The sequence below is a fragment of the Panthera pardus genome, unplaced genomic scaffold (genome assembly GCF_024362965.1).
Source record: "Panthera pardus isolate Hobbes unplaced genomic scaffold, ASM2436296v1 HiC_scaffold_2, whole genome shotgun sequence".
Taxonomy (NCBI): Eukaryota; Metazoa; Chordata; class Mammalia; order Carnivora; family Felidae; genus Panthera; species Panthera pardus.
Window position 1 is genome coordinate 112,903,777 of NW_026526765.1, and position 72,089 is coordinate 112,975,865.

General features: G+C 37.2%; 1 long non-coding RNA gene across 1 annotated transcript; it reads right to left on the reverse strand.

Moving 5' to 3' along the window:
- Positions 1-10,105: 10,105 nt before the first annotated feature.
- Positions 10,106-49,133, reverse strand: LOC109246425 (uncharacterized). Its single transcript, XR_002071350.2, has 3 exons — positions 49,033-49,133; positions 13,592-13,629; positions 10,106-10,144 (listed from the first exon to the last, which is right to left on the reverse strand). It is a non-coding gene; the product is annotated as an uncharacterized LOC109246425 (long non-coding RNA).
- Between the last annotated feature and the right edge of the window lie 22,956 nt (positions 49,134-72,089).

The following is a 72,089-nucleotide window of genomic DNA, read 5'->3' on the forward strand; positions in this document are numbered from 1 at the left end:
AAGTGAATGGGAGGAGCCATAAGATAACTGATCACCTGAATAATCAAGAGCAAGCAGTCCTTCTCAGAAGGAAGGAGCTTCACTGTGGTGGATGAGGAGGATGCTATGTTCTTGTTCTACACAATGCTTCTTGATTAGAAAGGACTCTTCTATGAAACAAGCCTTATAACCCATAAATGTTATAGTATGGGGGATGGGAGACTACTTAAAGCCATCAATGACCTTGGGCTCTTTGGGACTCAGTTTCCTCATGGGTAAAAAATTTGGTTTAATTATTTTTAAGGATCTTAATATACCTGGATTCTATATTATAACCTTTGGACTGCCATTTATACAATGACTTCACTATTCTACTTTACTGGAAGAATGAGGGAATGAAATTCTCTCATTTTTCTCTTTGATTTTCTACCATTGTAAAAATGTAGTATTGGCACATCCAATGGTAGAGCAAAGATGGTGCTTATGCCTCTCTATGCTGCCTTCAGAAAGGGAAATGCACTTTCATCCCAGTCTTTCCACACTATTGAGCTCTCTTATAGCTTTACAAATATGGAGAGATGTATAAGCCATTACTAAGAAATGACTGGACAGCACTGTCATTCTCTGTCACTCCAGTTTTTTGCACCTTTTAAGATGCCATTGCCCTATAGAAACAATTATACATTATGGTTGAGGTATTTTTCTGCTAGGAAGGGACCCAAGAAGATAATTTTTCATCTTTACCAATCTAGAAGTGCCTTGATGTTCTTTGCCCTGTTCCAGGTTCATAAACACAAAAATGGTTCTCTATCAAAGGAGAGAATCTCCTCCTCACCCCAACCTCAGCCCCAAGAACAAACAATTGATGACCACTTCACTTTACTTTTCAAAGCAGTCTCCTTTAATTTTATGTTAAATTTATTTATAGTGCCATCAAACAACAGCCATCTGAAGCCTTTGAAGTCCTAATGGACTTTCTTATCTCCAATCACCAAAGCCTTTGCATTTTTCAGAATAAATCCTATCTGCAATAAGGAAAGAAAATTCATTGCAGGAAACCATTATTGTAAAGGAGTAGAATCCTTTAGAATAAGGTACCAATTGACGTAGGTCAAAGGATCTCAGAACTGCAATTGCAATTATTTGTTTACACAAGCACTATGCCTTTAACTCTTGCCAGCTCATTCCGTGGCCAAATAAAAACAAGCTTTTAACAACCCACGTTGATTCATGGTCAGTGTCCTGGACCTGCAGGCTTTGCTTCTTCCTTGACCCTCACAACCAACACTGGTCTTGCATTCTCCTGACTCAAGGACTCTTAATTCATTTAGGAATTTTGGCTCCAGACACTTATTCCTTGGATAGTGTCATTCTCTGACACTAACTCTCAGCCTTCACTTCTAGACACAACTGGACACTCAAATTTAAGCTTCATTCTACTTCAGATCACTAGGAAAGGGGCTTTCCTAATCTAACTCCAGCCCCAGAGCTTATACCAATGACAGATCCTTTGTTTTGTGCTTTGGCAATATCTGACTGTGCCTTCTGCCAGGTCAGGGGTGGGGGGTGTTGGCCTCTGTGCAAGAGTCCACAGGCTCTGAGATCTATCAGCCCATAGAGGCTATAGCTGGAGTTGGACTCAATCTATGGACTCAGTACAACATGGCAGAGACAAGAGTGTAGTCTGGCTGAAGATTTATGAACCAGTTCTGTCAACTCACCTACTGTGCATTTGGCCTAGTCAAAAAAGAAAAGAAAGCTATTCCAAAGGTAAATAGATTCATATCTGCTCCTTTACTACATATTTACCAGTCCCCAAAACCACCCCCTATTAGTGGTTCTCAGCTTTCATTACACATTGGAATCTACAGAGCTTTAAAAATTACTGAGGCCCACCCCCACCTACAGATTCTCATTTAATTTGTTTGGGAAGCAGCTCAGATACAGGAATATTTAAATGCCCAACTCTAGAATTCAAGGCTTATCAACATTTAGTTGAATAAGATTCACCTGGTAATCTTGTTAAAATTCGTAGTTTTGTACAGTAGTGAAGCCTGAGATTCTGCATTTCTAATAAGCTTCCAAATGTTGCTAACCCTGTTGGTTTATGAACAGCAGTTTGAGCAGCAAGATGGAAACTAACATCTAATGCCTTAGAAAAAAACTCACCGTATTTGCTAAGTTGATTTTTCCACCTGCATTTGGTTGACTTCTCACAACAAAAGCCAGTGAAGACCAACTTTCTCCATTTCCCTCCGCAGTTTTATAAGCTAAGTTCACAGAACACATAAGTTGCAATATTTAGGTCCATCCTGTCCATAATTACTGTTACCTACCCATCCTTCTCCCTGAAAGCCATCCCAACTGCTCCACACAACATTCGGCTGAAAGTATCCATAGTAGCAAATCCCCTCACTGCTTTTATACAAACAGAAAGTCCACCAAAGCCACATGGAAATAAACCACACTAAATACCTATTGTGCAAAGGACTACAGAAAAATGCAAAAGAATATAAGACCTCATCACTGCCCATCCTTCTCAGCTACTAACAAGGCTTTTATTAAAAAAAAAAAAAAAGCCTATAATTCAGAGCAGAAGTGTTCAGAGTCAAATGAGTGGTACGGAAAGGAAGTGAGAGGTGAGAAGAGAGGTGAAAAATCTCCCAGGAGGCAGGGTAATTGGGGACAGGGTAGGGGAGCATAGGGAATCTTCAAACAAAAGAATTTCTACCACTCAAGACAGGAAGCAAGCAAGTGGGGAGGATCCCATAACCATGGCCGAGAGGATTAAACCAGCCCTACAAAAGGACAGAAGTGGAAGAACCAAGATTGAGATCAACGATATTGAGAAAGCCACTTCCATAGGACTACAAGGAAGTCTTTCCACTAAAAGAAGAACCAAAATTTACTAAATTCTAATATATTGAAGCCTACATTTCTTTAGGGCTGGTACTTGCAACGTGCTGTCATGTTAAGGAATAAAGGGACACCACAGACACTCATAACTTTTAAGTCTACAAAGATCAGAGTTTGGTCTAATAATAGTAATACCTAGTAGATATTATGTACTTTCTATATGTCAGGCACTGTTCAAATGGCTTTAGGTACAAAGACATATTTAATCCTCACTACGATGTTAAAATAGAGGTTATTATCATCATCACTAGAACACAACCTACATAAAAATGGGGGTTTTCGAATTTTGTTTATTACTGCAATTCCCAGTATCAAAACAGTGATTTAATCATCAAAACCTGATTCTGCTATTGAGAATGGGAACACAGAGAAATTAAATGACATTTATAAAGTCAAAGAGTCAATAATCAGCAGAGAGGGGACTCCCACTCAGGTGGCTTAGCTCTGGTACCTATGGCATTCCATCAGGCAACATGGTTTCCAGTTTAAGAAGAGATCTGAAGAGAAATATCTAAAAACAAGTTTCTGTAGCCAATGTAAAAGAAATTACTGCCTATGTTTTCTTCTAGGATCCTTATGGTTTTAGGTCTCACATTTAGGTCTTTAATCCATTTTGAGTTTAATTTTGAGTATGGTGTATAAAAGTAGTCCACTTTCAGTTTCATTCTTTTGCTTCCCCAATACCATGTATTGAGGAGGCAGTCTTTTCTCCTTTGCATATTCTTTCCTCCTTTATCATAGATTTATTGACCATATAATCATGCATTTATTTATGGACTCTCTCTTCTGTTCCACTGACCTGTGTGTTTATTTGTGCCAGTGCCATATAGGTTTGATTACTATAGCTTTGTAGTATAGTCTAAAATCTAGGATTGTGATACCTCCAGATTTGTTCTTCATTCTAAAGACTTCTCTGGCTATATTAAGTCTTTTGGGATACCACAAAAATTTAAGGATTATTCGTTCTAGTTCTGTGAAAAATGTTGTTGTTATTTTGATAGAGATTGCACTAAATCTGTAGATTGCTTTGGGTAGTATGGACATTTTAACAATATTGGGCTGTAGAAACATTTTCCTAGCTATGTCTCCCAAAGCAAGGGAAATACAGTAAAACCTTGGTTTGTGAGTGTAATTCATTCCAGAAACATGCTTGTAATCCAAAGCACTTGTACATCAAAGTGAATTTCCCCACAAGAAATAATGGAAACTCAGATGATTCATTCCACAACCCAAAAATATTCATATAAAAGTGATTACAATACTGTAATATGATACAAAATAATAAAGAAAATATAAAATATAAAGAAAAATAAACAAGTTAACCTACACTTACCTTTGAAAACCTTTGTGGCTCATGTGAGGGACACAAGAGAGATGAGGGTTACTGTGTAGAACAACTTTCACTATTACTAATGGAGTCATTGCTGTCTACTGGCTCAATGGAATCTTTTTCTTTTTGAGCAACTTTAATAAGGAACCTATCCAATGACACATGCTTTTGCCTCCTTTTGAGGATTTCATGGAAATGTGAACTCGCATTGTCATTAAACAGATTCATCGCTCACACTGCTACAGCCTTATTTGGTGGTGCTTTTCTACAAAATTTTGCACCGTTTCCCTTTTTACACATCTCTCTAATCTCATATGAAGGGAGAGATTCCTCCGACTTTTTCTCCTCCTCCTCTACAGATGAGATACAGACAGAATCTTCTTATAAATTCTTTCAGTTTCAGCCATTCACATACTTCATCATACTTTTCAATGATTTCCTTCTTAACTTCCACCATAATCATCTCCTTCCTCTTACCTCCTTTCTTTTCAACCTTTTCTGCATGGAGGCCATTGTGTACACTCACACAGATGTTGACTACAGTATAGTATTAATAAGCTCTTGTCATATACTGTATTTAATGAGACTGGCAATAAGGCAGCAGAGGAAAGGGTCTATATCTGCAGGCAGCCTGACCTAGAATGAAGCAAAGCATTCCTAAGCTTACACTTGTATGAAAAAGCAAAGGACTTCCATAGGTGCTTTGAAGTGACAAAAAGTACACTAGTACCAGTTGTGGGCACCTTCCAACATTCTGAAAAATCATGGATTTCTGCCAAATACCACAGCCTGAGACATGCAACTCATATTGCAAGACAATGCTTATTTATCAATTAAAAATCTATTGGAAATGTTTGCTCATCTTGCAGTACACGTGCAAAACAAGTTACTCGCAATCTAAGGTTTTACTGTTAGAGCAAAATTAAACTATTGAGACTACACCAAAATAAAAAGTTTTTGCACACTAAAGGAAAGCATCAACAAAATGACAAGCAACTTATGGAATGAGAGAAGATATTTGCAAATTATCTATTCAATAAGGAGTTAATATCCAAAATACATAAAGAACTTATATACCTCAACACCAAAAACACCACAATAATCCAATTAAAAAATGGGCAGAGGACCTGAAGAGACATTTTTCCAAAGAAGACATACAGATGGCCAATAGACACATGAAGAGACGCTCAACATCAGTAATCATCAGGGATATACAAATCAAAACCACAGTGAGATGGCACCTAACATCTGTCAGAATAGCTAGGATCAAAAGGGCGAGAAATAACTAGTATTGCCAAGGATATGGAGAAAAAGGAACCCTTGTGCACCACTGGTGGAAAGTTAAATTAGTACAACAACTGTGGAAAATACTATGGAGGTTCCTCAAAAAATTAAAAATAGAACTACCATATGATCCATTAATTCCACTACTGGGTATTTACTTATAGCAAATAAAAGCACTAAATCAAAAAGATGTATGTAGCATTATTTTTATTGCACTATTTTTATTGCAGCATTATTGACAATGGCCAAGATATGAAAGTAACCCAAGTGTCTACAGATTGATGAATGGATAAAGAAGATGTGGTATATGTATGTATGTATGTAAGTGTACACACACACACACACACACACACACATACATATATTTACAGTAGAATATTACTGAGTCATAAAAAATGAGATCTTGACATTTGCAACAACAAAGATATACCTAGAGTATATAATGCTAAGTGAAATAAGCCAAACAAAGAAAGACAAATATCATATAATTTCACTCATATGTGGAATTTTAAAAAATAAATAAATAAAGGAGGAAAGGTACAACAACAAAGACAGACTCTTAAATACAGAGAACAAACTGATGGTTGCCAGGGTGGGGCAGAGGTGAAATAGAAAAATGGAAAAAGGGAGTTAAGAATGTAACTATCATGAGGAGTGCTGAGCAATGTATAGAATTGTTGAATCACTACATTGTACACCCGAAACTAATATAATGCTGTGTGCTAATTATATTTCAATTAAAAATACACATACTTTTAAAGAAATAAATAAAAATTTTTAAAAAGTAAATAAAGGGACACGTGGGTGGCCCAGTTGTTTGAGCATCCAACTCTTGATTTTGGCTCAGAGTATGATCCCAGGGTCATTGGATCCCAGGGTCATTGGTCATTGGGCTCCACACTGAGCATGGAACCTGCTTAAGATTCTCTCTATCTGCCCATCTCCCCCATGAGCAGTCTCTGTCTCTAAAAAAAAATTAAAAAGTAAAAAATAAATAAAAGGAGATATTTTGGAATTCATCATCTTTACCATGTTAAATCTAATTCTTTCCTCCACAGATATAGCTATAATTAATTCAACAACAAAAATTCAGTGTGAATTGAGTGTGCAGACCTGGGTCTAGACCAGAAAGAGCACTGTCCTTTTGCAAACTGAAGTTTTCATTCTTGTAATGACACGGAGTGTAAGTGTAAGTAATCACCTGAAGGTAAGCAAGGTTCACCAAGCATCCAAATCACACAGCTAATACCTGACTTAGAGGGCTTGAATTCAAGTCCTCAGATTCCAAGTCTAGTAATTTTTCATCCTAAACTTGTCTCTTAAGATATAAATCTCTCTCTCTCTCTCTCTCTCTCTCTCTCATTCCTGATTACTTGCTTCTTTACTTAAAACTATTACTAAGATACTTCATTTTTTTTCCTTCATCTCTGAATATACATTTTTTGATGTAGGGACACAGAAAGTCCATAGCCCAAAGGCCCCAAAGCCTGGGCTGGAAGGCTGAAATAAAAACAAAAAGTAAGAAAATGAGATGGTGGCCCCATAGCATGATAACTGAGGCCCATCTAATAAGAGCAAGAATTCTTCTTGCAAGATCTGGGAAGGTTTTTCAGGTAACATGTCTAAGGATGCTTTCATAACACTAAAGTGGGCACATGTGTGGCTGCCTTCTTCTTAGGGCCTCTGCTCATCCTGGATGCTCTTCAGTTCCTTGTCTTCCTGCATCAGACCTACTCCCAAGCAAGCTTCATCTCTTTAATGGAGACTCTCCTGAACTACCACAATCACTCCTTCCTTTGTACATGCACAACATCCCATCTCATATTTATATTTATAAGATACCTATAATATTTTATTTCTCTTAAACTGCTACATGTTTGTCTCTGTCTAGAAGACTACCAGTTTCCTACAGTTAGAAACTATATCTCAATCATCTTTCCACCCTTTATGACTAGCCTTTAGCTATTCTTGGGTGTTCTTCCAGAGGTGATAGTTTCCAGTGGCTTATTTGTTCACCAGTTTCCAAATACACATATAGGCTACTTGTCCAGAATTGAAAAGAACAGAGAAGATACACTATAACAACAGTAAAGAGTCTGTATCTGTGATCAACCTGGAGGATTAGAACAGAAACATTCACAGGCAGCAGCATAAGTGAACATTGGTCACTGGTGAAGAAAGTGATAGAGAGATCAACAGTAATCACTCCTGGCATTCATATAGCCCTTTTATTATCCAAAATTCTTTCACATATTTTATTTTCTTTTATCTTTAAAATAATGATATAGTGTAGGGAAAGTACTTATATACATTTTACAGAGGGTAAAACTGAGATATAGTGAGATTGAATGACTTATCTATTGTCTATCTATAATCAAGTAAGAACTCAAATTGAATCTCTTGACTCTAGCCCTATGTCCTTATACTACAACATGAATGATATTATTTTGGGTTTATTTATGTATTTAATATATATGATATATGAAATGCACTATACTCATTCTGGTCCTTGAATACACAGAAATAAAAGAAAATTTATAACCCTCAAGAAATTTATAGTCCAAGTTAAAATATAAGCAGGTAACTGCATAATTACACATCAGTGTATTAGGTGTTAATGTTATGGACTAAATGTTTTGTCTCCCCAATACCCAGAACAATTCACATGTTAAAACCTAATCCTCAGGGTGCCTGGGTGGCTCAGTCGGTTCAGCATCCCACTTCTGCTCAGGTCATGAGTTTGAGTTCAACTCATGACTCGAACTCATTAAGTTCATAGGTTTGAGCTCAGCATTGGGCTCTGTGCTCATAGCTTGGATCCTGGAGCCTGCTTCGGATTCTGTGTCCCTCTCTCTCTCTCCCCCTCCTCCACTCACTCTCTCTCTCTGTTTCTCAAAAATAAATGTTAAAAATTTTTTTTTAACTTCTCAACAAAACAAAACAAAACACAAAAACAAAAACAAACCCTAATCCCCAACATGATGGTACTTGAAGATGTAGCCTCTGGGAGGTGACTAGGTCATAAGAGTAGAGCCTTCATGAATGAGATTAGTGCCCTTATAAAAGAGACCCAAGAAGGCTCCCTCTCCTTCTTTAGCCATGTGAGGACACAGGAAGAAGACAGCCATCTATGGACCAGGAAGTTGGTCCTCATCAGACAACAAATTAGCTGGTGCCTTGATCTTGGACTTCCCAGCCTCCAGAAATAAATTTCTGTTGTTTATAAGTCCCCCTCCCCAAACCCCGCAGTCTCTGGTATTCTGTTACACCAGCCAAACAGACTAATAGAGTTAATAGAGTTAACATAGAAGCATGTTAAAAACATCAAGGTGACTCAAAGGATCATTTAACCAGCCAGGAAGTTTGTTAGGCAAGTAGCCTTGAGGTTGAGGGTGGTGAGAAAAGAAAAAAAAAAGCTACCCTGAGAAGCCAATGCTTATAGGACAGGTCTCAGTTAGCTAAGAAAAGAATTAAAAGTAGGTAAAAGAGCATTTGGGACAGAAAAGGCAGAATGTACAAAGGCAGAGCCATGTAAAGAGATGGCACAATCCTTCTGAAAGTTTCTTCCATAAGTTCCTCAAATTGCCACTTCCCTAAAAGGATTAGCTCTCATGTCTAGATCCCTTTTCAATAGAGGACTTATTGCCCCCACTGCTTGGAGAGCTGTCAGGTACCTGTTAGCTGTCAACCCCTTCAAGAATTGCCTGGGGGATGCCTGGTGGTTCAGTCTGTTGAGCATCCAACTTCAGCTTGTGTCATGATCTCAGGGTTCATAGATTCGAGCCCTATATCAGGCTTTGCGTTGACAGCATGGAGTCTGCTTCAGTTTATCTGTCTCCTGCTCTCTCTCTCTGCCCCTCCCCCCCTCTCTGCCCCTCCCCCTCTCATATTCTCTCTCAAAAACAAATAAACTTTTTTAAAAAATTGCCTCCACTGGAGAGTTTTCATCCAAGGTAATGCCCTTTCCCTAGACCTATATCCAATGCTTGATCAACGCAGGAGTACAAATATCTGATCATCTTGGCCAAGCTCAAGACATTTATGAAGGGTCATTTCAGCCTACAGGCTCTCTCTGGTGTTGGCTGAGGCTGTATTTGAGCCCTCATTTCAGTTTCTAATTAAAAACAGATCTTCCATGCCAAGATTAGGACCCGGGCTAGGAGAGAATAGGACCTTCACACAGATACTTTAGATAAGTATCTAAAGTAGAGATCAACAAAAATCCTAAATCCTTAGATCCCTGACAGCCTATAAGGCTGAAAAAGTGCACCTCCACCATCAACAGCTAACACACTCTACTTTTGCAAGAAGAAAATGCAGAGGTCTCCCTCTGAAAGATAATGTTTGCTTCTTTCAGGATATATCCCTATCTCCCAATCAGGTCACTTGACCAATAGCTAAGGTTAACTTTCAGCATAACCAAGCCAAGGACATACTGGGTCCATAAGAGAAGAAAGACAGTATACTTTCTAAACCTGCAGGATTTAGAATCTTAGCAAGGACCTCAAGAGATAGTGCAAAGTCACTTCTCTGCACCTAGCCATCTACTTTGTGGAGAAAGAGAAGCGACACAAGATGGGAATACGTATATAGACTCACGAGTAGTGGCAATTGGCTTGGTGGGCTGATCAGGGCCTGGAAAGAAAAAAAATAAGAAAATCGGGGACAAGGAAATTCAGGGTACAGGCATGTGAATGAACATATGGAAGTGGACACAAATTACAAAAACCTTTGTATAATTTTACCAAGCCCACCAAATAGCATCCAACATAGAATAGGTACTAAATAACCACATAGATAGAGCATTGAAATATCCTTCCAAAGGCGCAGATGAAATTTCAACTCAGGACCAATAATTTACTAGGATGGGGTATCATCTTCCAAGGTTAGTATATTCTTTGAATCAAAGAATATGGGTCATATTCCCAAACGATAAATATATGAATCTAGGAACTAAGGCATGGAAACAAAAGTTGTCCTCTCATCTTTCCCAGTTCCATGCTTGAATCATTTGTGTGCCCTTTCTATACAACTCTGGGCTCTATGCATTTAAAGATGCTTGTTCTTAAAGGGAGAATACTTGATCCAAAGAATAGAGTATAATCCCATTGTATTATAAATGTTTACTATAGCCTTGGCAGTCAGTCTCCATGTGCCTAGGAACCAGTTGGCAAGAGGAGGAGTAATCGTTTGGGCAGAGTAACTGACCAATCATCAGGCAGTAGCGTTGCTATCCACTTGGTGGTCCACTTGAGCACCTCTTGGTCCTCCCCTTCCCAGTTATTATGGCAAATGGGCAAGTGCAGAAATCTTGTTTTGAGAAGGGCAGGGTGAATGGGGGCTGAGACTACTTAAGCATGAGGGTATGGGTTACGCCATCAGGTAAACAACTGAGGCCAACAGAAATGCAAGGTGAGAGTGAGGAAAACAGAGAATCAATAGTAGGAGGCATTAAGTGTAAGTTGTGATACTGAGGCCAGCTATAGCATTGGACTATAGTTTGTCTCACTAACATGCTGTTCATACTTTAACCCAGGAAGAGAAGTCAACAGAATCTTAAAGAGCTGCTTCCTAAATGTAATATTGAAATGTGAATCTGAATGGAGCAGGGGGGCAGGCTTTTGTGATCACTGTGCACCATCCAGATGTTCCTTTCTTCCTGTTCCAGCTACTTAGAATTCAGCCAGCAGACATCTAAGCTGTCAGCTCCTCAGGGTTGTCTCAGCTACAGAGAGCCCTCTCAACCATGGGATGCCCTTGCTAAGGATGCCCACATCCGATGACTTATTGATGTGGTAATATTGAGGCCTGCCATCTTACCCCAACTCAGGGCAACTGTGAGGGGCCATTCTACTTCCAGACATCCCTGTGGAATTGACTAAGATTTGTTTTGTGTCTCAGCTGAGCATATCCTTCTTTCCAATTCTGTTGCTTTTTCCAGCCCTCCAGAGGTGCTACCCCAAGAACACTCTATAATAATATTCTATCCTCAAAATTCCATTTCAGAATTTCTCAGTGTAACCCAACCAGCAACAGATGAGAACATCTAGAAAAAGAAATAATTCTGAGCCATTTGTGTACTGGGAAAAGAAAATACTTTTTATTTCTGAAAGCACTATGGTAGTAAGGTATTAAGGAGCCAAGAATAGAGTTATTTAATGGAACTAGGGAGGGAGTGAAGCTGCCCAAACTTTGTGTTCCTCTACAGTAGATGTTCTGTCAAGATACAGGGGAAAAGGAATGGCATGGGGGTAGTAGGAAAGAGAAAAATTCGTCATGTGACCAGCCTTGTAAGTTTTGTAGATCTATTGATTATTCTCATGAAGAAGGATGCCCTACAACTCAAGTCTCTGGGTTTCTGCCCAACCAAGATTTGGCAAAAGGCTTTTACTTGGAATACAGAAGAGGCTACCTTGGGTCAGCTCCAAAGTGAGGACTGCTATTTAGATAGAAATGACATAAGTATGTCCTCTTTTCCCTACTGATAGGTCTCAGAGCAATTGACCCAAGAGGCCCCAGAGACTCAGAGAATCACAAGATCATGAATAAGCAAGTGCAGGAAAGAGTGCAGCTACCGGTGCCTTAAAAGATATTGCAAATAGCCAAATTTCCAGCCCAAATGACCATAACTTTGGCAGACAAATCGAATTCTGAGGGCAGAAGGAAATCTTCAAATGTTTATGTAATTTTGTACAGGGGAAGAGATTGCTGAGTCTAGGAAGGGTGGGGCCCCCCAGGCTAGCTGCCACACTCCAGTGATTACTCTGAGCCTTAATACTTTGGAAATTCACCTTTAAAATTTCTTGTCTGAGTTTTAAGGCACAATAGGCAATTCATTCATTTCCTCCCAGAGGACCTGACACATGTGACTATCTCCTGAGAAAAGCAATTATCACCTCAAGGTGGTCTGCCTGAAACACTCTTCTTTAATACTGATTTAGAGGAAGTGAGCCCATGTGACTGCCTCAGGAGGCTAATCACAAGACTGGGAAACAAGGCACTGTGAACAATTTTTACAATATGCTTCTCAGTGAAGCACACACACAACTTAAAACCCAGCAAATATTTTCATAAATTCTCTCACTTTCATTTATTATTTTCATTATAATTTCTAGGTCAATAGAGTTTCTATCATTTTGTGATGATCATATTTAAACTCATTTCTTTGAGAGTTGAAATTATAATTACTTTCTATTATATATATACCACACAGCTATTCATACTCAGGTGGCTCCTAGAAAACAACGTATTCTCAATTGGCAAGATAGTATCTTTAGAAGCTATATTGGTGTTTAAAAGGGACATTGAAATGGTGGACCAGGGATTGGGAGAATATGGTTCAGAGTGTTTTTCTCTAGAGGCACATTTCTGCCCATCCTCTTTTCATATGATTCTAGTCCAGAGCTGCCTCCTTCACAAAGTACTCTACACCAACCCAGTCAACCCTCTAGTGTATCTGTGGCTCAGGACACTTGTTCTTTCTTTTGTCATAGTACTTAGTATAGACTGCCTCTCTGTAGGTGTCTCCCCACTCCCTCAAAGACAACTACCGTTCTTCTATGTCTTATATATATTCGACTTAGAGTGACTTTCATATATTAATTATTGTATATGTGTTGTTGAAATGAATCAAAACAATGTAATTGTATTATACAAATAGTTCCTCCAAAAGATAGAAGAATGCAAAATAGGGAGACATATTACCCTTTATTTGTACTCAGGATTACTGTCTACTCACTAGTTGTAAGCAATTGGCCATAACTATAATTTTTTATCTCAAAATTGAATGCTTGTCTTCCATCTATGTTTTTTAATAGAGACAACACGAAAGATGAAGGTGATAATGTTTGTGAGATGTTCTAAGGTCCTTTTATAAAACTCTTCAGATATTATTTCTTTATTGGGAATAAAAATCAGTTTCTCCTGAAGGAATTCACATCCACAGAAGCAAATGAAAATGTGAGGTTATGGGGGAGTTTATATGTTGGTGATAAATCAAATAAGGCTGAACTATATACTGTGCTAAGAAAATATTAAAGGCCAGATAAGCCAAGAGATTAGATAAAGAAATGTGTTGCATACCTGTGTAGGTGGGAAGCACACCAACAGCAAAGGGCAACCTAGGGGAGAACAGGAAAGCAGTGGTGAATGCCATGTTACAGAACAAAGAGAAGCATTCAAATTAAGAAATAAATAATCATGGAAACGAAAAATGCGCAAGGTGAGCCAAGAACAATTCCAAGGAAGCTGAGTTGTAGGTCAAGCATCCAGGTTGGGATAACAAGGAAACAAACTCTGAGAGAGGAGGAAGAAGTAGAGAGAGGCTTAGGTAAATATTAGTCAACTCAGGAGAGTGAGATCTGACCATGGAAGATAAAAGCTGCTGTTCATCTGTTCACCTGCTGAGTTCACTCCAACAAGGTCGCAATATGGAAATCTTTTCAGACAAGTCAACTGCACCCAGCCATTGCAAACAATGCTAAGTCTTACAAGAGACAAGTAAATACCATTCAGCTGTCTTTGGGCAAAGGCATACAAAGCTACTGGTGATTTTTATGAAAACCAAAATTTATGTTTTCAGTGGTAGAGATAGAAAAAAAAAAGTGCCTTAACTTGAATTTGAATCCTAGCTAATTACGCTATAGAGAGACACAAACCCATGCATGAAGACACTTTCTGCAGGATGTTATCATTCTATTGTTTTGTAATTTTCATCTAATGGTATGAATCCATTCTTTCCTCCTGCATCTCACTGCAAATCATTCTTCCTCTTATCAGTCTGCACCTCAATCACAAATGAGGCTCAAACAGCAGGAGTCCTCAAGACCTCTCCAAATCCCAGCTTGTTGCTGTTCTCTTGGGCATCAGAAGCAGAAGCACCTGGAAGACAGCAGCTAAGGACAAGAAAGAGATGCAGAGGTTAAGACCCCCGAAGGCCCAGGGGCACCTGGATGGCTTAGTTGGGTGAACATCTGACTTTGGCTCAGGTCAAGATCTAACAGTGTGAGTTTGAGCCCCACATCAGGCTCTGTGTTGACAGCTCATAGTCTGGAGTTTGCTTCAGATTCTGTGGTTCCCTCTCTCCGCTCTTCCGCTGCTTGTGTGTGTGTGTGTGTGTGTGTGTGTGTGTGTGTGTGTGTTTTCTCTCTTTCTCAAAGAATAAATAAACACACACACAAAAATCCTTGGAGGCCCCAATTCTTCCCATTTTAAACTGCTGAGATCTATAAAGAGATAATAATTTTCCATTGCACCAAAGTTCATGATAATAAATTGGTGATTACAGAGAAGATCAAAACTAATGACTTTCAACTCCAGGTTCTACATTCTCCTTAGTCAACTCCTGGGCCTAACAGGAATATCTCTCACAGAAATGAGAGCATGATGAGACTTAATATCAGGGAATAAGCTAAATCCATTGCTGACACATTAGTGTTATATAAGTCTAAAGACAATAAACTACGTCTACTTTCCAAAATGGTAGTGTCACTGTGCCTTTATATTTTTGTCCAGATTTTTGTTCCATAGTTATCTGGAACAAAGATCATAACAAGTAAGGTGATTCACAGACTTATAATGATTTCATTTTATTTGATATGTTTGATTGCTAAGTGCTTAAATTAATTGGTATAAAGTTTTTTAAAAAACCAAAAAGGTAAAGAAAAAGAATGGCAAAGAACAGACTGAGATTTGTTATTTCATGTTCTACACAGTATATAAAACTGATTTTACTCCCTCTTCTCAGATCTAACATCCAGATGGTCCTGAGTTAAAAATCTTAAGCATGTTAATCACACCATACATCAAAGAAACAATTATTCAATATTACAGGGCTCCTTCCCACTGACTCAGCAAGCTAATTACCATCACCTATCTCACTACGCAGCTACTACCAGGTTGAAGGCATAAGTGATTAAAGAGCAAAGCATCCAAAAAGTTGACCACCAATGATTTCACTATCTGGAAATATGCCATATGAAAAGATTTCAAATGGCATAAGCTTTCTGATCCAATTTCAACAGGTAATAATGAGCAATTTTGGATAAAGTTGTGTTTCTTAATTTCCCATGTACCTCAAAAGAGACAGCTTTATTATTTTTCCCTTTTTTTTTAGATTTTAGTTTTTTGACTGCTTGAGATTGGAATGGAGTTCTCTCTTAAAAGTCATATCCTATTCTTTATTAAGGAAGCCTAATTACTGCTCCAATCTTTGGATTTAGAAAATTTAGGGATTGATGAAAAACAAAATCTTGCCACTTATAAAGTCTCACTATGAATCTGATTCTGTTGGGCACAAGTACATTCAAAAAAATACCATTAGCACATAGAATAAAGTTTAGTTTTAGCCAATGGATTAGTTTATTTGAGAGTAATTAAACTGCCATAAAGTACAAAAACAGGAAAGAAATACTTGGGGTATTGATTTAATCTTAGAATTCACTCTCTACAGTGAAAGGATGGAAAAACAATTGCTGGAGGGCTATGGGGGAAAGAATCATTGTATCTTCAGAACCAATTCTCATTGGCTGAAGTAGTCAGCACCGCAAGAAAAGAAATACGTTTGTTAAGCCTTCCAACATATTCTCAGCTCCTAATATACAGTAAATGCTCCACATTTTTTCAAAGTATGTATATTGTAGAGGGACCCTTTGTCAAGATACTAGTTGTATTTATACTTTAAGTAGTGATACTTCCATATAATATATTCATAACTATTTTATGTAAATATAAATATATTAATATATAACCCTAAAAAATAAAAGGACTATGATTATCCCATGGAAAAACGACTATAATTTATCCCACAATGAATTAGATATGCGATATTATGAATTATCCATTTATCCATTCAATAAGTATTTATGTACTATCATATGCTAGAATGTCTCTATCTTCAATGACAGATTATGGACCTGCCAAAAGCAAAAGATGTGCAGTGCACGAGACTGGAGTTAGCACATTCTTTCAAATTAGTCTTCTAGAATTGAATTTAAAGCGATTTAACTGTGTTTGAAATGAGATATCTCTGAACAAGATTTGGTCTGCTCCACAGACCAATGGTTAGGAAATTCCTAAATTGAATGTTTGAGATGAACAGTGTAAAGAACATCATCAGAAGGAGAGCTAATGGATTGTGACTCCATCTCCCCAGTAAAGTAGTAAAAAGGCCCTGAAAATAATTGTAGCCCTCACATTGGGCAAAAATATCCCCCTAGAAGAGACTCGAAGAGTTATTCCAATTGGGTCATTAAGAAAATACTTAGATCGAAAGTTGCCATTGAAATTGTTCTTTAGAAGAGTTCTGCTGTCGGCAGGAAGAAATGAACCATGTAATGCTTGATGCTTGGCATTTAAAAATAGAAGGAGTAAAGTATAAACAGCATGTTGCAGGGGAAGAATTCCACAATATGTTTGAACTAGATGACCTGCTATAATCTTTACCATCTCTCATTTCTATTGCAGTTAAGTACACCATAAAAATAAAGCCATGTGGGAACCAGACCATCAGTAACAACAAAAATAATAACACTCTGAACTCCTTCCTTAGATGAAAGGCTCTATGCTTTTACAAAACACTTTGTAAACATTATCTTTCTAATTCTCACAACACCCATGGTGTGTGGGAGGTAAGTATTATTATCCCATTTTGCAAATGGAGAAGTTGAGGTTCATGGAGTTTGACTGGCCCAAGGCCACAAAACCGACCAATAAGAGAACTGAATCTATTGATGCTCAGAAGTGAGCTGCTAGAAAACAAGACGACAAAATTTGGGGGATCAATATAAAATTCTCCTGGTATGTAGCAATGATATAAAAAAGAAAAATGGAATGAAATTGCAATTCTAATAAAGGAATTAAAGCAAGATGAGGCAAGTTTTTACGAAGGTTAAAGCACATCAAAAGAAAATGAGTTAAAGCACCTTCCCTAGTGATGACTTTGCAGAAGAGAAACAAGAAACACTCAGCCTTCTGAATTATGACATTATTTAGAAAAAAATTAAGAAGAAAATAAATAGAAAAAGACAGTTGCCTCCTATTCAATTGCTATAATAATCAGACTAACTGGAATTCTATGATCCTAAAATCCAGATCCAAATTCTCAATATTCAGTGTGCATGATGACACTGGTTCTGTACTTTAACCTTAGAGCAATTACCTGTACTACCTGGCCACAAAACAAAATAGTTATTTAACTATAAATTAAGAGTAAATGATGGAATGAATAAATAAATAGATCAAATAAAAACTTTTAAAAAGAACATATTTGGTTCATTCACATCTTTTGGGTGTGACTAAGACGTCCTAATATAGGTAATAGCTGAATCAGACCTCACTCATTGCCCAAAAACACAGGAAAGGGCTAATGGAAGAAAAATGCCAACAATGAAGGTGACTGTCATTTTAGGAGGGCCAGCATTTTCCAGATTGCCTTGGGCAGCCGTAGTTCCTAATTCAACACACAGTTCAGCTCATCCTAGGTATGTACTCCATACGATACAGCTCTACATGAACAAATTGAAGCCACTTGCCCTTTCAATCACTGTGAGCAAGTTACAAAGACCCTTCAGGCACCAGCTATTAGGGACTGTGCTTCAAGGAACCACAGAAATGTGGAGCACTCTTGATTCAGACTGCTGAGTCAGTGACAGGAATGGGCAGAGGAAAGGAGACAGTACGGCAGAGTCTCTTAAGCTTCTAAACCTAAAAGAGATGAATATGTTAGGCATCTCCTTCTTTTTGTCTTGGACGTGTGAGGATTCTCTACATTTATTGACTGTGGTTAGTTATTTGCCTTCTCAGATTTCTAGTACAACTGTTCGTTAATGGGCATAGCTAACACAGGAAGAAGTTGACAAAGTGAACAGAGGCTGGGCCAATGCAGTTTCTAAGGAATTCATGTTTTTTTAAGTTTTTAACTACATAATGATTTTATTATCTGTTTGTTTTCTTGGTCTTCAGAATAAGCAAATGCGTAAAAACAGCCAATAAGCCAAGCATCATTCTCTGTACATAGTCCACATCACTTGATGGACTTACATTCTTATTATTGGTGCAGCAACAATACATCACATGGTGGTAAGAAGCATGAGGGTCTCAAGAAGTCTCATACACTTCTGTTCCCTCTTGAACCAAAGAGGGGTCACCCTGCATTTTCAGTTTGTAGGAACCACACTGTCAAACATATTCTTTTTTTTTTTTTTTAACATTTATTTATTTTTGAGACAGAAAGAGACAGAGCATGAACGGGGGAGGGTCAGAGAGAGGGAGACACAGAATCTGAAACAGGCTCCAGGCTCTGAGCTGTCAGCACAGAGCCCGACGCGGGGCTCGAACTCGTGGACCGTGAGATCATGACCTGAGCCGAAGTCGGCCACTTAGCCGACTGAGCCACCCAGATGCCCCAAACATATTAATTCTTTAAAGTCTAGCTTTCATCCTGATCCAGGTAGTTAATGCCTTAACAAGTTGTCTATAAAATATATATATATTTTTATAATTATATGAAGTAAACATTTATTTATATGTTGCATATTTTCATATATTTTGCCGCATCTTATATATTCAGTACATATATATATTTATTGTATATACACAGATTTATGAGGAATTACATTTCTCACAGTGGTGAATGTTGTGAGGTATCACCCAGATGCCCTCTGGAGAATGAAGGACTTATTTCCCCAGCTACTGGAAGTGGTGCCAGAAAACAGCCCTTGGCTGAGGGTCTTGCTCACGGATTCCCTCACCTGAATAATAATAATTCACGTGAGACTACACCTCCTTCTGGTAACTGGTCTTCTACATTCAGGAACTGATCAACATGTAGAGCCCCCTTTCCCAACTCAGAACAAAAGAGGACTAGAGCCGCCAGTAAGCTCTCTAGACCCTTAATCATATTACATCACAGTTTAACTTTTTTCTCTGCTAAACTCTGCTTCCTGGCGCTATCTTCCTCAGGGCTGGTTCCCAAGAGCACTTCCTGACAAATGCCCCAAACACTTACCTCCATCTCAGTATCTGCTTTCTGAGGACCTCTCCCAACATGCAAGTCAAAGACTCAGAAAGATATGATAATAAATACATGAGTCCAAAGACTGGGTAGATCAAGGGCACCATGATTTGGCCTGAATTTTGAGAGATGTAGGGTGCAAGATCCTTATCATTCAATAGGAAAATAAACCTTCAAAATGAATTCCATGTTTTAGAAACCTGTATATAGGATTTTAGAGTGATTTTGTGTGGAAATACATCCAAATGTTATTTTAATGTTCCTGGCGAGAAAGCTGAATACTAAGTTATTCTTATTTGCACTCATCATGAGGGTTGCTTAGTGACAGGTGAAAATTGTGGCATAGTAAAAGGAGACCTACATTTAAATACCAATGCCTGCACTTGATATGCAGCCTCAGGCAAGTGACTTACTCTCTCTGAGCCTCCTTTCCCTCATCTGTTACAGGAAAATTATGACAAAATAAAATACATTATGTAATCTGCCCAGTTCAACACTTTGGCACATTATGTTAGCTTAGTAAATGTTTGGTTTCCCTTGATATTGAAGGGTAGCATCACCTTTTAACTGCATGATAAGAGAAGTTCACATCACAGCAAGACTAGAAGGAAATGCAAAGAATGGTTAATAGGTATGTATGGTATAATAGAGATTTTTTTAAGTATCTAGAGGTTAGAGAAACTTCACTGAAACTTTCTCTGATGTTCCAAACCCATATTTTCCACCTTCTGTTTTCTGCTTATCTTCTAGAACTCAGTTACTCCCTAAGAGGCTCTTGTGTGTTAGTTAATGTCCTCCTTTTTTTTATCAAGCCCCACCCCAGATTATAGATAAATAGCCTATAATGCCTATCAGAAACGAGCCCTTCATATTCATTCATTCTGCTAGAAATCTTTTGATGATGGATTAACTTTAGAAGCAATAACCTGAACAACATTATTTGGACATTCAATTCTATTCTCAAATATAACCTCCATGTCCTCCAATTTAACCCAACAGATGGGTTTCATTAAGAATCACTCAAATCTCACTGACTCATGCCCCCATTAGCTGACATCCCTCAAGGCCCTTTGGTTCTCCTCCCATTTGTTTTTCTGGAGCCTCCAAAGGCTCTAAATTGTTACATGCCCTCACATGCTCTCGCCAGGAGTCCTGTCCTGTGCTCCAGGCCCCCTCATGTGCTCCAGAAAATAGCTTGACAATGTTACCTAGACTGCTGTTCCTGCCATTCCCTCCATGACAACCTCAAGGCTCAGCCCAGGGAGTCTCTTCTGAAGTCTACAAGAACATCATCACTGGAGTAGCCAACACCACTCTGTGTCCCTGGCAATCTTCAGTGCACTGAAACCATGCCATGTACTGAGTTGTGGGAAATGAGTCTGGACAGGGGGGCAAAAGCCAGACAAGGCCTTATACTCCATGCTGAAAAGCTTGACCCAGGCAGGTAGTCAGCATCAAGTCATCTAAGAGCTTAAATAGGGGCTTGACATATATCAAGATGTCAAGATATTGGTATCTCAGCAACATTGCTGGCTCAAATATACAGGATGAATTGGAGGGAGACTGAGATTACAGAGTCAAGGGAAGGATTAAGAAGATTCTGTAATGGTGCCAGAAAGAGACAGCAGAGTCCTTGATCTCAGCAAGGTAGTGTCTCTGTGCTGTGTGGAAGGAAGGTTGATTTCCTTCGTTTACTGGATTTCCATGGTGGCCCGTTCCTAATTAGTTTGGGCCAGTGGAAGTTACCAAGAGGAGACTGGGAAACAGGAGGATAGAAGAATCCAGTGTGTTTCATCCTCTTTCTTGATTGCCTCTCCTCTATGGCACGTGCACACATACCACCATTCTGGCTTCTGCCCAAGGGTCCGCCCACCAGAGGTTCTGGGAACCCTATTTCCTTCTTTTGTCCCTCCCGCGCAAGGTTGATTGTGGCTTCCTGCTATTGCTAACATCTGAGTTGCTGCATTGTCTCCTTCGGCTTCTGATCTCTTTCATCACCTGTGTAACTGATTCCTTGTATAAAATTCTTTTAAATATTTGAGGATGTTTCTCTTTTCCTGGTTGAACTCCGACTGATACAGGAGAGGATACATCTGAGAAATATTTAAGAGGCAGAACCATTGGAACTGTATGAAGATAACGCTTATTGCCTAACTCAAAGTTGTTCTCACTTTTTTGCACATTCTGAACTGAACTGGTGTTTATTGTCTTGGTTCTTCAGCCAGCTGTCTATATCCTGTTTCTGGGAAGCTATTTGCAGCATGGCAGATTGAGAGTGTTCAAACTCCTTATAACAATAAGATAAAAAAACAATGGGATACTGAATGTGTGGACCAGGCAAGTCTCTGTTTGGGTCTCCCAGGCTTTTGTCTGACAGCTTCCACAAGCATGGAAGGAGAACCATGCTAGGGAAGGCCACATCTGATGCCCCAGATATCAGTACTTGATTTAGAACCAGCCACATGAAGACCCTACAAAATTGTGAAGACATGATTTTTTTGGATGTAGTCAGGATAGGAACTAAGGATCTAGTGACCAATAAGGAAAAGGACAAGGAGAGGATGCTGAGATGTGGATATGCAGGTTACAGAGGATGGCATGGCATGAATGCAGAGCATGCCCAGCCTGGCCAAGAAAGAGACCTGGAAACAGATGCACAAATGCTCCGGCTGATGCTGAAGATGCCATGCTGTCTACATAGTAGAGGGAGGACATCAGAGAGGAGGCACCACTATCGTAGAACTCGCAAGTTTGCAACTAATAAAAGCTCAAGTTGGGGGAGGGAGGGATTGGCATTTTATTTTATTTTATTTTTTCATTATGTAAACTCATTTTAGAATACTTTAAGATTTTAAGAAAAGTTTCAAAGAGAGCACAGACAGTCCCTGCATAACCCTCACCCATTTTTCCCTATTACCAGCTTACATTACTATGGTACATTTGTCAATGAAACCAACATTGATACATTATAGCAAACTAAAGTCCACATTTTATTTGAATTTCACTAGTTTTTTTTTCCTAGTATCTCCCACCATGATACCAATGCATTACATTTAATATTTATTTTTGAGAGAGAGAGAGTGTGTGCATGTGAATGGGGGGAGGGGCAGAGAGAAATGGGGACAGAGGATCTGAAGCAGGGTCTATGCTGACAGCAGAGAGCCCAATGTGGGTCTCTAACTCACGAACCATGAGATCATTACCTTAGCTGAAATCAGAGGCTTAACCAACGGAGCCACCCAGGTGCCCCATAGAGGCATTTTATTTTTATTTTCAATCTAGTTTCTTTCTTAAAGAGAAAAATATTTGTTCTCGTTTCTTTTATTAAAGGAGTACACAAAAAATTATATATATACATATATATATATATATATATATATATATATATATACACACACACACACACGTTTCAAACTTTAATAAATATATCCAAGGAAGACCAGGGTCAATTCTCTTACTTAGGAGAGTGTATTTAGGCATGAAGCACAGGACTCAAACCACATGGGTTCAAATCCCAGTTGGCTCTTTTCTTTTTTTTAGAGAGAGAGAGAGAGAAAGAGAGAGAGAGATCATGAGCAGGGGAGAGGGGCAGAGAGAGAGACAGACACAGAGACAGAGACGGGGACAGAGAATATTAAGCAGGTTCCACACTCAGGGCAGAGCCTGATGCAGGGCTCGATCTCACGACCCTGGTGAGCTAAAATAAAGAGTCAGACATTCAACCCACTGAACCACCTAGGCACCACTCAGTCAGCTCTTTTCTCTTGTGCAGACTTGAAAAAGTTCTTCAGTGTTTAATAAGTTAGGGGTTAGCTTCGTAATCTATAAAATGGAAATAGTGATAGTACCCTACATCATGGGTAGCATATGGGAATTAAAATTAATAGTACATATAAATCATTTAGAATAGTAAGCAATGAGTTAATCTTAGTTGCTGGTACTGTTATTATTGCTATATGATTCCAAAGTGCCCTTCATATCTCTTTTCTTGACACACATTATACATTTAATTACATGTTTCATATTGGTCTTTACTTCTACACTGGAATATTCATGAGTTCAAGGACATTCCTGTCTAACTCAAAGTAGATGTAAAAGTATTGTGTTCAAAAAAAGTATTGTATTATCAAAGTATTGTAAAACAATAATCACTTGTTTTACATGCTGAATGAAGAGCCATCCACCAACCGTATGAAATGAAATGTAAAAGCTTGAAGGAAGAGAAAGTGAATGAGATGCAGTGAGACAGAAGATACATACATACATGCATAGGTCAAACTGAAGCAAAATAAACTTTGCTTCTAAGACATTGGTATAAGACGTTCTGTACCTACTTGCACTGAAGCTCAATTTCTCTTCACGTGCTATGTGATACTGAAAGGCATATGTTTTTCTGAGATTAACAATTAAAAATTCAGCAAGAGACACTGCTCTTTCAAGGCATTGGTAATGAAGAAAGGCAGAGGGAATTCTGGACGTAATACCTAGCTACAGCTTTCAGGTAACATTGGCACAGCTAGTGCACATGAGATGAACAAGCAATATATTCAAATGGTCGATATTCAATTGTCTTGCCAGGTGCCCTGAAAATCTGAGTGCTCCATGTATAAATGCACACTTGGGCTGCGGGAATCCCAGGCACAGATGTCTGTAAGGCCACATATATTTCTGCCATAAATACAGCTTTCAAATGTGCTCCAGTCTTATCCAGACCTCCAGACGAGGAAGTTGTTAAATACAGTTTTTCCCTCCTTTCCTGTAAGTTGCCTTCGCCTTTGAAATATTGCTAAGCAGCTGTCCCAGAGGGTGGAGGTGGAATTAGCAGCTGCAGCATTTCTTCCAGCGTCATCTCTTTGGTATGTCGCTTCCTTTCACTCTCATGCTGGGGAAGATCCCACCCCTCCTTTGCATTCCTCCTGAGCAAGTTGTGTCAAGGCGAGGCAAGAGAGGAAGCGATTCCCATCCTCCAGGGTGCAATCAAAAAGGAAGATTTTAATTAGTTTCTCAGGATGTTCTCAGTTTCTGCACAGAGCAGCCCTTCCCTTCCTTGGCATCAGAGCACTTCCTGGATTCTTCAAGAAACACAGTTTTACTCCCTCAGGTGCAGACTCTGTGTACCGAAATGTAACAAGGAGTCATGAAGCCTGCCTTTGCTAGCCCTTACCGCAAGTGCAATCCTCTATTTATTTGTGTAATTAATTGATGAGTGACTGTCTCTCCCATGTTGCTGAGGATTCTGTGCAGGAACGGGTGTGTCTGATTTGGGTCTCCATGATATCCTGAGCACCGAGCAGTAGGTCTGGCACATAGTAGGCACCGCATAAATGGTTGCAAAATAGTGATGAGCATGTGATTGAAGAAGCTTCTGCTCCAGCAAGCAAGATAGCACCTGAAGCATATGTGACCCTCAGAGGTTGCTTCTTCACGAGCTTCTTAGAGAGAGCAGTGTTGATGACAGTCTTTTCTATGCACCAGACAGTTTATTTTTGTGCATCATATCTGTTTTATCTATTAACTCAAATAGTCCTCCTAACAACACTGTGAACTAGATTCTGTTATTTTCCCTATTTTACAGATTAGAAATATGAAACAGGGAGACAGAGCGTTAGTAAAATGTCTCAAGGTCACACAGCAGCTCCTGGCAGAGCCTGGAATAGAACAAGTTCTATTGGCTCTAGGCTCAGTACACCAACTCACTATTCAGCCTCCTAGGAGGCTGTATAGTTAGTGCCTTTCACCCACCAACTACATGCAGCCTAAGTGATAATCATCCTAACTGGCCAAGAAAAAAACAAAAAAAGACTTTCGGTCTAGACAGATGTGGATAAATTTATAAACCATCTTTGATATTTAAGGGAGCCCCCAAAACAAACATACTCTTCAGATTTAACAAGTTCAAGGGCTGTGTACCATCACTGGCAAGAATAAATATGGTCAAAAAACACCTCTCGAATGCCTTAAAGTATATTCTTAGATATCTAGTCAATCAAAAGTCTGCCTTATTTTTTTTTCCTAAAATATCACTTGAGGATATTTATGTGAACATACAAATTAACTGTTCACTCCACGACTTCATGGAATCCCACGTGGCCAAAGAATAGAGGTTAAATCCCATTAAATTAAGATTTCTTTAAGAAATGTGCCTACAGTACTGAAAGGCATACACTTCAATTCCAAATGGAGTTTTAGACACAAAGAAGTGGGCAGGAAAACAGATCTTTCTCCTCTAAATTCCCATTGCACACTGAGCCATTTTTCTTGTTCTTGACATTTAATGCATTGTATTCTTATGTCTGCACATTTGTCTTATCTCCCTGCAAAAACTGTAAACTCCTTAAAACAGGAACTGTGTCTTGCAGTAAAAGGCAGTGTGCTAGAAAGAGCAAGAATTTATTGGTAAGTGGAATTGCCACTTACTATTTATACAACCTTGAACAAGTTGCTTAACTTCTCTCATCCTTGATTTATTCATCTATAAAATGAGGTTAATAAAGGTATGTAGTATGAGTAACTAAAATTTTAAAAGATTATTTGGGACTTTGTTTTCATACAGCACATTGAAACAGATATGCTTTACTCCAGAAACACATTAAAATTTTAGTAAATAAATAAAAATCTTCTTAAACCCGTAAGGGCAAAGAAAGCAAGGGAAGAGAGATAAGACAGAAAGACATGTACATATGGAAAGCAGTGGACTGAAGCAGTAAATGATTTGGCAGACCAGCAACATGGAAACCCTCCAGTGAATGAAGTCATGAAGAAGGCTCATTTGCATTTCAGAATCTCAGAAGGCTCAGGAGTTGGAGGCAGGAGGCACTTTGGAAGTGGGTGCTGGTGGGATGAAAGCAAGAACACCACTGAAAGTCTTTGTAAGGAGTAACGAAGTCCTGGGATCCCTTCCCTTCCCCACAGGGCCAGGTTGTCTACATGGCTTAACTGTGAATAATGTTGATGTAAACAAAGCAATATGCAGGTGAATATTAATATGCCAAAAATTATAATTTAAATTCAATCATAAAAATAGAGAAAGAAGTGTGTGTTTGGGGTGAGAGGAGTTGTTTAAGGAAGCTAAATCATGGTCTCCCATTGTTCTGAGGGAGGATCTAAAATCAACAAGTTAAAAAGGGACAGCAGAGTACATTATGTAAAACAATGAAGGCAAATACCAGAAGAAACAGCTAAAAGGATTAAAAGTTATTTCCCCTAGGGGATGAGAAGTGAAGTTGGCTGGGTGAGACAGGGGCTAATATTCTGCATTCTAAGCCTTGAAAAATGATTTGACTTTTTTATCTATGTACATTTTCAATCATAAAAATATTTTTAAAAAATGAATGCTGGGCTAAAGAAGGCAGTCAATAAATACCACTGCCGGCTCTCTTAATCCCTGTTCATTTTATTTATTTATGTTCATATTTATTACCCTGTAGATTTTCCTTAAATGTTTACCTAATGACTGAGCAAATGCACCATCAAGATTCACATACTGAATCACCAACAAAATCTTCAGAAGGGAAAAAAGGAAGGGACACATTTATTACCTCAGATTTTATAATGTAAGGAAGGAACTGTCACCTGGAACAAAGTTTTGAACAATGTATGATCAATCTTCTTGGCACTTTTTATGGGAGGGACAGAGTATCAATAGGAAATCAGGTACCTGTTCCAAAGGCATGACCTGACAAATAGGAGAATTATGTTTAACTTAAAAACTTCCTTAAAATAATGCAAGCTACCTAAAACATGACTAGTAAATTAATCTGACAGCCTCAACTCTTAAAATGACCTTTGCTGTCACCACTGTTCTATGGGCTCACATTTCCCTGCACCTCCTCCCCAACCACACAAGCATGGTGGTGATTGATTTCTCACTAGTAGCGACCAGACGACATGATCCCTGAGTGCGGGTATATTTACTCTTGGGGAGCCTTGCACATATTAGCATATTCACACACATACTCAGGACTTACATGGTACAAATAAGCATCACCTTTACTAGCCTATGTCACGTTTTGGTTGTATATGTACTCTTCTCTCCAGGAAGAGTCTCCTTCCTGGAGTTTTCCATCTTTGCATTTCACCCCTCCAGCATGTTTTCATCAGGATTAACGAGCAGAAAGAGATTAGGTAGGAAGAAAGAAACAGATCCACATGGGCGAGTTGTTTATTCCTCTTCTACTCTACTGTTCCATTTCTTTTGTGACTCCTGTCTGCCATGGCCACAACTTCTTCACTGAAGGACAGATCATTGAAAGTCAAAGTCTGGACTTCAACCAAGGAGAAATTTCACAGGTCCATCACTCGGCTTGCATGTTTGCTTGTTTGTTGAGATGTGTGAAGGAAGAATAGCATGAGGGGACCGCCCAGATCATTTCTTCTCCAAAATAATTGCTTCTGAAAATCCAGATGACATGTACTTTGGAAGATTTTTTTTTGTTACATTTCCAGTAGCAACAATAAATTAAACTCTCTCTCCCAACAACCACACATACAGCTCAGCAGAGCTGGTTGGTGATTTATGATTAATAATGCCCTCAGAAATACAAAACCCAGTCAAACAACAAAGGTTCAGATTAAATCCAAGTGAAATCAACAGATTCCTGGCACCATAAATACCACCAACTGGAGGCTCCCATGGAATGCATGAAGGAGGGAATTCCAGAGACACTGAGTCAGTCTTAGAGCTAATGTGCCATTCTTGGCAATGGCAAGGGACACGGGAAAGTCCCAGGTGAAGAGTTCAAGTTTTGTCAAATCCATTTTGTTACTGAAAATTTCCAATGGTATAAGATTCCTGAGCATGAAATAATTAACTCATTATGACAACATTAGGAAACTAACACACCATGGAATATGGAATATGTATTTCCAACTAGGACCACCAGCAACTGCAGGAAACAGAAACTAACCACTACAGACATCCCAATGTTAATGCTGAAGCACTTCAAAGTAAATTATAGGCAACATGACAATATACTATGTTGAAGTAGATACAGTAGCATCTACAAGAGTAGAATTGCCATATATAAGTTTTTAACAACTCTATTTTTGAACAGCTATACAAGGCAGCTAAAGGCTCACAAAAGACACAGATCACCTTCACACCCTTGAACCTGCAGATCCATCCGAGTTTTCTTAGACTTAGAAGACAGGGTGGTTTCTATCTCTTCTATTCCAAGAAGTTTTGGAGACTTTGTAGGGCATGGCTCATTCACAGGCATAGTTTGCTAATGGTCAACAGACATCATTTGTGCCAATATAAGAAACCAAATCCAATATACAAAACATCACCTATCTTTTGTTTAATGCTTATTTATTTGAGAGAGAGAGAGTGAGCAAGAGAATGCAAGCAGGAGAGGGGCAGAGAGAGAGGGAGAGAGAGAGAATCCCAAGCAGCCTGTGCAGCGGTCAGCATGGAGTCCAATGCTGGGTTCAATCTCACAAACTGTGAGATTATGACCTGAGCCTAGATCAAGAGTCAGACGCTTAACCCACTGAGCCACCCAATTGCCCCAAAACATCACCTATCTCGATGAAAAGTTTTGTTTTTTGAGATGAAAATAAGAAAATTTGAAAAAAATCTTTTGTGATTTTTTTTCTCTAATGCAGGAGCACCAAAAAAGGAAATAAAAGATCATACAGTTTATTGTAATTTATTCAAATTACTTGTGTTTTTTCAGCACATGCATATTTTATTCAAATCCTTGTATTTTTGTGACTGTTGACTTTTTGGTGCTAAATCATCCTGAGTATAAATCTTAGTTCTGAAACTTCTTGTTTGTGTGACCTGGAGAAACTCTTTGTTTGATATCTGCACAAACCATGATAATGTGCACCTCAGAAGCTTATAATGAGGATCCAATGAAACTAGATATGTCACATATGAATCCCATGAAGTGTACAATGCTAGATAAATATGTGCTTCTTCCCCCATTGACAAAGATCTTGCATTTTCTGTTAGACCTCATTTGCTCCAGTATGGAACCCACCATTTTCTGTTATGGGATCCAGGAATAAGTGATAGGCATAAAAGTTCACATGCTCATTCCAAGTTCGCCTACAGACTCCAGAGTGCTATGGATCAAGAAGAAGCAGACCCCTGCAGAGAGGAACGTCAGTGTGACTTTTGCTCCAGGCACTTTCTCATGCAGATTGATAGTGGCTAGAAGAGCTTTCAGCTGGAATACATTTGAGACAAGCTGAGCTCCATCTCTCAAGTACACCCCTACACCACCACCACTGCAACAGCATCCCTAGACCTCCACTTTTAGGACCCAAACTAGAATTAACTGAATGTGCTAAACATGAGGCACCACCATTCATATTAATGGCCACAGCACTGTCTTGCCTCAGGGGAAAGCACATGAATTTGGGAACCTGAATGAGTGGGTCTGAATCCAGAAGCCACCTTTTACTACCTGGGTCATCTTGGGAAACTTAATTTTAAGTTCTTCAGCCTTAACTTCTCACTTGGAAAAATGGAGCTCTTACTTCCCCTGTTGTTGATTTGCAGTGAAGATTAAATAAGATAATCTGTATAAAGTCCTTTGCATAGTGCCTGACTCAGAACTGGCTTCCAACAAACAATAGTCCCCCACGCCAACCTTCTATATATACTACTCTATTCACTGTGCCTTCCCTCCTCTTTTACTCTCATGGAAATATTCTTCACTCAATGTCTGTCTTCACACAACTTCTTTCAACTTCTTTCTTTACCTTCATGCTCAGTGAACTCTTCCTATACCACTTCTCCTGCTCTTACTTCCAATGGTAACTAGAGATCCCAGGTTTTTGAGCCTTACCATGTGCCAAGAACTCCATAAATGCTCTCAGATTCTCACCGCAACCTTCCAACATAGGTCATACTTTCCTTAATTTACATAAAGGAAAATCACAGCTAGGAAAGATTAAATTCACCAAGCTAACAAGTGAGTGATTTGAATCTCATGTGTCTAACTACACAACTCCTACATTTCATCATCTGTAAATTTATTTCATCCATACCGCCTGTCATATTTTAGGCAGGCAATGTACCTATCAACTGACAATATGCATGAAGGCAGGTTTAAAACCATGTTTAGCCTATAGGAAATACCAAATACATGTTGGTTAATTATTACTAAAAAAAAAAAAACAGTTCATTGGTAATTCACTAACTGATGATGATTAAATAATTGTGAAGGTGCTTGTTATCTCAAAGACATTTTCAGGCAATAGAAAATCCTGAAAGAAGGAATGATTCTTTCTATTTCTTCAGGAAAGAGGATTTTTTTCTTTATTTTAGAGATAATGCACATTAGTGGGGGAGAGAAGCAAACAGAGATGGAGGGAGGAATCGTAAGCAGGCTTCATGCTCAGCACAGAGCCCAACTCAGGGCTTGATCTCTCAACCCTGTGATCATTACCTGAGCTTAAATCAAGAGACAAATGCTAAACCAACTGAGCCACTCAGGTGCCCCAGGGAATATTTTGAAAAGGCTATGGATTGAGTCAGAATCTAGTCATTAAAAAAGAGAGAGAGAAAAAAAAGATGGTTTAAAAAAAATTAGGAAGGTGGGCACCTGGGCAACTCAGTCAGTTAAGCCTCCAGCTTCTGCTCTGGACATGATCTTGTGGTTTATCAGTTTGAGCCCCATGTCAGGCTCTACCCTGACAGTGCAGAGCCTGGTTTGGATTCTCTATTTCTCCCTCTCTCTCTGCCCCTACCCTGCTCATATACTCTCTCTCTCCCTCTCTCTCTCTCTCTCTCTTTCTCTCTCTCAAAAACAAATAAGCATTTTTTAAAAAAATTAGGAACTCCAACAAGATCCATCCCAGAACTATAATAAGGCTCTTCCTCAGCATAATCTTCAATAATATTTTTAAAGGAGGTATGTTGATGTATCAACATGACAGTTGTTAAGGCTATGATGAAAAGATATTAAAAGGAGAAGGGTAAAAATAAGACCAGGAGCCATGTAGAGATGGTAATCAAGACGAAGCCCATTTTTATGTACTTGCTTATCTCCCTGACCAACAGTGAAGGCCCCATCCCATCCTCCTTCACTCCATGTTATAATCCACCTATACCATAGCCATGAGTTAGAGTAACACAAAAGTAATTCATTCATACTGATGAGAATCAGATTCCTTTAACCCTAGTTATAATGAAAGACTTCTTATTATCCATCAATTTCAGCCAGATTATTTCAATCTGATTTTGTTATATGTATCTTGAGAATTTGGCTTCATGTCCTAATTCTAGGAGGGATTGCTAAGTTTTCCCACCCACTTTTAAAGATCAAGTGGCCAACAGTGGAGGAAACCAAGATCTCTGCCTCAGATCTTACAGAGGAACACTGCTGGGTCAGTGCCTAGGACTCCTGCCATTTCAATTAAGAAAAGCCCAAAACAGTATCTATGCCCATGTGAGGAAGAAGCTGGTTACGCTGATAGAAATCTTACCAGTGATTTCCTGAGAATGGAAAAGTGAGATATAATGTGTCTGGCAGAGCTATTGATGCTGAGTGGTCATAGGCAGTTGTTATTGTTTTGTTTTGTTTCCCCGAAGGAGGAGGTGAACACATGTTTTGGCTTTACATCTGGCACCCAGCCTTCTCCAAGGAAGGACTTATGACTCTTGCCAGCAATAGACTTAGTTGCTTTTGACTGGATTTTATTAATCTGGATGGTCATGCATCCAAATCACAAACAGAAAGGCAGTTTTCCCCAAGCCAGAGCCAGGTGCAGAATAACCACACACTGACCCTCACTGTAATGTGTGATGATAGTCTGAAACAGCCTTGACCTGTGTCCAGTGGGAACAAGATGCAATTCTCTGTAACACGGTCACAATTGGACTTTCCCAGACTTCCCAAATTCATAGATCCAATAACAGTGAAAACAATTCCTGCTCAGAACGACCATTAAAAACAAAATTTCTAAAACCTACCATGACCTAACTACCATTATTTCATAAAATAAGGATATTTAACAGCAAAACAAGTAGGACAATCATAGTCTCAGAATAAAGGAGTCTTCTAAATTATTAATTTAGCATTATGTTTTTAAAAAGTATTCTGATTGTTCTTGTGAAACTATTAACCAAGGAAAATGTAAAAAAAAAAAAAAAAAAAAAAAAAACAGAGTGTTTCCCATATTCTGAAAAATCCTTAAACATGATCAATTGATCCTAGAGGGGCACATATCATCAATTACACACATTTTATACATGTAAGAGTTTCGCTATGAAAAACATGAAACTGTAAGTTTGGGTTAATGGAATCCTGAAAATAACAAAATCCTGGAGACAGATTTGTAGCTGAGACCAGAGATGAGTCTCAGCCCTCCCATTGTGCCATCCTGATGCCACCAAACACACTGCTCACTTCTGCCCCTAAATTCTCCCATGGGGTCATGATTATCCTCTTGGCATTTAATCCCACATCTCTGATAATGACGGCTCATGGCACTAACTGGCTACATTACATTCCATACATACTTTCTAGATGAATAGAATATCTTCCACATTCAAGGGCAAGAAAGTCCCTGGCAAAGCGCAGGGCTGAAACATAAATACAGTAGCCTGTGTAATAAGAATACCAGTATAAAATATCTACATGAGCAGGAAGATTACACGAAAATTTGAATTGTGTAGACACATAAAGTCCAATTTAAAAAAATTACTGAGGCATCTCAAAAGAAAATCTGGGAGTTAAAACCAGGTTTTCCAGGCATCACATCTTTTCTTAAGCCACCTTTTCTACCATGTTTCCACTTAAGAAGGCTTAGTCCTTCTTCTTTTCAAGTCTACCTCTCTTCTCAAAAGTCTTTCCACCTATCCCAAACTTTGAAGATTTTTCCCACCTATGAGTTCCTGGAGTGTTTGCTATCTCTTTTCTCACTCAAAGCAAAAATTTAAGCTTATTATAGACTCAATGATGGGTAAATAACAGACCTTTTTCGATCCTACCTTCCTCTATGCACACTAAGCAAGATATATCCACCCCACCTTCTACATACAACGGAGTCCTATGGATCCCTCAAAGTAAGATCAAAAGAGTTGCTTCCTCCTCATTTATACCTGCCTGGACTCTCTTCCCTCCTACCCTAATGAATTAGTTCCTTCTCCAAGCCTCCATGTGAACTTTTTCCATTGAACAAAAAGAGCACTTATGTTACTGTGAAATTGTTGAGATTAAAAGTCAAATGGCCCACTAATACTGTTGGACATTGCCTTCAGTTTCTCAATCCAATCCACAATGACAAATTAAACCTTCTCCTCTCCCTTCAATCTTCTAAAACAGTCTTGATCCTCTTGGTTTTTAGCTTATAAACTTGCCTCTTAAACAGAAGATAGGGATTACCTGATGTGAATTCCCAAACACCAATTATTTCTCTAATATTACCTATATCAAATAACCCACACTGAACCCCCACTATCCTCCTCTTTTTTTGTTAAAGGATATTCCTCTTCTATTACCTAAGATTAACCTCTTTGGATCCACCATTTTTTATCTTCTCATGAGCTATAAATATTTGTTATCCCTTTTTTCCCTTTGTGTAATCAAACTCTCAGCTGGATTCTATCAGTTCGTTGTTGCTGTGGTCTGAATGTCCAAGTGCCCCACAAAATTCCTATGGTGAAATCCTAATGCCAAATGTGATGGGATGAAGATGTGGGGCCTTTGAGAGGTACTTAGGTCAGAGGATGGCAGGGACTAAGACATCTATTAAATATACACAAATCTCTCCCATTTCAAAAACAGAAATATGAAAAAAAATGTATCCTCACTCAACCCTTCATTCCTCCATTTCTACCCCAGCTCCTGCAGCATCCGCCTTATACCTTTTATAGCTAAATTGCTGCAGGGCTGTCTATAACTGCTGTCACCATTTCCACGTCCCTATAAACTCAATCTGCCATGGAGTAGCCTCTCCATTCCTCCTTCCCATCACCTTCTACCATGAGTCATGGGTTGTAAAATTTAGCCAGTAAAACTACATAGCGTGCTCAAATAAATTTGAATTTCAGGAAACAAATAATTTTAGCAGATTTTTAGATGAGGCATACTTATACAAAAAAAAGTATTTGTTGTCTATCTGAAATTCAAACTAGTTCTGGTATTATATCCAGCAACCCTATCTCTCCCACATAGTACAATCCAACCTGGATATCTTCTGGTCCTTTGATTTTGGAATCTTTTTCATTGCCACAGACTTTTATAAATGCTGGGTATTTTCATTTCCTAAGGTTGCTGTAATGAAGACCCACCAACTAGGTGGCTTAAAACTATAGAAATACATTGTCTCATAATTCTGGATATTAGAAGTCTAAAGTCAAGGTGCTGTCAGGGCTATGCTATTCCTAGTTCCTTCCTCTGGCAGCACCAGATGACCCTTGGCTGGTAGCAGGATGACTTCACTCTCTGGGTCAGTCTTCATGGAGCCATCTTCTCTTTCTGTGACTTTTACTCTTTTTATAAGGACACCAGTCATATTGGGTTAAGGACCCAATCTACTCCACTATGGCCTCAATTTAATTAATTACATTGGCAATGACCATATTTCCAAGTTAAGATTACATTCTGAAGGAATGGGGGCTGGGACTTCAACACATCTTTTGGGGAGACACAAGTCAACCCTAACACTAGTTCTTGTGGTAGGAATACACAGTTTTCTCTTATTTCCCTATGCACTCCTACTTACTTCTACACACATTTTAGATTTCAGATGAACAATTCTCTGGCTTTCTTGAGTACTATCCTCCAGTTTTCATACTTTAAAAGGACCATATGCTTCTCTTCATTGAACTTTTAGATTCTGTGTGATGAGTCCACATGTGCTACCTTGATACTGTGATGAATGTCTGTGAACTCCATTGGACTGCACTCCATGAAGGCAAAAACAATTCCTGTTTGGTTCATTAGTACCACCTTAGCTGTAAGCCTTACACTTAGTAGTGTTTAATGAAGACTTGTCCTATGAAGGAATAAATCAATCATGATTTTGATGAATTATTTTACAGCACAAATGGCTTAAGGACAAAACAGAATCTTTGTAAAGATCTTTACAAAGCCTAGAAGAGGCCTAATAGAAAATGTGTGTTCAGTAACAAATTTCCGAGTAAAGTGGTTGTTTTCATTCCTACTCTTTTGTTGTTTTTATCCTGAAAAGAAATCAGGAAGACAATTACCAGGCAAAACAGAGATATGTAGTTGTTTATTAAATATATAAAATACTTAATTCATTTTTTCTATTTGAGTTTCTTTTTTTGACAGAGGTATAACTAACATAACATTATATTAGTTTCAAATGTACAACAGAATGATTCAATTTTTGTATATACTGCAAAATTTATATATGTTGCAAAATGAGTTTCTTAGATCCAGATTTGTCACCAAAAGACCATGTCTCACCTGTGTTTGAATAACAAGAGTAAAAGTGGATTCACTTTTGAACACATATAGGAAAAGTTATCCCCAACAAGTTAGTTTAAACATGTTTACTGAGCTTTATACTATTCTTCAATACTAAAATAGACTTTAAATATTTTTAATGTAGTCTGATTCTTTAATATGCTCCAGAGCAGTTGATTTCAAATATGTTTAATAGATACTTGCTAGCTTCCTACTATTTGTGATAACATGCTATTGCATGTTTAATAATTTGATAGGTGAGTAGAGAATCCCACTTTTTTTCCTTTTGTAAACCCTTTGCTCTTACACTACTACCACACTCCCAACACTTCTGACACCAGATGTGTGCATTTTCCCCACACCAAGCAATTCTGTGACATCAGCTGGGTATCATACAATTTAATTCAATTCTGACACTATCTACCTAGAAATAGCATTTGATCCCACAGATTAAGAGCTCAGTCCCAGAACACAGCTCCCCACTTCAGATGCCAATCACACTTAATAGGTCCCAGGTTGCCCACAACTTCTGTCCAATTAGGCTATAAAATAGAGGCTACCATGACCTCCCCTCAGATTTGGTTAATTTCCTGGAGTGGCTCACAGAACTTGAAGAAACTCTCACTTATGTTTACCAGTTTATTAACGGATATGATAAAGGAAACAGATAAAGAGTGAGATGAAGAGATACATAGCATAAGGTCTGGGAGGGTTTCGAGTATGGGGGCTTCTGTTCCAGTGGAGAAGGGACATGTCAGTCTGCCAGTATATGGATATGTTCACTAACTCACAATCTTCCTGGACCCCATACTTTTGGGATTTTATGGAGGCTTCCTTAATTTCATTTCCAACTCTTCTACACTCTGTGCAGAAGCTGGAAGTGAGGGGAAGAGTTGAAAATTGCAAGGTTCTAATCATGGCTTGGTCTTTCTGATGACCAGTCTGCATCCAACAGCCCATCCAGCATCACCTGGTTAGAACAAAAGATTATCCTAGTGCTCTTATCATTTAGGAATTTACAAGGGTTTTAGGAGCTCTCTGTTAGGGACAAGGTCAAAGATCACATGTTAAAACAAGAGATGCTCCTTATTCTTAGGAATTTACAAGAGCTTTAGAAGATTTATGTCAGGAACTGGAGAGCAGAGACCAATACATATATTTTCTGTTATCTCACAATGAGGAAGCAAATCTTTCAGGTAGGCCTTCTTATGTAAGTATCTAATTTTCCAAAGGAATTAGAATACTCATTTTATCCCCTTATAAGAATTTCATTGATGAGTCAGTTTCCTTCATATGGCCTCACTTGAAGAACACCCTAGGATTTGCTTTGTTTTATGAATCTTCAAATTATATCCATGTTTTAAGACAAATTTCATTGTTTTATCCATTTTTCTCCTATAGTTTGTTAATAACTAATCTAGCTTGTTTGATTCATCTACATTTTCAATAAATTCCAGTAGTAGTACAAATTGTTTTCAGATGGACATAGTAAGTTACTTCAATCCATTTTCCCTTTGTTTATAAACAAAGTGTTTCAACTGTAGAGGTATTTAAAAGCTTTTTATTAAATCACAGAAGCAAAAATTATCTCACCTTCACCAAAGTAAAGGGGAGAAAAGAAACATTTACAATAAGAGATATTTTAAAATCTGACTTCTATTCAGAAAGCCTCTGGGTAAAGGCTGCAGTGGTGATGGGTGCTCTCAGGTGGGTATTCTTGGTAGTCGGCATGGTCCCTCAAGGAGAGCCCAAGCCCCATAAATAGTTGTTAAAAAAATGTGTAAATCAAAGTGCAAATAGAAGCAAATATTAGACTTTCTAGAATTAGAGCCTCTAAGAAGATAAAACCTTTTTTTTTAATTTTTTTTTTAACGTTGATTTATTTTTGAGACAGAGAGAGACAGAGCATGAATGGGGGAGGGGCAGAGAGAGAGGGAGACACAGAATCAGAAGCAGGCTCCAGGCTCTGAGCCATCAGCCCATCTCACGGACCGTGAGATGGTGACCTGAGCTGAAGTCGGACGCTTAACTGAGCCACCCAGGCGCCCCAAGAAGATAAAACCTTAAGTAGACAAACCGGCAGTGCCATTTGGTAAGATCTTCTAAGCAAAGATGTTCTTTCCAAATATTGCTCTATTCATTCTTATTTTTTAATGAAAATAGGAAGTTGTTGGGTTAGAGAATAAAAGAGGGTATGACTAACCTCAAGGATGCAGAGATGATCCTGAAGAGGTTTAAGACAAGGTTAGGTTGTACACTTCCTTTCTCACATAATGTAACATGAAAAGGCAAATGGATATAGAGCTGAAGTTGGCATTCAGCTCTGGCCTGGATGGAGAAAAAGAGCAACAAGTATCCTCATATCCATTTGCCAAAGCATGGTAAACTCAGGGAGGTCCAGGATACTAATCTTGTTCACTGTTTTGTCACCAGCACAATATAATGGCTTCAAATTAAATTCAAATAGCATGGGCATTAATTATTCAGGAACAGCACCACCAAGCTTTGAATGAAGCTAGATCCTCTTCAGACTGTTGAAGAAGACTAGATTAACACCTACAGGTACTCATATAGAGCCACCAGTTCTCAGTTCTCCTCAGAGAGAACCCTGGGGAGGGCCTAGTGGGTCTTCTCTGAATGCTGATTATCTGAATAAATGCATAAATGTGGGCTCTTGCATAAAGCACCTGAAGGTGAAATGTGTTTAAACACCAGGCAGAGGTGTTTTCTCTAACATAGGACTAAGAAACTTGATACAGGTATGGATTTGCTCTCTTGTGTGCATGCAGACAGGTGACAAGAAGGCTAAGTAGTTATTTGAGAGCTTCTTCTGGAATACAATTCACTAAGTTCTCAGGAGAAGATGGGTTGGAACATATACTTTGCTATTAACTCTTTAATTTTATTGGAAATACCGATCATTACATACTGTGTTGTGTTAAAGTAATTATTGAGAAGCAACACGTAGATTAGGTCATCTACTTTATGAGTCACAGGGTAAAGAGGACAGGGAAGGATCCAAGAGAGACTGGAGAAGCATTCTAGGTGCAGCCAAGTAGGGAGTATGCAGACAAATAGAACTGTCATCTTGTGTCTACCACTTCCTGGCTGAATGACCTATAGCAAACTATTCAGCTCTTGGAAGTTGTCTTACTCCACTGGTCAAATGGACATAAAAATATCTACTGTAAAGACTACTGATGTGGGATAAATGAGATAAATAATGACTATTATTTGGTACATAGGGCAAGGGTCTACTCAGGTAAAAAGAAATACAGTTGATGAAGCAAGTAAGTATGGGGTGGTTGGACAAAATATCTCTATCAGCTCCAGACAGTAGAAATAGTTATAAAATGACCCATTGCAGCAGACTCACCAGCAACTGGTTTCCAACTTCTAAAAACTATACTTTGTTATGCATTCATGAATTATGCTAAAAGCAAGCCATACCCAACTGGCAACTGTGGAGAAAAAGGATTGGTCAGAAAATGCTTTCATATGAATGCCCTTATATTTTCCCAAGTGTTTTGTCACTAATAGCAAGTAGTTCTTGATATTTTTTGTTTGTGCTTACATTTAATAGTGTTGAACTAATACCAAATGGAGGGGAAGATTTGGTAGGAGTGCTTCTCCTCATACTCTGTCTCTCCAATGTACACCACCCCCTCAAAGACACAGTGTCATGGATGTATACACACAGACATTCACAGCTACCTATAAGACTATCTTAACCCAACACATAATCTCATTTAAATTATTAGGAGCTATGAGGGATTTCAAATAACTTCCATAAGATTACCAGCCATACTCAATTTAAAAAAAATTAAAAATCATTTTTTTTCAATGTTTAGGAAAAATTTTTGGAATCCAGCTATGCTTCTGTTCCTATTTGACATTTACACACAGAAAATGAATCGTAGATATCACATGATTTACTTGATTCAAATTTGGTAAATTTTTGTAGCTATTAGGACAGTCAACATGAGAATGCTCTGCTCAAAACTGGATATTTACCAATTTATTTTAATAAAATAATAGATCTGTAACTATAGTCTATAGCTGGGTAGCATTTGGATGATTATAAAGAGGAAAAAAAATCCTGCATCTCCTCTATGATCTAAGACAGTGAAAATATGTCAGGGAAACAAACAAGACAGAGTACTTTCCTTATATAGAGAGTAGAGACAATGGAATGAGGCAGAGATGATAATGACTGAGTGAGCAATGCTATGGACAGAATGACTCTCAAGCGAATCATGCCAACCAGGTAGCAGCCCACTGAATGGAGAGCACCACCTTGAACCACAAAGCTTTCATATTTGCATGGTAAGAAAGAATCAAGATGTGATGACAGAACTTGGAAAGACTAGGACACAGGTAAACAAAGAAGTACAAGAGTTTAGTCAAATGCCATGTATTGTATCTGACTCATGACTTTATAAACGTCTGAGGAAAGTCCCGTCCCTGCATTTGCTGCTTCTCTTGACACTAAGAGAAGAGCATATTTGTGAACATTCAGGAGAAAATATTGTTTTATTGATTCCTACTCTGTCTTCTCCCAGTTACATAATGATGTTTATCCTTGCAACGATTATGCCCCCAAACACTGTACATCCTGCCTTTCCTAGTTCATAGCTCCACACAGTTTCTCTGTAATGCTATAAGGGGCAATGTATTCCACTTACCTCAGTTGTTACGTGGAAAAGATCAGTGTTCACAGTGAACATAGGAAAGATTGGCAACTGGAAATGATCTTATAGAACCAAGCAGGAGCTTTGAGCCAATATCAACATGTTAGGAGGATTAAATGAGATAATGTCTATGAAAGTGCTTGTAAACTGTACAACACTTTTTGAAGATACAGTAGGTGAAATCTAAAAGATGCAAATTCATGCATCCACAGGACAATAAATCCATTGTGTGAGTGTCAAATGAGAGAAACCTGGTTAGAGAACATTTTGATAGAAACCAGGAGCCTGACTTGGCTGCTGGAAAGTCTTACATCATCTGCAATTTACAGGTAAGTAGATCACATCTGTCTATGGTGTTTATTTCTGGAAGTCACATTTTAATGGCATATGGATAAACTGGACCCTGCCCCTGCCACAGAACAGAGTATTCAATTAATGAGAGGTTAGAAACTTTGTCATTTGAGCAATAAATATTTCTTCCCAAATGTTTGGAAAGAACAGTTAGAGTGAAATATGAGAAAAACAAAAGGGGGGGAAGAAGATATATAGAGGCAGATTTCAGCTCAACATAAAGAAAAACATTCTCATCATGAGAACTCTCTCGAACTATGTAATGGGCTGCCCCTTTCCTTGTTCTTATTTATTTATTTTTAATCACTACACTGAGAAGCCTATAATGAGGTTTTCAGAGAGGCCTCTAAGTGGCTACTATGTCATAAAAGGAATCTTCTCCACAGAGCTCCTATGCTCTGTGGCACATGTCAATGGCCATGGCTGATTGGAACAGGGAACGGGGCCCTCTATTTAGGATAATGGTTAATAAAGTCCATCAGATCCTATCTCTTTGAAAGTATGATGTTTATAGGTAAAAAAAAAAAAAAAAAGCATCTGCTAGGTGGTAGTAAGAGGAGTCAAAGCAGAGACATGAGAGCAAGAGAAGAGGAAGAAAAAAATCGAGGGAAAAGCTGAAGCCATAGGGGCCTAGGTAGAGGTGAAAAGTCAGGATCAATGACCCAGAGCAGGCATTGAACAACTGTTGGTTTAATCTTTTAGGTTAGTGGATGTTACAGCAGGGCTGTGTCAGGACTAATATTTGATTGATGAGGAGGCATGGCTATGATGTTGGCTCTACCAACCATGGTTCAGCTGAGAAGACCTTCCTTTCCTCCTTGCTTTCCTGTGTGTTCTTATTTTCAGTTCCCAGTCACAGAGGTGACATGAGAATGTTTCAGGGTAACCTTGCAAGTCAGGAAGCCTGACACTATTACAATATTACGATATAAACAAAGAAAAAGAAAAGAAATAAAAATCATCAAAAACCGAACCTAAATTAAAAAAAAAAAAACTGCTAGTATTTGCCATATGCATCCTTGGGTCTTTATATACATGTGTTGCTTCATGCAACACTCACACAAATGCAAACACACACAAACACATGTACAAAGGGGTCATATAATGCATACAGTCTGGAATGTGATTTTTTTTTTACTCAAGCTAATATGATAATCTTTATTTTGAGAAGTATCTTTTAAAATAATTGTAGGGTATTTCCTTATATTATTGTATCACAATCTGTTCTTTCTTATTTGAATATAGGTGACCCCCAATGTTATGTTAGTTTCAGGCATAAAACTTAGTCACTTGACAAATTTATATATTATGCTATGCTCACCACAAGTTAGCTACGACTTGTCCTGTTACATCATTATTATAATATCATTGACTGTGGTCCTTATGTTGTGCCTTTTATTTCTATGTATCACAATTTATTTTTAAATCCATTTTTTCAACGTTTAAGTTGTTTCTAATTTTTCTTATTATAAGAAGCTTTGTGCTGAATATTCATAAAGGTCAACTCTGTAAACTCATTGACAATTTTTTAAGATACTATCAAAAGATATGAGTATGTTTAAGACATTCATGATTCAGACTGCCAAAATGACCTTCAAAAGATTTTATCAGGGCACCTGGGTGGCTCAGTCAGTTAAGCATTGGACTTTGGCTCAGGTCATGATCTCATTGTTCATGGGTTCAAGCCCCGTGTCAGGCTCTGTACTTACAGCTCAGAGCCTGGAGCCTGCTTTGGATTCTGTGTCTCCCTCTCTCTCTGCCCCTCTCCCACTTGCGTTCTGTCTCTCTCTCAAAAATAAATTTAAAGAACATTTAAAACATTAAAAAAAAATTTATCAATTTCCATTTCCAATTGTGGGTGTTCTTCGAACTAGAGTATCCATTACTTAAGAAGAAGAAGAAGAAGAAGAAGAAGAAGAGGAGGAGGAGGAGGAGGAGGAGGGAGGAGAAATAAGAGGAGAAGGAGGAAGAGAAGAAGACAACGACTAAAGTGATGATCACTTTTAGAAAATTTTAGAAAAACTATAGGATTTTTCTCAATTTGCATGATAGTTGATATAATTAATATCCACACACTAAATATTTTACCACAAAATATCATACAGCTAAAAATATGATTTGAAATATAATCAACAACTCTTAATGTTGATATTTTTTTTTCAGCAATATTCTTGGAAGTAATGAGCTTCAGTGTTGATATTCTAGAGTTTTCTTATCATTCCTTAAGATTTCAACACTATAAATATCTGAGAGGAGAATTCAGGTTAGATTGCCTTGTATCTAAAGGTACCGAAGAGTTTCACAGGCACAATTCTATTATTAAATAATCATTATAATAGATGTCTCAGCTCAGATTTTGATTGACCTAAATACATTGTTAACAATAATTATGAATAGTAATGAAGATTATATCCAAGATCATGCATGTACCACAATACGTAATCAATAAGCACATGTTGAATAGAAAAATGGATGATTAAATTAGTGTTATTACTTGAGATGTGGAACGTGTGTACATGTAATGATTATATTTTTGCAAGTAAAAAAAATTCTGTAGTGTATAAAATGAAATGAAATGAAACGTATTTGTCTTTGATTACATTCCACAAAAAGCTAAGGTGGTGGTTTAACTATCTGAGCAAATTTGAAAGACACTAATTTAACTACTAATAGGCGAATAAGACTTGTCAGTTCCTTTAAGAGATAATGAATGTTTTAGATTTGAAAGCAGAAAGCAACAAACCAGCTCTTTTGGAAGAATAAATGTACACAGATATAAAGGTTGTAGGCTCAAGGAAATAAAATTCAAAAGAGATCTTTTCCTTATGCAGTAGCTCTGATATTGATGAATGCATACAGTAAGAAATGCACACTCTTGTTATTTTCTAAAATCAAATTAATTTCTTTATTTCTGGATTTACTCTTCTTCCTGAAACATTCAAAGAAACAAGACAAAATGTTTGAAACAATGGTTTTCAAGACACTGGATACCAGGCAGCATAGGTTAGTGATCCCTGAGACACGGGAAACAAGCAAGATGAGCCCAGCTCAATATCTTGAGTGAATTTCCAGGCTATGGTACAGTTATGACCCTGGGATCTCTTATGTAAATCGATATTGCTGAAAGTCCAGAGAGACCAAGATGGCTAGAATCACAGAACACAGTATCAGAGAGGAGATAGCTGTATGCAGAACACTGGAGATCTATTAAAAGCTCCACTTAGGTATTCGGTGGAGTAATGATGGTGCATCAACTCTGGAAAAACAATCATCCAAAAGGATTAAAAGGAATAGTATTTGATACTTACATAACATTGAGGAAAGTGGCTTCTCCACAAGTATAGTTAAGAGTATTTACAAGGGTCTTGCCTCTGTAGTGTAGGATAATTAGCCCTAGATTCAATGCTGCCTCATTCGTACCTAACAAGACCAAAAACTGAACTAAAATAAAAATTTCCAAGTAACTTAACTGTCTGTCAGAACAAAGCTTGAGGTATCTAAAAGTACAAAAAGATATAACACTTAAATAGATTAAACTCACAATATGTAACACCCAATTAAAGATTAACAGGAATGAAAGAAGAAATAAGATGACCAATGATGGAGGGGGGCGGATTTTAAATGATCCAAACCAACCTAAAATTGACACAGATGATAGAATTATTGGACAAAAAACATTAAAACAGTAATTATAGCTTATTTTTTATATTCAAACAGTTAAGTAAGGATAAGGAAAATACAGAGTCCCAAACTTCTACAGATGAATACTATAATGCCTTAAAGAAAAATCCATTGGATAGGATTAATAGCAGATTAATCATTACAGAAGAAAAAAATAGTAAACTTGAAGACAATACAACCTATCCAATTTGAAAAACACATAGAAAAAAATTTATGAATTGAAAACCTCGGGGCACCTAGGTGGCTCAGTCGGTTAAGCATCTGACTTCAGCTCAGGTCATGATCTCACAGTCTGTGAGTTCGAACCCTACGTCGGGCTCCGTGCTGACAGCTCAGAGCCTGGAGACTGCTTCAGATTCTGTGTCTCACTCTCTCTCTGCCCCTCCCTCCACTCGAACTCTGTTTCTCTCTCAAAATAAAATAAAGACATAAAAAAAAGACAAAATCACCAGTAAACTTGGGAAAATTTCAAGCAGCCTAATGTAATATAATTGGAGTCCCCAAAGGAGAAGTGAGAAACAAGACTGAAAATATTTGAAGAAATAATGACCAAAAAAAATCTTCAAATTTTAGAGAAATACTTGCTTTTTTTATTTCTAATTTAATTCCACTGTGGTCAAATAGCACACTGTGATTGAACAACTTTTCTATTTATTTAGACTTATTTTATGGCCCGTCCAGAATCTGTCTTTCTAGATAAAGGTTTCAAGTGTGCTCTAAGAGCATTTGTTTTATGCTTTTTTGGGATATAGTATCCTATAAATGACAATCAGGTCAAGTTGTGTTGAAGTTATCTATACTTATTTGTGTATGACATGATCATCTTTGTAAAAGAATCCAATGTAATCTATAAAAAGCCACTGGAACAAATAAGTGAATTTAAGAGAGCTTACAGATACAATATCAAAATCCACCATATTTTTATACGCTAACAATGAACCATGTAACATTAAAATTTTTTAAAGATATTATCCATAAGAACATCAAGCTATTTAGGGATAAATTGGACAAAAGGTGTACAAGACCTAAATACTAAAGCTGTAAAACATTGCTAGGAGAAATTTTATAAGTTCTAAATAAGAGAAACCTTATTCATAATTTAAAGTACTCAATCTTGTTCAAATGTCAATTCTCCTCAAATACCTATAGAATCCATAAAGCCCTAGCAGACACTTAGAAATATTCATTTGGAAATGTAAAGTATCTAGAGTAGTCAAAACAACTTTGAAAAAAAAAGAAAAAAAGAACTAAATTGGAGGATTAAAATAATCTGACTTCAAGACTTACTATAAAGCTACAATAAAAAAAGATAGTGTGGCATTGGCACCAAAATAGCCAAATAGATCAATTGAACATAGCAGAGAATCCAGAAATACACTCATTTATATACACAGACAAATGACTTTTGACCACACTGAAAAGGCAATTCTGTGGAGACAGAATAGTCCTTTCAACAAATCATGCTTGAGCAACTCAATATCTATATTAAAAAATGAAAATACATTTTGATGAGTCCCTCCAACATATAATTAATTAATTTAAAATGAGTGACAGAGCTAACTTTCAAACCTAAAACTATACAACTTCTAGAAAAAATAGAAGAAAACTTTTGTGACCTTGGATTGATGAAAGATTTGTTATATATATAGAATTCCAAAAACCAAAATACAATTAAAAAATGATAATTCGGGGGCGCCTGGGTGGCTCAGTCGGTTAAGCAGCCCACTTTGGCTCAGGTCTTTGATCTCGCGGTCCGTGAGTTCGAGCCCCGCGTCGGGCTCTGGGCTGACGGCTCAGAGCCCGGAGCCTACTTCGGATTCTGTGTCTCCCTCTGTCTCTGCCCCTTTCCCCCTTCGCGCTCTCTCTCTGGCTTTCAAAAATAAATAAATGTTTAAAAAAAATTTAAAAAAAATGATAATTCGGACTTTTTCAAAATTTAAAGCTACTACTGTTTGAAAGATTCTGATAGGGGGGTGGAGATGATATTTGCAAATCCCTTATCTGATGAATCTACATCTATAAGAACTTCTATAGTGTCAAGAGTATGGTTTCCAAAATCAGACTGCTTACGTGATATCATTACTTGCTGCTATTTAACCCCTTACAGTTTTCTTAAGTTCTCAATGCTTCAGTTTTATTATGTGGAAAAAAAAGAAAGAAATTTACACTACCTACAGCAAAGCATTGTTGCAAGGATTAATTAGTATAGAGCTCATTGATTAGTATCTAATACATAGTGTTCAATAAGTAGAGGAGTGTGGGAAGGGGGAAAGGGAGAAAAGATTAATTATTTACCTCTACAATATTGGAAGGACTAGAATTATAACTACCTCTGGCTGTTGTACTTTTAAACATTGGCCTGAAAAGTAGTTTCTCTCAAATATAAGTGAGGACACCTATTGTACTAACACTTATGACACAAAAATGAAATCTGCATCCAAGAAGCACCATTTTGTCTTGAGAAGAAAAAAGAAAAAAAAACTAGGGTCAGCAATTCTATTTTCTGCAATCAGCACAGCTTTTCTGTGTGGCTGAGAAATCACTTAATATCTTCCTAATAAAAGGGAGATCAAACCTCTGCTTCCAAATGGAGTTGAAACTGGGGAGGAAGACAGCAGCAAATCTTGGTCAGAGATGACAGATATGCCAGAAAATTAATCCTCAACAAAAATGCAAAATATGATTCTGTGAATTTCTACTTGGGCTATGAGTTGACCAAAAGACACTGCTGTCTGTGCCAAAAAAAAAAAAAAAAAAAAAGCCAACAGCAAAATTCATCCCAAATAAAATGTTGGGTTGATCTACTTCTTAATCAACTGCCTTTCCTCCTAAAAGGAGATTACAGATTTTCAACTGGCCTTCATGGTTCCTGACTTTACAAGTGATGCACAGATTGACAAGGCTTCAAACTTTTCTAATAATGAAGCTCTGGTAAGTGGTATCTGGAGACATACTACTTACCATGTCCTGAGTCTACTACACTTTCACCCTCAGGGACCCTTTCCTGAACAGCAACATCCCATGTCATCAAAGGATTATCACATCACAAAGGTGGATGTCACCAATTGTCTCTGCAGTTAGTAGGTTTATAATAGCACTAACACCTTGGTTTTGAGGAGCGGAGCTAGAAGTTGAGCACAGGACAAAGAGGATAGGACATTTCAAAAGGAAGTAACAGAAGCCTATGTCACTTCTGGAGTCATTTTGGGGGAAGCAATAGATTGCTCTGGAAAAAATATACTCCCATATGCAACCCATTTTCAGCGTGATTACTGAATTTCAGCATGACGCACTCTGTAGCTCAAAAGTGAAGACTGTTCATACATTTCGGCATTGGAAAGCATTTCTTTCCTTTATTCCCAAGGTGTTGTTCACAAATCTCTTGTTTCTTATGGGTTAGACCTGATACATCCCTTCAAAGCAGAAATGGGAACATTTTCAAGGACAGAGAATTTGTGAATCTGTTGTTTATTTGGAAAACTGGTATTGCAGCTTCCAAACAAATAGCCCTGGCTCTCTTTGGGACCATTCCGTACTATGCTCTTAAAAGCATTTACAACAGTTTGGAGACAGAGATAGTGAGCTTTATAGCTCAGACATGCAAAGGAAGCACTCTCCTTCCACATATAAAATGTCTAGACGCAGCAGGATATTCTCACTTGTAACAGCAGTCTAGTTCTGCTACAAAGTTTTTCTTCAGTAGAGACTGTCCTTCAGATGACACAAAATCCCAAACCAAGACTACCAGTGTGAACGGCATGCCAACCACATTCTTTTAGCTCAAATCTGGCACACTTTGTACAGCTGTACTCATTTAAAACTGCAACATAGCAACTGTTTCTCATTTATTCAGTACATCAACAAATATTAAGTACCCACTAAGTGCCCTGAACCATTCTTCAACAATGTATAATTCAACAATGCTAACTCTCAAGGAGCTCCTGATCAATGGCAGTGATTTTTAAGGGCTGGCCTTCCTCTGACAGGGGATTTACATTATTCTCGAGAGTGTTAAAAAACAGACAGAGAGAGGTTGAGAAAGACCGACCACTTGTGATGCCTAGATCCCAAGAGAATGTCAGTGGGTCTTCAAGATGGAGATAAGACTAGTTCTACTCTGTCCATTCTTTGAGAAATGCACAGGATACTAAAGAGAAGGAGGGGCAGCGTCAGGCCGCTTTGAAAATTTGCAAGTGGACCAGTCTCTGCAAGAGTCTTTCCACCTTCCTGCATAAACATATACAGAAGCCCTGACCAGCCTCCCTTTCTTTGGGTGTGATGACTGAAGTCAGTATTGTAGTGTCTCTGGAATTTTGAATTGGCAGAAATGGCCAGGGAAACCACCACAGAGATTTCACAGTTGCATGACTATTGCCAATGAAGTGACTCACTCACCTCAGAATGCATTGCAAATCATGAGGTCAACTTCAGAGCAGGCAACAGCAGTCAGCCAGAGAACCAATCAGTGGGAGATAAATTCTTCAAAGAGTGAATCTTTCCAGGGAAACACAGTAAAAGAAAAATACAGCCAGAGAAAATATATCAGACCTTTACCACAGACGTACAAATAGAACTGACTTAGCTGCTCTAGGCAAGCTCATAAGGGCTTAAAGAGCTTGAATAAAAATAAACATATTTGTTTTTTCCTCTACAGATATAAATAAGTTTATGGGAAGAAAGCAAACAGAGACTATAAAAGAAACTGAATGACCTTATGGAGAAACTCTGATTTTCTCTTATGCTCTTAAGCACCATTTGTTTTGCTGTTCCAGCAGTTGAAATGTTTTAACCAGTTCAGTATGGTTTATCACTACCATTGTTAAGCTATGCCTCAGTAATTCCACCCTCCTAATTCTTCTCTTCCAAATCATTACATCAAATGTCTGATGCCACTTTGGGGTCAATTCAACTTCACTGACTACTGGGAGACTGTACTTTATGGAAAAATGAGACAGCATTTGCCATAAGACTATACCAGGAAGATTCTTGAGGTCCTCCTATGTTGTTCTTTGAGATACTTCCTTAATTGACGAATCACAATTTTTGGATAACTGAGATAGAGGAAGCTTTTATGATAAAATAATTTCAAAATAAAATAAAAGGGAAAATAATATGTTTCCCGAGTTGTCAGACTGGAGGTGGCAGGCTTCAGCGAACAGTAGGGACATCAACCTTTAAAAAAATAATGGTAATGGCCTGTATTATTTGAAGTTTGCTTTTCCTAACCAGATCTTGTCGGTACAGGCTCTTCATGCCTACTAAGCACCACTACCAAGTAAGGAGACAAAAAATTGTTCACTACATATTCCACCCACTAGAGGATAGATTTCATGTAGGCAGAGGTTTTGATTGTTTCATACACTCAGGATCTAGAACAATGCACATCACACAGTATGTACACAATAAATATTTAGGAATGCAATGAATCAATTAAGTGCAAGTTTGTACCTGTGACTTAATTTGCTGAAGAAACATGCAGGAATTTAACTTCTATCTAATTGATGCCTCTTAGAAATTTGAAGGATTCACAGATTCAATCTGCTTTAACACAGAGTTTCTCTACTAATTTACACATTTCCTTTTGGTCATATGCACATAGGACTTTTATTACCAAGTTTGGCATGGAAAATAGGGAAGCCTAAGCTAAAAACACTCCTTGGGCATTTTAAATTGACATCAGCAGGTCAGCAAAGAGGTCAGAAGGAAAATCAGAGAGGACTTTAATAATCTAGGCCAGAAGTAGAGTCAGTAGAATCGAAATTAAATCAAAAGGTGAGGCCAAAAGGTGAATTTGGGCTTCTTCTTTGTCGAAGCCTTAGATCATTTGGGTTAAGGATGAGAGAGAGCCTCTCATTACTTCCTTTTTAAGAGGAAGGGACTAAAAACTTGCCACTGGAACTGGGTCATGGGGCATAGCAATCCAGGTAAAACAATTACCTAATAGGAGCTAGTATAAAACAACTCTAAGCTGAACCTTTATTTTTTGGAGCAATTGAGTCTTGAGAAAAATGGTCATGCATGAATTTCAAGTTTCCTATTAGAAATAAGCGTGGAAGTAATGTATTCCACAAAAGTAGATAATTTTATAGAATAAAATAAACGTTAAACACATACACACACACACATGTGAAACCTATAAATTCTACAAGGTATATTTCCTTTCTAATCTATGGCTATTACTAAGAATGATCACTTATACCAAACTTAATTTAGAGGCAAAAGTCTCCAGCTATTGAATGATCCATTTTGGGATTTCCAACTAAAAGTTCCTAGTACATTATCTAAGCTGCCAGCTCATTTACTCCCTGTATGAAATTTTTCCTATTCATTCCACCAGCCCACTGACGAACTCTCAAACCCCCTTCCTAAAATTTTGAGGCAGGACAGTAAAGAAAAGGATAATAGATGAGACCTATATAAAATCTGTTGCATGCATCTATAGTAATTCTACCAATTAGGAAATACCTACTTAACTGAAAAAATCCACAAAGAAGTCCACATCAAAACTTTGATCTCCCTCTGTCCTCCATCCTCCATGATGGCCTTTAAAAACACATCATGGGGCACCTACATAGCTCACTTGGTTAAGTGTCCGACTTTGGCTCAGGTCATAATCTCACAGTTTGAGTTCAAGCCCCACATCGGGCTCTGTGCTGTCTGAACGGAGCCCGCTTCAGATCCTCTGTTCTCTTCTATCTCTCTGCCCTTCCCCAACTTGCACTCTTTCTCACTCTCAAAAATAATAAACATTTTAAAAAATAAAATTAAAATAAAAACAGCATCTATTTGAAGTATCTACTTAGTTACTTGTCAGTTAACAATTCTTAGTTGGTTCCCCTTAGCAACTACATCTTTAAGCACATAGACTAGACAGTTGAAGAACACACAAAGCAGCAAACTAAATAGGAAGTCATTTTATCAAATGTAATTATTTTTAATAACCCTGGAAAATAATATAGACATCATAGATATAGTTAAAAAAAAGTTAAAGCCAACGGTCACGCATGTAACCTACTGTCCTTCCTGAGCAAAAATAGCTATAGTTACATTACATTTTTAAAAATTTACTCTCTGGTTTGTATTTTTTACTCCCCTAAGCTCTTATATTGTTTTTTAAAGATTTGGAAGCAAAATTTTCCCCCCAAGCCTTAACCTGTAATATTTCAAAATATTGAGTTAATCTTTGATCTTCACCTGAAAAGTGAGAAACTAATCAAAAGTAGTTATGTGGTTGTCTTAAGAGATGGAAAAATGATTTTTCTTCGTGTCATCTGAGCAATGGCACACAGTCTGTAATACTTTCAAAGCTTTCTTTTCAACACAGCAAGCTCCAAACTCATATATATATGTTATATATATATAACATATATATAATATATATGTATGTATATTATATATATGTATGTATAGATATATAATACATATTATCCATAATATATATTATATACACACAATTCTATATATAAAATTTTCTCCTTATGTGTATATATATTCTATGTGTGTATATATATATATTTATATGTGGAGATATATATATATTATATATATACACAAATATTTCCAACAGTAAAAAGAATCACTCAGAAAAGGATTTGCAAAACTCTAGTCTCACAAACTAGCCAGTGTTTTGTTTTCCCATCCATGGTAATGACAACTGCTAGATTTTCTCAAGGCTCCTCTGGATTTTCCCAGTATATTTATTTCATTTAATGTTACGTATGTAGGAAAGAAAACTTGGTACATAGTGTGAATGTAAAACCACACACAGATTTTTAAAAATCATTTAAGTGAGCCTATAGCACAGAAGCAAGACACTGATCAGATTTCCAATTGTGAACAAAAGCATCTAAGGGTAAGAATTCTTTCCAACTGTCTTCTCAAGAGTCCCATAACAAATAAGACTTACTGGATTCACACATAATGTTTTCTCCTGTATCTTTTCTGGTTTTAAAAAGAGCTATATCGTAATGTGAAACATGAGCCAGGTACTTTGTATTTCAGGAAATTATGTGGAATGATTTCCAACACAATTCCAACAGATGTAAGAGACTTTAAATGACCGTCCTTAGTGGCAGTGTCCTTTCCCTCCCCCAAACCCATCTACTTAGTTCTCTTCATGGACAATATCTTTCTTCCTCTTATTTATTTTTTCTTTCAACTCAATTCAGCCTAATTCTCAATTATTTATTAAGTACTTCTGTGTAAGACAACTGTAAGGATTTCAAATACTAACAAAGCATCATGTCTCCACTGGAATTAGAAACTCTTTCAAAGGCAAATTCAGTGAATACCATAGAGATGGAAATGAAAGGATCACAACCAGAATCTTCTTGTTTATTTGTAGGGCCTGAGAATATAAAAGTTAATAGATTACACTCTCAAATGGAGATTTAATATACTTTCTATCCTTTTACCTTGACATATTTACCTTTAAACAAAAAAAACTGAAAAAATATTAAATTTATGCTTTTATAACTTTAGGTTTCTAAAACAAAGTTATATATGTTTATAAAAACATAGATATGTTTTTATATGATAAAATTGAGCAAAACTTAAAAAAGTTTATTAAATTTACTTATTATTGTACATATCTGCATAATTTGTTAGTGGGTCAGCAATTAGATGAGTAATTAAAGTAAAAAATATTTAGTATAATTTATAAACTAGTATATGTTTCTTCAAATAAATTTATCTTTGTTGCCTTTATCTCAACAAGAATTATGTTGGTCAATATCTCCTTTTTACATTATTTGTCTCCTATTGACATCAATGATCTAAATGGTTAAGAATGTAAACATAGTTTTCACAATTCAAATGTATTTTGTCAAAATTACATATGAAAACAAATATAAAAAAGTGAAGGTATTTCTCACATATAATTTCAGAAATGTTAGTTTTTCTTTTAAAATATTCAAAAAACATAAAATACTATAATTAGTTAACATCAAATTTTAAAATTGATAATTTTAATAAAGCTAGAGATTTTCATTTAATTTTGAAAACCATGTAATTCCGTTTTATTTATCCTTATAAAGTATTTTTATAAAAATAAGACTATTTGAAATTCTAGGGATCAACCTTCATCTAGTTGCTAATATAAAGAATTGGCTTCATATGTTATAGCTAGACCTGTAAGTATACTCACTTAGGAGTAATATGAATTATTTAATATTATAAAAGGTTCTTTATTCCCTATGTCCAACTGTGATAAATAATGTGTTAACTTAAGAGTACCTCCCAAACCATGAATTATAAATAATAAGAAGTAGAAAAAAATGATTGCTCAGCACTACCGGGAAAAAAATAGTATTAAAATTTATTGCATTCATGATGAGGAAAAAAATATGACAACTTAAAATAATTTGTATTTTTCATTCTTAAGATTTCACTGCTCAAATCCTCCCCATACTCCAAAGGAGTGTCCATATTCAACATAAGAGGGGCACAGTCCACCAAATTTGGGGACTTTAGTACACTTTTCCTCCCAAGGAAATAGGGTAGGATATGTTAAGAAGCATTTCTTAGAGTCACAAAAATATCTGTGCCAGGGCTGAACTCTGGACGCCTAGGAGTTTTAAAGTAATTCTGAATATGGATATATGACACACAGGGTTCTCAAAAGCTTAAGGGCTCAAGGCAGAAATATCCGTAACTCAAGTCCAAGGGCATTACTATCCAGTACCTACATACTGTCTCATTCACATGGTAGGGTGTAATTAATGTTGTAGTCATTAAAGCATCTGGTGACTGGGGCACCTGGGTGGCTCAGTCGTTTAAGCATATGACTTCATCTCAGGTCATGATCACGTGGTCCGTGAGTTCGAGCCCCAGGTCGGTCTCTGTGCTGACCACTCAGAGCCTGCAGCCTGTTTCAGATTCTGTGTCTCCCTCTCTCTCTGACCCTCCCCCATTCATGCTCTGTCTCTCTCTGTCTCAAAAATAAATAAACGTTAAAAAAAAAAAGAAGTTGGTGACTAATTACACAGGTGTGGGGTAAGGAACATGTAGAAGAGTAAAACACAGTGGTAATGTTTGAAGTCTGCTGATAGGAAGTTTTCATAATTCTAGAAAAACATGGTATAGTGAGAGAAGAGGATAAATTTATCTCTAAACAATTTAAATGTGAGGTATTAGAATTGCTCGGAAGAAGTTCTGTTAAGTAACTGGACATCTTGAACCGGATCAAAATAAAACAAATGATGAAGGCTGAAATCTCAAGGACCATGCCTTCATTTTTTTTTTTTTTTTTGGAAAAGTTAAGAAATTACAAAATATCCCAAAAAGTAATACAAAGGATGTTCAACTTAATAATGTGGAATAAAGTGGGCATTTCCTTCTTTTCTTCCTAAGAATGAAAATTGCAAATGTAATTAAAATCCCACTTTTGGCAAAAATGGTCAACATAAAATGTAGAACCACAGGATAGTTGTAGGAGCTGTTCATACAATGGGAATCAAGCAAGGGCACACACAAAGAATCGGGTAGAAGAAATCATGGCAGTTAGAATCAGGAAAAAAACAAACAGTAAAAATAATTTTTTAAAAGAGCATAACCTAAGTCACGATTGCTAAAGCCTTTGTTTTTAACAGCAAGACAGTGGTACGCACATGGGGGGAAGATGGAAATAGGGTGGAGCTAAAAATTTTATTGCACAGACAAGCTATATTTTCAGGAAGCTGTCTGCCTCTGAACCAACAAAGCAGAAGAAAGACCTTACATTGTCAACAGTCCCGACGCTGGTGAGAAGTAATTGCTATATGAATTCCCCACAAGCCCAAGGATCTTAAAATAATACCAGTTAGTCTGAAATATAATGACAACTCCTCCATCACACACATTTTCTATCAGTACCAAGTCCAGGAAAATTTTACTTCCTTTAAGGGTGAATAGTGAACCTAATAGATCAGCACAGGATCTATACAAAAATGCTACAGAAATGCAGAAATAAAAATATGAAACAAAAGTAAAATAAATAAAAGCCATACACATACAAAAAAATAAGATGGGACATATAAAAATTATCACAAAATATTCCATTAGTTATAGTCCTCCAAATTAACAAATTAATCATCCCTATAAAAAAATATTATGGGTGTTTAAGGATGAGATGTTTGTGAACTAAAAAGCCCAGAAAAAGATTAAACAAACAAAACACATAAATGAAGACAAAAGTGGAAGAAACATAAGAGAATGAATAATATTAAAAACACAATAATGGAAGGCGATAACCAATGTGAAAAAGACAAAGAAAAAGTAAATCATGATAGTTTAACATGTAAGAGAAAAAGACAAGAAGTACAGGTAAAGAGGATTCAACATATACATAATTGGAATACCCAAAGAAGAAATCTAAAAATAGTGACACAAGTGAGTCAACACGAGCTGTATCCCAGGTAAAAGGACTTCAGATAAAAAGAAACACTTCTTTATGAAGTCAAAAATATAACCAAATGATTATTAAATACATGAAAGTTGTCTCCTCTTACAAGATAAACCCAAATCAGAACTGCCCAGACAAATAATTTTCCACTTATAACACTGGGGAAAGATGGATAATGTACCCTGTTGAGGATGGTGTGGAGAAACATGAATACTTACATATGCCTAACCAAAGTGTAAATCAATATGTCACTATTATGGAAAATTTGCTTATAAATTTACCAACTTCAAATGCATTTCACCTAGACACAGCAATTCCTCTTTCAGAAATTCTCCTGTAAATATAATCCTATAAATTTGAAATGACATACGTATAAGTCATTCTTTGCAATATTTATAACAGAAAACAATTAGAAGCAACACATATATACACACATCATACAATTAAATATCATACAGTCATCAAAATGAATGAAATACTAACATAATAATAATAACAAAATTATCTTCAAGATACATTGTGAAAAATATTAAGCTGTAGAACAACTTGTAAAGTCTGCTATCAGTTGATTGAAAAATAATGAAAGAAGATGTGTTTGCATACATGAGTGTGCTATTTCTATTTGTGTGAATCTCAGGGAGAATACACACAACTGATAACAAGAGTTGCCTCTAGAGACGGGACCAGAGATACAGCTAAAGAATAAATAATTTGAGTTACAAATTTGGAAACCACATGAAAACTTTTAATAAGAATTTACATGCTATTCAGGTTTGGTAAGCATATTTCCTTATTAAAGGAAATATAGTGGCCTAAATAATTTAAGGTGGATCAAGGAACAATCTATATCTTAAAAAAAGTTGAATATACCAGCATTGCCCGGGAGAATTTTATGAAATGATGGAAATGTTCTATAATTCCGCACTGACCACTATGGCAGCTATAAACCATATGTACCTATAGCTATTAAGCACGTGAAATGTGGTTAGTGTAACCAAGGAAGTGACTTTTTAATTAATTTTCTTTAATTTAAATTTAAGTGGCTACATATGGCTAGTGGCTACCATATTGCAGTGCAGAGCTTCAGATGAAAATGAAAACGGTGCACTCTACTAAATACTAAGTTCTGAAGCAAAAAGATGTCATTAACAATTTAGATTTTTTTTCCATGTTAACACATCGCCCTGTGTAAGTAGCTCAGTCTTCAGCTAGGTAGCTGTTTCTCAAACTTTTCCTTTTTTTTTTTTTTTTTTTTTTTTTTAAGTCTCTTGGAGTAATCTCCACATCCAGTGTGGGGCTCAAACTTACAACCTCAAGATCAAGAGTCACTGGCCCTTCCGACCAAACCAGCCAAGCACCACTCAAACTCATAAAGTCTCAGCTGAGCCACATGTTACCTTTGTAGAAATTAGGAAATGGGAACAGCTCCACAGGCAGATGGCTTGGCCAATGATCACTGGTATGGGATGTGAGGCACCCAGAACCATTCTCTGGGCAGTCCTGGCTCCGTGCTATGGCATAGACCTTAGGGAGCAGAATATGGGTGGGTTCATCATAAATTTATGTCCTTGTGGGTCCTGCTACCCTAGTGCTATGAAACACCTGACTAACTATACATAGTGGTTCTGCCTGTAATCTTTCTCAAAACTAAGATGAAGAGGACCAATCAACCACAGCAGAACTCCCAGGTCAAATCCCTCTTATCGCCCCTACTTGTTTGTGTTTACCTCTTAAAATTCCAGCGGAAACATGACTCCACGATCTGAACTTTATTTCCTCCATAATTACTCTTTTGATAGGAATCATGGTAATACGTGCCTCAACATATCAGTTTGAAGGCTCAACAAGGTAATTTATGTACAGCACTAAGCTTTTGTCTAAGCTAGGATGGATGCAAAGTAAATCTTAGCTCTTATGTTAAAAGGAAACTAAACTTATGAATTTTTCAACTGCCACCTGGCTGCTGGGTGAAGGGTGCACAAATCCCTGATGAAGTGATGGGAAAAGGGCCTAAGAATGACTCGTAAGCCTGTGTGTGTGTGTGTGTGTGTGTGTGTGTGTGTGTGTGTGTGTGTGTGTGTTTGTGTGTGCACGCACGCATGCATGGATGTATGTGAATTGGGGGGGGTGGGGAGTCTGCTGAATGGAATTAATTGTATTAACCATGACACTTATTACAGCTATATCTTCTGACTTTCCTCGTTTAGTCATTAATACCGAAAAATTTCCATCAACCCATTTGGTATATTTTCCTGTCTTCTGTGCCATGTTCAAATTAATCCCATTTTAAAGGGAAGGAAATTGAAACTGAAATAATTTAAGTGATTACCCAGAATCACACAGGTAGAGGCAGAGGGCAGTTCTTATTTAAGTTGAATTTGCTTGACCAAACTTCAGTTGTCTAAAAACAATATGCCAGTCTGTCACAATTAATACCAATGACCCAAAGAGAGTATGAATTAGAAAGAAAGTCTGTCTTTAACTCAATTGGTTACCCAAGTCCTCTTATTAGAATTTATTCTGGGACAAATCCTCCCCCTTACAGAACTCCTGAACTCAGAGCAGAAGAGGTCATAAAACCCACGGTCCTCAATCTACACAGGAGTAGCAGTGATTCATCCAGAGTGAGTCATCATTTCCCTTCTTGGATCTTCTAATGACCAATGTCACACATGAGAAATAACTGGACAAACTATAGCTAAGGATTATTTCTCTACAGGAGAAATGAGAGATAAAACAAGTTTCTTAAGGGATAGATCCTTGGACTCTGGAATCAATTGCAAGGAAAGAAAGATAAATCTTTTTATATATTTCATTAATACTCACTGCAGCAAATAAAGCCACAAATACAACACACCCACTATTTGTTAATACATATATAAATTATTATTTTGATCTCTTTTGACTCAAATGAGGGAACTAGGAAGGGGGTCTGATCTATTTCAGGTCCCAAATTAAATATAACCAATTTAAAATTATTCAACACAGAATTTATAAATAAAACAAGACTCAGTTGAGCTGGTAACACTTCCTCTCTGTCTCCCACTCTCTGAAGTGTGGCAAGCTAACCTTTAGGACTAAAAATAGGGCAGCCTTGCTGAGTCACTAATAAATTTTAGCTGTACACCTCACAAGAAGACAAAATGCTCTACAACAATACTTAGCTTGTCTTCCTGAGTCCATACTCTTGTCATGAAACTGAAACCAAATTTCATGATGGTTCCAGAAAACTATTCCTGGCATATGAGACCAATGTCAGTGACTTAGAGGCTCCCATTCACTTTGGTACAGAAAGGGGACTTTCCTCCCTACAGAAGTAGAAATGAGGTTATCTACCTTAGCTCCATCAGTCACCACATTCCCCTTATTAGTGATTTATTCTCAGAAGATTCTTCATTCTTATGGTTACTCACAGATTCAGACTCACTAAGTCTGGAAGGAACACAGAAGTCAGAAAATCCATGTTCCTAATTATACACCTGAAAACACCACACACAGTACTGTCAGGAACAGTCTCATGTGTTACTAGCAAAGTTTCTTTTTAACTCCAGAGTTTCAAATGTCTTTATCTTGCATTTTCTCAACAGCATGGTGACATGGAATCCAGTAGATAATATAAAATGGCTTTGTACTGCATGCATTTATTCATTTAATAAATATTCAGCTCCAATGTGTGCAAGCTCTTGTACTAGGTGCTGAGTATACTACAAGGAACACAATTGACATGCTTTCTGCAGTCTCAGGATTTGGTTAAGTGGGTTACATAGACAGTAAGAAAGGCAATTATGATAGTGTGACATTTATGTATGAGAGAAATACAGGAGTGTTACAGAAGAATACGGGCAGAGAAATCAGTAGAGAGGAAGACGTAAAAAAAAAAAATCCCTAACCTGAGTTTGGACATGAAGGACAGCTTTCTGGAGGAAGTAATACCTGAGCTATCACCTGAATGATTAGTTAAGAGTTAACCTAGAAATGACAATGGGGGCAAAAAAGGAAGAGGGTTCCAAGCAAACTTAAAGACCCAGAAGTGAAATAAAACAGGCCAAATAAACCAAAAGCCATTCAGTCTAGCAGACTGCATGGGCCAGGATAGCATGGTGAGCCATGAGGTTAGAAAAACAAGCAAGAATCAGATCATAAAATGTCATTATTATAAGCTGCATTAAGGAGTTTGGACTTTTGTCTAAAAGCTTCAGAACACAACAAAGAATTTTAACATCTGAGAAAGATTATGGAGGTTAATTATGTGCAGGGAAAGAATTAGAAGAGACAAGATTTAAGGCAAGGAAACCAGTTATCAAGCAGCAGCTCAGACATCCATCCAAGCAATGTGGTAGTCTGAATTAAAATTGGGAATGCACTGAATAAGTATTTATGCACTTGAATAGACAGAATTGTGTTTTTACCAGGGCAAACCAAAGTGTACCCAAGGGCTTATCCCTCTCTTGCCCCATCGACCATAAATTCAGGAGATCACAGATCAATCCATCAACAAAGCTTCCAGAGTAAACCACCCAACCTCCAATACTGCCAGATTGGAGTCTTCTGGGTTTATGGAATAAAGGCTAACAGAAGCCATCCTCTCTCACTAGCATTCATCCTACAGATGCTTATTGAGGGTCTGCTTTATTTCAAGCATTGAGGTCCACGTCTTGGGTATAGAAGTAAAAAGGACAAAATATCCCCACCTAAAGATTCCTTTATTGTAGAGGTGACAGATCTGTAAACAGATAATTATAAAACAATGTCATATGTGAAGTTATAGTTACTCTGAGTATACGGAAACACATAATCCAACTAAGGAAATCATTAAAGTCTTTTGGGTGGCTTTACTGAATGAGTACAGGGCTGATTCATTAAAAAAAAAAGTAGGAATAGATAGAAGAAGAGAGGAGAAGGGGAAAATGGCATCAAATACATAAGGCATGAAAGTGAACAGGATGGTTTCTACAGGAGGAATATAAGCAATATTGTGCAAATGAAGCATGAAGTGAGAGACAGACTGTTGTAAGATAAAGCTCAAGAGGTTCATAGAGAGAGCCTATTGGGCCATGCTAAGAAGGTGAGATTTTATTCATTAGAAAATGGATAGTCATTGAAAATAACAATAAGAAGAGAAAAGAATAGAATCAGATGTACATTTCAGATACAGATATTGGTATACTGGTTTCTGTACAAAGAAGGGGATTGGATAGAGCATATCTAAAGGCAAGGACACAGGGTAGGAGTCTCTTAAAGTAACCAGAAAGAGAAATGATAAAATTCCAACTAAGGCTGGTAACATTAAGGATGAAGAGCACAATGAATGAGAGAATTTCCTAGAATAAAATATCAGCAGAATTTTAAAATGCATTGGATTGGAGTTGGTAAGGGCACAGGAGAAAAGGGTGGGCAATTAGTTTCTAACTTTGGGGAATGAGCAGGTTCTACAATTGACATAGATAATACTGTAGATGAGTTATTTTGCATATTGAGTTAGGACAGTCTAGGTAACATGTAGATGGAGACACAGCATGTTAATTATATATATGAGTTATCAGCATATAGGTGGCATTGAAAACCTTAAGAACAAAGGAAGCATCTATTTGCTTATTTTCCAACTGGACCAGATACATATTAAGTACTTTATATGCATATAAGATCATTAAATAGAGTGAGAAGAACTGGGACAGGAATAGAACACTGATAGCTAATAAAATTAACATTCAGGAAGTGAAAGAAGGCAGAGGATTCTACAAATGAAATGGGAGAAACCATCGGTCAATTCAAAGAGTAACGAGGGTGGGTATTATAGAGGTCAAGAGAACAGAGATCAAGATGAGTAATTCCAGTAAGATAAGGACTAAAAAATGATCTTTTATTTGACACTGTCAGACTTTTACATCATATGAATGAGAGAATTATCACCAGAGAAGTCACTGACAGAAATAGGGCATTCAAATCGGCCTCCTTGTATACCAATGGCCAACTATCTTAGAGCTTCCAGATGCTGGTCCCTTGTTCCCTACAACTAGGAAACTATGTTGGTATGGTTGCTAAATGGTATATTTGCTAAATGCCTTCTTCAGAAAGATGAGTGTTTCAACTACATGAATATTGCAATTGCTTAAAACAAAGAGATTCTATGATTGCTAAGATGCATAATTTTCCCAGATCTGTCCTGTTGCAAATCTAAGCAACTTCATTATTGAATCTAGTTGTTGCAGGAGAAAGAATTAGGAAAGTAAGTTCAGATATTGAATGAATCTACAGAATTTATTCCTGTACTTTTAATATCAAATGGGATGAGTATGGATAGCAAGGGATACTAGCCCTATCTCAGTAATTTTATCTGAATCTATTCAGTTCCTATGTTTGGCAAGTACAGATAATGAGAAATGTGTATGCCATATTATGTCTTAAATGTTGTCTATGTGATGCAGGAGCTTAAATGAATAATTTTATTTTTTCTTTGAAGACAGTCAAAATGAAGGAACTCTCTGAAGTAATGTTGGGAACAGAACAGAAACTTTTCTATAACATGGAAACAGCACTGAACCAAGGAGTCAAGAGAGCAAGTATTTGGCCAGTATTAACCTGCCTGGTCATCTTAGGTAACCCATTTAACTCTCAGGATCTTAGATTTCTCATCTACAAAATCTGGTTGGACTAGATAGCCTGTCAATCCTTCCAACAGTGTTAGTATTATTACAGGTATGATTAGGCATTATGATATACAAATCCATTATCTCATAGGACACCTCAAGGACTCCAGGAAGGCGTGTGGTCTACCCTTACTTTGGAAATTTTTGTACTCCTTCAAAATAGAAAAGCAATATGAGAGGTGAAACTTTTGTTTTCTTGCAAGATTAAAAACTTCATTTATAAATCTGAGGCAATGCATGCCAATCTCACAGTAAACACCCTCCCAAGAATTGACCTAATCCAAAAAGTTAAAGATCCCCTGAGGAACACAGAACCTTTATCACAAGTTTTGCTCTGAAATACTTACCAAGTCGCTATGTGAAATGCATATCTCATTAAATCACAAACCTTGAGCTGGGCCTGAGAAAGATGTCCATGAGTGGAATTGCAATGTTCTGACAGCTCTTTGGAAGGAGACCTCAGAGAATTTCAAATAATTAAAGCATTTACACTTCAGAAGCAGGAAATAGACTGAAAGACTTTCAAATATATCTTGTTTCTGCAGTCTTATCAGAAGGTTGACACAAAGCAGTGAAAGAACAAAAAAGATAATTACCTAGAAACATTTGGACATAAAATTAAGAAACCCAATCATTCAGCATCTGAAAATTCTAATTTTAAATTTTCATTTTCATTTAAAACTAATGCAGGTGCATTTTAAAATATTGAAAAATAGAACAAGGGGGAAATGTTTATCTTCCCTTTCCACTTTCCCCCAAAATCAAATAAATAATGTGAGGGAGAGAATAGGAGAGGACAGAAAAGAAGATTTTCATTCACTTGAGGATGCATATAATAATAGATAGATATCATTTATAAAACACATTTTGTACCTGGGACTGGAAAAAACCCAATCAAAAAACCTAAAATAGTTCTAGGATCAAGTAAACTTAGTCCATAATTTTCTTAGGGCTTTAATGACTCCTGAAAATGTAAATATCTGTCAAATGTTACAGGGTGATCTACGTATCAGAGAGAAAAGAGAGAAAACAACAAATATGAACTACTCAAATTAGTACACAAAAACAGATCACTTTATGAAGGTTGTGGGAAGGAAATTCCTGTAACATTAAAGGTTTAGCTTTGGCCATCGTGTCAATATGTTCACAAACTGCCTTCCTTAACTCATTTACTTTGGTATTTTCCTCACATATCGTATCTCTCCACAACTCCAACCACTCAAAATTCCTTACTGTTTCTCCTTTTAGTCTGGGTGCCCAAAAAGTCCTTTAAAAAATGGGCTTTGAGAGTAGGCAGATGATTTGGCAGGATCCAAGAAAGGATGCATAGGTATGTAGCAAAGTAGGACTAGGGGGAAAAAAAAGAAAAAGCTCTAGCAGGATACATTGTAAGCAAGTAACCTTAGAAGGTAACTGGTGTTCAATTTCACTGAGAATTTGGGAGAAAATATAAAACACAACTCAGAGTTATCACATTTGAAAGGTAGGGAGCTGGAGTATTTATTCTCCAGCTTCATCCATCATTGGCTGAGGGATACTCCCAAAGGCATGAATTCCACTTGCTGGGTAGCCAGGTCAAGGGGCAGTCTTCCAGTAGAGAGCAATAGGAAGTCAGCTTACATAGACCCTTGAATGCTGAGAGGATATGGGTTGGCAAAGGCAATCTGCTGCATTTCTCAAATACACTCCACACATTACAACTCTCATACTTACATACATGTTATTTTTTCTGCCTATAGTATTCATTTATTCTTTATTTCCCTCCTCTAACATTAAGCACTTACTGATTTACTCTTCAAAATTCTTTCTAAATGCCAAATCATTTCATGAAGTCAAGTTTATTTAACAGTTTTGGTTTATGGAAAAATAGTATAATAGCTAATATTCACATAGTGCTAAGTACCTCAGCACCTTCTGAGAAGTGTACTACTACTATGTTCATTGTACTGTAGAGAGCAAAGTAATGGTGTCTGAGACTTCAAAGGTAGTAGGTGATAGAGCCAGAATTCAAGGCAAGGTGATATATTTCTAGAATCCATGCTCTGAGTCACAATACCCCAAAGACATATAAGATGTAGCCAGCCAACTGCCCTCAGGAAGTTTAGCATCTAGTTGGAGATACAGGTTATTCACATATAAAGATAAGGCATACCTTTAATAACTGATAAATTAATAAAATAAATACCAAGTGCTCTTTTGTACACACCAAGAAAAAATAAATTGGAAGGAACTAACCAGAAAACAATAGTAAGAGGTAAAGAGGTATAAAACATAAAAGAAAGCTGGGGCGCCTGGATAGCCCAGTCAGTTAAGTGTCCAACTATTGATTTTGGTTCAGGTCATGATCTCATGGTTCATGGGATCAAGCTCAGCCCTGAAAGCACAGAGCCTGCCTGGGATTTTCTGTCCCCCTCTCTCTCTGCCTCTCTCTCTTTCTCTCTCAAAAATAAATAAACATTTAAGAAAATAAATAGAATATAAAGGAGAGATAAAGGATACAAATAAGAAAAACTAACATGCATCCACTAGGAGTTGTGTAAGGAAAAAAGCATTGGAAAAGGCACCATTCAAGTACAAAATGGTAGTTAATTTTATAGAATGGATTAAAGACATACTTCTCAGATTAAGAAGCAAAGTGAATATCAATAAAAAGACTTAAATATAAATCCACAGTAGACACATGTGCAGTAAAACTGGAGAACACCAAAGAGGAAGATTTTTTTAATTTTTTAAAAATGTTTATTTGTTTTTGAGACAGAGACAGAGACAGAGACAGAGTCTGAGCAGGCCAGGGGCAGAAATAGAGCGAGTCACAGAATCTGAAGCAGGCTCCAGGCTCTGAACTGGCAGCACAGAGCCTGACATGGAGCTCCAACCCACAAACCATGAGATCATGACCTGAGCCAAAGCCGGATGCTCAACCAACTGAGTCACCCAGGTGCCCCAAAGATTTTTTTAAATAACCTAAAATCAAAGGCAGGAAACATTAAAAAGAACAAGAAATAGACTGACAGCAGGCTTCCCAAGAACAATCACAGAAGTCAAAAGGCAAAGGGGTATTTCAAAGTACTGAGAGAAAATAACCATCAACTTAAAATTAAATGTTCAGCTAAATTATCATTTAAAAGTAAGAAGGAAATCAAGATACTTAGAGAGAGAACATTAAACACTAAGTGACCCATGATAGGAATATTAAAATTATAAAAAATTTTGTTTAAGTTTTATTTATTTAAGTAATTGCTATACCCAACAAGGGGATCAAATTCATGGCCCTGAGATCAAGAGTCACGTGCTCTTTTGACTGAGCCAGCTAGAAGCCCCAGAAGTACAAAATATTTTTCAAGAAATTTAAAGGAAATTTGACATAGAAAGAAGGAATGGGATACTTGAACAAAGGTGAACAAGGGAATTAGCAAACATTTTAACAAATCTAAGCATGAGTTGACTGCATAAAAATAAACATGACGGGGCACCTGGGTGGCTTGTCAGTTAAGTGTCAGAATCTTGGCTTCAGGTCAAGTTAGGATCTGGTGCTTTTGTGAATTCGAGCCCTGCATCCATTCTCTGCTGGCAGCATGGAGCCTGTTTGGGATTTTGTCTCTCCTCCTCTCTCTCTGCCGCTATCATTTGCACTGTATGTATTTACAAAAAATATAAAAATAAACATGACAACTAAGTTGAGGAATTAAATATTTGGTGATACGAACATACTTGACAACAACATAAAAAAAGTGGTGAGAAAGGTTAAGATATTCTAAGTCTGACATATTTAGAGGAGCTACTGATTACTTCCAAGAAATATAAATGGAAAACTTCCAAATCATCGTTGTGTGTATAGAGAGAAGGGAAGGAATAAAGGAAATTCAGTGAATCCATGATGTTGGAAAGGGGGGGAGGGCTGGGTGGCTCAGTTGGGTAAGTTTCTACTCCTGATATCAGCTCAGGTCATGATCTCATTGTTTTTAAGATCGAGCCCCACATCAGGCTCTGTGCCTATGTCATGGAGCCTGCTTGGGATTCTATTTCTCCTTCTTTCCCTGCCCCTCCCCTGCTTGTGTTCACCCACTCTGTCTCAAAAATAAATAAACAAACATTAAAAAAAGACTTAAAAAATGTTGGAAGGGGGAAAATCAAATAAAAAGTCGATTAAATCTAAAGAACAAAACAAGGTATTATGTATATGTGCTGCTGAAGCCAGCACCAAAACAAGATATTATGAATAACAACAACTAACAGTTACATAAAGCTTATATATGCTAAGTACCGCTCTCAAGGTTTTACAAATCCTTTATTCCTCACAGCCTCATCAAGTATGTCACCTGACAATAAACCCTCACATTACCAATGACAAAAGTGAAGCAAAGGGAGGTTAAGTCGTTTGTTCAACAGCTAGAGCTATTAAGTGCCAGAGACTGAGTAAAAAGACACAAAGTATACACTAAAGTCCATACAAAGTCTGTAGCTAGGACCTTATGGTGGTTCCAGAAATGAATCCAAATATATTTGTAACTATAATAAATAAACTGCATTAAACTCACAGAATAATAACAAATTCTCATTACATACTATCTTTTTTAAAAAGGCCAATGAGATCAAAAGCTAGATATTTGTAAATATAATTTAAAAATCTAAGACTCTTCATGAAAAAGAGAATGAATAAAGAAGAGGTGACATTTAAACAAGACAAACTTCAGATAAACTGTTTAAATTTACAAGTTTCACCAAGGTTGCTAGATGGATAAAAAAAAAAAAATCAGTATAAAAAAACTATTGCTTTCATCCCTATATTACCACAGCAAGTGATTTGAAATGTACTTTAAAAAATACTATTTCCATTCACCCTCTAAATGCATAGGAATAAAATATATATTAATTTTTAAGACTAAAATGTAAACAGTACTAAAAAGACATCCAAGACAACTTTACCATATGAAGAGACACACAATCCTTTGGATGGGAAGACTGAGTAAGGTAAAGATGACAATTATACCCAAATCAATCAATAATTTAATTTAATTTCAATAAAAACAACTGGAGTATTTTGGTGAAATATTGTAAACAATCCTAAAAATCATTTGAAAGGACAAGAATATTCAAGACAATTTTGAAGAGGAAGATTTGTTTCATCAGATAGCAAATTAAATAATAATAATAATAATAAAAAATTGTAAAATGCAGGCTCCAGTCCTAATTTAGCCACAGAAGAATTGATGTTTCTTTGGATAATGTATTTAATCCTCTTGGGCCTGTTTCCTCATGTACTTCACATGCAACAGTCCAGATATTCACGCAGACACTAGATCTTCCCTGATTATCCAATGTAAAACAGCACCTAACTATTACCTAGCCTTGTTTGGTTTTCAGGGGTTATTTTATGGCAGTTGGCATCTTTGAAATATTAGTGATCATAAAACTATTATCTCTCCCCCTCCACAACCAGGAAATACTCCACTGCCCCTTGAATGTTGTCAGTCTTTTAACGTTAGTTCTCCTTATACCTGGAATTGGGCCTGTCACCTAGTACTTTCTCAATAATGATTCATTACACAAATAAAGGTGCCAATTCTCACCTATGTTCTGTAATCCCCAAGTGAGGTCATCTGGGAATTATATTCTGAAAGCTCTGATCCTTTAGAAAAGTAAAAAGTCTGATGGAGGGTATCTTCATGTTTTTTTCTCCAAAGGCAAGAGAGAATGGAAAAATAAAAAAGGTAACATATAAACAAGACAAGCGTGAGACAAACTGTTAAAATAATTGTCTAACAAACCCCAAAGGGCATAGCCCTGGCTAGGAGAGTTTGAACTTCTCCTCCAAACAAGGTACAGAACGTTGATCACTATTCCAAAGACTCACACAAATTCCAACTACAAAGGACCATTCCATCAAAATTATTCCACATGGAATACTTAAATAAATAAATAAATAAATAAATAAATAAATAAATAAAATGAATAGACTTCATTGTTCAGTAGTGTTAAAGAGTGTTGGATTCAGACTCCAGCTCCCCTAGTTACCAGGTGTGCAAACTTATATCAAACATCTATATGAACCTCACTTTCTCATCTGTAAAATGTGGTCAATAGCAACCATTTCTTATGGCTAATATGACAATTACATGAACTTACAAATTTATCATTGTAAAGACTCTAAAATAGTCCTTGAAATCTCTTGGGCACTGAATAAATTGTGTTCTTTCCAGGAAACAATAGGAAGAAACTGGTGGAACCAATAGTAACTAATCTCAAAATAACAACCAATGCTACTATTATGTGTTTTAGAAATAACACAACAGGGAAGAAGAAAGAAAGATGATCCGGACTAGGAATTTTCTTTATAAATGCAACCTTCTACTTCCCATGGCCCATTGCTTGACAAGCATGAGCATGTTTGTGGAATGGGGTTTGGAGGAAGGTGTTTAAGTGTGAGGCCATTTGTACATGCACATACTGCACTACAGGATAACATCAGAAAGAGTTTAAGGATTCCCAGTGATATCTAGGTCTTGAATACAATGGGCTCATGTGCAGAATGGTAGTAAAGGGATTGTTTTGTCACCGTATGTAGCCCTTTATTTTCAGGGAGACAAGTGAACTGGATTAGCACTGCAGGAGAATGCTTTACTTTATAAAACCAACAAGACTGTAAATTACTAATCAGTCAGAGTGAAAACAAGTCAAAATGAATTCCATGTCCTGTGGATGAAATAAAATGGAGGCTCTTGGCCAATTTTCTCCAGTTCGAAGAGGGACCACTGTGTAATTGAAGGCTCTGTCAATTTCCACAGATTCAACAACAATAGATTGAGTGTTAAGTCAGATATTGTGCTAAACTCTAATGTTGTACCATTTTATGTCCAGTTCTACCAGATGTATCAATTAATCTACCTTATACAGTTCCACCAGATATATCAATTCTATTCTAAGCTTTTTCTATTTTAGGTTTGTCTTCTCTATATAATTCTGATACATTAATTTTTTCAACCAACCAATTCTAGGAATCTCAGGCCCCACAAACTCAGATATTTATCTTCTCAACTCAGTAAGGCTACCTGTCTCTATGTGGATTTCCCTTCTCAATACTGTGGTTTGGACACTGCCTTGAGACAGAAACCTGGATAATCACAGAGCCAAGCACTGTACTAGATATTAGAAGGCCAATAAAAGGCAACACGAATAGGCAGGTCTCTGACACATGGGGATTATATTTTATTGGGGTAAAGAGAAAAAAAATTAAATTTACAAATTACAAAAATAAAATGATAAATGTCATGTGGGAAACAAACAATGGATTAGAGTGACTTCTTTAGATGGAATGATCAGGGAATATATCTCAGAAAAGGTTGTTTATAAACTAAAACCTTAAGGATAAGGAAGTGACATGCAGAGAATTGGAAAAGTGCACTTTAGAAAAGCAATTCATATGCAAAGCTTTTTGAGACAGCAAGTAGCCTATGAACTACAAGTAGAACTGTATGGTCAGAACACAAATAGCCCATGCAAGGAGAAATGGATAGTCACAACACAGTGAACAATGGGAATAGTGGTGCACTGGTAAGATACATAAGAGCTAGGTGTTGTGGGACTTTGCAGATTGCATTAAGGAGTTTGAATTTATTCTGAGTGCAAAGGGAGACATTTAAAGTTTGAAAAAGAAGAATGATAGGATTCAATTTACATTCTAGAGAAGATCACTCTTGCTACTATATGGAGAATGAATAAGAGAAGAGCAAAATTGGAAGATAGCACATCAGTATAGAGGTTATTACAATAATTAGATGAGAGGTAATAATCCAAGTGGTTATCAGTGAGATGATAAGAATTGGAGGGATATGAGAGAGGCATATCTTAAAACTGACAGAACTGTTAATGAGTTGAATATGGGGTATGAAAGAAAAACTAGAATGGATAAGACTTCTACATTCCTGGCTTGAATAATTTGGTAGATGTTGATGACACTTAGTCAATAGTAAAGACAAAGGGAAGGATACTATGGATGAGACAATGCTTGAGAAATTAGAGTTCTTTTTAGGAGAATGTTAAGTCTGGGATATCTATTAGAGATCCAAGTGGAAATATCAATTAACCTGCTATATATGTACAACTAGAATTACAACATAAATTCCAAATTTCTAACCTTTAGAGCCAATTTTGTTCATGTAAAAAAATACAATTATTGGCTTCAACTTCTGTTTTTTTTTTCAATATATGAAATTTATTGTCAAATTGGTTTCCAAACAACACCCAGTACTCATCACAAAAGGTGCCCTCCTCAATACCCATCACCCACCCTCCCCTCCCTCCCACCCCCCATCAACCCTCAGTTTGTTCTCAGTTTTTAACAGTCTCTTATGCTTTGGCTCTCTCCCACTCTAACCTCTTTTTTTTTCCTTCCCCTCCCCCATGGGTTTCTGTTAAGTTTCTCAGGATCCACATAAGAGTGAAAACATATGGTGTCTGTCTTTCTCTGTATGGCTTATGTCACTTAGCATCACACTCTCCAGTTCCATCCACATTGCTACAAAGGGCCATATTTCATTCTTTCTCATTGCCATATAGTACTCCATTGTATATATAAACCACAATTTCTTTATCCATTCATCAGTTGATGGACATGTAGGCTCTTTCCATAATTGGGCTATTGTTGAGAGTGCTGCTATAAACATTGGGGTACAAGTGCCCCTATGCATCAGTACTCCTGTATCCCTTGGGTAAATACCTAGTAGTGCTATTGCTGGGTCATAGGGTACGTCTATTTTTAATTTTTTGAGGAACCTCCACACTGTTTTCCAGAGTGGCTGCACCAGTTTGCATTCCCACCAACAGTGCAAGAGGGTTCCCGTTTCTCCACATCCTCTCCAGCATCTATAGTCTCCTGATTTCTTCATTTTGGCCACTCTGACTGGCGTGAGGTGATATCTGAGTGTGGTTTTGATTTGTATTTCCCTGATGAGGAACGACGTTGAGTATCTTTTCATGTGCCCGTTGGCCATCCGGATGTCTTCTTTAGAGAAGTGTCTATTCATGTTTTCTGCCCATTTGTTCACTGGGTTATTTGTTTTTTGGGTGTGGAGTTTGGTGAGCTCTTTATAGATTTTGGATACTAGCCCTTTGTCCGATATGTCATTTGCAAATATCTTTTCCCATTCCGTTGGTTGCCTTTTAGTTTTGTTGGTTGTTTCCTTTGCTGCACAGAAGCTTTTTATCTTCATGAGGTCCCAATAGTTCATTTTTGCTTTTAATTCCCTTGCCTTTGGGGATGTGTCAGGTAAGAAATTGCTACGGCTGAGGTCAGAGAGGTTTTTCCCGCTTTCTCTTCTAGGGCTTTGATGGTTTCCTGTCTCACATTCAGGTCCTTTATCCATTTTGAGTTTATTTTTGTGAATGGTGTGAGAAAGTGGTCTAGTTTCAATCTCCTGCATGTTGCT